Here is a 72089-nt window from a genome sequence, read left to right as displayed (position 1 = left end):
CCGCAAAGGTGTATTTCTAGGCCTGCTAACTGAAAGCAAACTGCTTCTGCTGGTCTTTATTAAGGGGGAGGGAGGAGAGAGGGCGAGCGCGCACCAAACATTTGCCAGATCAATAGCAGGCCAGAGATTGTGCTGATTTTCTTCAGCGACCAAACCACATCTGGAAAAGGAGCTTCAGTTGGAATTGCCACCTGTTAAGGTTATGATAACCCAGTTTGAGTCTCCAAGATCCACTTACCAGGTCAAATAAGCAAGTTAAATGGGATCCACCCTCTCTGCATCTTTCAAGTTCATGATGACGGTGGCACTAATTTCTGCCACGTCTCCAGGAATGTGGTACTTTTTTAAATTGAAACTCTTATCGGTCAAGATGATTCTTCTGGCTTGCACTTGACGTGTCCTACCATAATAGCCCTTACGCCATAAGAAAGGAAAGCAGGGTGGAGACTTCACCAGTTTCTGGGGATGTCTAGTCCTGGGTGATCAGTTCTGGAGCTGGGGGAATGACCACAGGGTATAACCACACACTAAACCCACTGTGAGATGGGCTTGAGCTAAAACCCGTCCATCACTTGACCTTCATAAGCCCCCCTTCTAACTGTGGACCACAGCGCCATTTTCAGTCTCTTGAAATTAGTGTCAGCTCAAAGACAATGCTCAGTAATTCCTGAAAAGTATGGTAGTTTCCCTTTCCCCAGTACAAACTCACACTAGTGAATGCCCTCAGGCGCTTTTGTAGAAAGCTAGAAAAAATATTGACTGTATAAATTTGGGGCTGAGTAGTAGCTCTTTCCTTATGAGATCCCCTCTCTTTTTCATTCAAATGGCTATGGGACCGAGAAAAGGCTCAAGTCTGGGAATCGACTGAGGGTACCATGATTCTCTACTGTGATCAAGTCATCTCTATTCACCAGAACTGGAGCTTTCAATTTATATAAATCAAATAAGACTTGGCCACCCATCAGTTTCAGTTTTCAGGACACCATGATCAAGTAACCAATGCCAAAGTGCTCTGTGCAGGTCAAACCATTCTGACCATGCTTTTGCTCTGTGTCCCTTATGGTAACCCCCTTGTCTCTGGTGATTAAGTGTCTGACACTTGGTCTCTGTCACGTGGGCAGCCCATCATTGCCATGAATTTGTGGAACCCATTTCAATGGTAGCAATACCAACGTGATTCCTGGTCTACAGTAATTAGCTACCACGGGTTTTTCAAAGGTATTGGCTGTTCCCTTCTTGTAGTACGCATACCATATCACACAGCCTTGCTGAAGGGAATGTCCTCTGGACCCTCCTGTGGACACGATTAGAAGGTGGGTAAGTAGGTCTCACATAGTACATCTACTTCAAAATTCTGACTTCCGTAAGCCTTTGGCTACCTTCCTTTATATTATAACAAGAAAGTTCTAGTATTTCAATTGCACTGGGTGCCAGCCACCACTGGATGTAGGTTTTATTTCAATAAGCCGAGCAAACTGTTAGAGCCACTCTAAGCTACTCGAAGTAACGCAGTGAATCCGGAAGCTCTGCTCCGGATACCTATATTGCCTGCAACAGATCGCAGCAGTCTATTCCTTCCACCCTGATTCAACACCAACAAGATCCATTTCTAAACATGTTCCTCAGGTTTCTATGAATATAAATTGGCAAAACTTGGCAATTCTTTTGTTTTTCTATGACATTTTCACATGGATCACACTGTAATTCATAAACCTGGGGCCTGCTAAAACCCTAGGTGTCAGTCTAGAAGCAGTGAGAGTGGTGGGAACAGGTCCTGAGGAGAATCAGTAGTTTCCTGCCAGGCATGTTAGGTCCTTGATCCTGGTTCAGGCGCAGTGAAAGTTTCTTCCGAAGAGGGGAGACTGAGCTCTTCATTTAGGGAAGAGGGACTGCTACTCTTAGCAAAGAAGGCTCAGCAAAATTCTGAGTTCAAGCCCCTCAGCTTCATCTGACTCTCCCCATATCCCAGTCTTCAGAGTCTTACTTCTTCCTAGTCAGTATGCTAACTGTAACAAAAGAGATCCTGTGAGGTCATGATTTCAATTTGCATTATTCAGCCTAAGATTAGACTGTGAATTTGATTTCGAGAAATCTTGGCCCTGTAGCCATAGGAGCTATGGGTTTCCTTAGCCAGACCTTAAGCTGGAGACTTACAGTCCTAAGATCATAATTTCCTTCCCCAAGTTCTCCAGCACACCTAGAAGCTACCTACCAATCCCTTTTCCCTCCTTATTTTCACTAAAATGTTCTATGGTAACAACTGCTTGGTCATCCAAAGCCTTGCTTTCTATAGGCACTTACAGGTATTATAGGTGATAATTTAAGTAGCTGCTTTGTCACTGCATACCATGGACTGCCAGTGTCCCCTTTGTCACGGGCATCAGGATCATGAATGCCTTTAACTATAATTAGACCAGAGATTCTAGAAAACTTTCTAGAAAACCATTCCAGAACCGATTCAGAGAACCCATCCTTTGTCTTGACTGGGGAAGCAGGGCCACTCTCAATGATACAAGATGAAGGATTTCTTATAGGGGTTAGACTTAACATCATTGTGAGAGAAGCAGTGGAAGAAAAGGTCTGGAAAAGAAAAGTTACTAATCAGGGATGGCAAAAGGCAACTGGTGAAGAACTTTGGGGGAGACTCTTGCCTCTGTGTCTCCTGGTTGTTTCTGAAGTCGGTGCAGGGCAACCAGTCATGAAGACAAGCTGGCTCTGAAGGGGGACCGAGCAAGGACAACTTGGGACCCACGACTGTCTCTCACCACATCTAACCCGGCCAGTGGGGGTGGCCTACCAAAGACGCGCATCCCACCCTCCATGGAACTGCCCACATGTCTGACCCAGGACTCAGCAGGAGCTGGCGGGGCTGCAGAATGGGCTACTTCTCCACGGCAAGGGGGTGAGCGAGCAGAACAGCGGATGTGAGCCATGGTGGCAAGGAGGTCCCACAAAGACGTGCAACTGGAATGATTGTTCCCTCACTCTGCCTTCCAAACCTCATGCCAGTTTCTCTTATTCTAGTGGTAGGGCCAACTGGAAGGAGGGGCATACAAAGAAGGTAAATCTAGGAAATGTTGTCAAAACTTAGCCAGTCTGGTCCAGTACAAAATCACCCCAGCTGTCAATATTTGGTAGCTCTTATTTAAGAAACTCTGTATCTAACCTAAGGATCAGGGCTGCGAGGGACATGTCAAGAGAGGCAGCTGGAGAGGAGCTACGTAAGAACATGAATCAGGCTAAATTAAGACTGTTTTTGAGAGTTTACTCATAAAATCAGGATCCGGGAAGCCACAGTGGAGGGCAGGCTTTGCTCCAGAACGTTTCTGCATTGGACAACCATGATGATAACCCACCAGGCTCTCAGAGGGCATTTCATGGTTTGTGAAGTGCTTTCACATCCATCATTTCATTTTGGGTGGATGGACCTTGTGCTTCCTTCACTGACTCACTACGCATGTCTTGAGGACCTGTCCTATGCCAGGCTCTGTACGGGGCGGATTACATATGCTGCCCCTAGATAGGATGTCTCCCTTCTATTTCACTATCTCTCTGTGACAAAGGGATCATGGCTATGTTGCATATGAAGAAATGATGGCTATCACTTATCACTTACCGCACGGAATACGGAGATGAACAAGACCCTCCCCTTGCTCTCTGGAACAGGTGGCAAACTTTTTCTGGAAAAGGGCAAATAGTGACTCTTTTAGGCTTTGTGGTCCACGCGGTCTCTGCCACAACTGCTCAACTCTGCAACTGTAGAGAAAGTGGCCACAGCCAATACACACATGAACGGGTGTGACTGTGTTTCGATGAAACTTTATTTACAAAAGCAGATGGTGGGACAGCTTTCGCCCGCGAGCCCTAGATTTCTCCCCCCGCACCACAAGGTCGCCGGCTAGAAGAGAGACTAAAGCAAACAGCTCGCTCTGAGACAATGTGGTAAAGAGATAACCACAAAGACCTGTGCAGGCAGAGTGCATACGTGGCTGGGGAACTTGGTGAGGCCTTTGCACAGCCTTTCTAGAATCATGACCTCTGTGGGTCCGTATTTCCAGGCCGCTGCCATCCGAGAACCTGGAAATGGTTGCAGACAGATGCAGAGTGGGACACTGGGCCTGCAGCTAACCATGTGTGTCTGCCCCCTGAGTCGACAGTCTTCCTGTGAAGGAGCCTGTGGTGTGGGGGGTCAGGTCCACTCTTGGCTTCCCCTCCTGTACTAACCATCCCCCAATAGTTCCTCCTCCTTGGCAGTGCGGAAGCTGTGGGCTTGGCACGACACTGCCCTGAGATAACACTTCCTCGCCTGCCAGCCTCAACTTCTCCTGAATCGGAGTTGGGAAGCAGTACTTCCCAGTTAGGTGGGTCCAGCCTCCATTTCCTAGAATGCCCTTCGGGTAACATCCTCCTCGGCAGCTCTGGCTCCTGCCTCAGGGGCGGAATCACTCTTACGTTGTTACAAGGAGGGAGGCTTCAGCTCAGGACAAGGGAGAACTCTCTAGAATGACCGAAGCAGCCTCAAACTGGAATGGGTTGCCTCGGGCAATGAGTTTCTGATCAGCGTGGGGTTGGAGCAGGGCTGAGTGACCACCTGGCCGAGCAGGACTCAGGAGCCTTTCTGTCCTGCTTTCCTATCAACTAGCTCCATGACCTTGGACAGATTTCTTGACCTCTCTTAACTTGGCTTCACCAGTTGAACATGGGGATCGTGTCTCTCTCACGCAGCTGTTGGGGCAATTACATGAGAATGTCATGCAAATTCTTAGCATCCAGCAGCCTGGCACGCAGTGGATTCAGGACAGCCTGCGAGGGGCTCTGACATCGGTGGGGTGGACTGAGGACTGGCGTGTACAGTTCTTTGATACACATTATCTCATGAGAATTACTTTCCATGCATGACATGATTTCAGGGAATCCCAGAAACAAAGGGATATGACCTCAGCGGATCCCTCTGCAAGCTCCCTAATATTGGACATGATGAAAGAACATTTATTAACACAAAAGGATTTTATCTGGAGGAGAAAACAGCTGTAGGATTTTTGTGCTTCATAGTTTTTCATGTGTATAAGCCATTTTGGTCAAAAGGGATGCCAGCATAAAGTGTTTCCATTTCAATCTGAAGGAAGTTTTGCTTTTTCAATGTCTATATTAACAAAGATTTCATGGATGTGGGAGGAGGGTGGGGAAGGACTTCCCTTTTTAAAAATTTTGCTTGCCACCCGTTTAAAATATATTACCTCAGAGGATTGCTGTTAGAAATCGGCGGCCATCTATACCAGTCCTCCACAGAATAAAAGCATCTGAATTTGTGGGCACAGGGAAGTGCAGCTTCTTTTTCTCAATGCAGATGGAAAGAATCCCAAGAGACTAGTGAAGCAAGAAATTATCAAAGCTGTGGTATTTACCAAGTAACGTCGTGCCAGGGCCCGGCGAGCTGCCACCGTGGCTGGCAAGCCCCATTGCCCTCACTGACCAGTGCAGAAGGGGCTCACTGGCCTGGGAGAGAGGAAGCAGGAAGTTTGCTGAACCCAGACAGAAGAAAAAGAAGTCATTCTGGAGAGTCCCAGCAGGTGGGGGAGCCCCTTTGCACAGTGAGGCTCTTTTGACCCAGAGCACACACAATAGAGCTCTCTCAGGAGGGAGATTTTTTTTTTTTTCCCATGGGTTTCTTCTTGGCCCGTGGGATTTATTCTAAGCTGGCTTTCTCTGTGTGTGAGTTGTCTTGGCCTTTGGTTTTCTTTCCTTTTGGAAGCCTCAGATCTTTCCATTGTGTGCCATGTCCCTGTTAGGAGGCTGAGTCACTCTGCCTTGCACTCTGCAGCCTCGACATTCCCCTCTGAATGAAGGTAAGCTGGCGGATGTCTGGTGGCTCAGTAGGGGAAAGGGCATCTTATCGCCCTGTCCCAGCCCCATGCACCCCCTTGGGAATACTGTGGAGGGACATAGCTTTCAGATGAGATGGTGTCTGTAAGAGGCTGGCAGAGGCTGCTTAGGCCAGATGACCTTTAAAGATCTTTTCCAGTTCTGAAATTCTAAGATCCGAAAATGGTGCATGGACCCCAAACAATGGCACTTGAAGAAGAACAGACAGAACGGAAGCTGTGCATGACTCAGAGGAGACACCAGAGCTGCGTTTACGATCCTTGGAATACAGAAAGGAGGACGAGAGATTCGTCTTAGCATATGTGGCCTCAGAAGGCTGAAATTGTGGCTGGAATTTTATCACAGGACGGGAGTGTACATTTCAGGTAGAAAAGGGACCCCGATTGGGCAGCCAGGGCCCCAGGCATAAAGCCTGAAGACCTGGTTTTGAATCCTGACTGTCAGTGTGCCCCTGGGTTTGTGTGTGACCTTACCCTGCTGACCCCCTGTTTTCTCATGGGTCAAATGGTGATCCTGAGATTGGGCTTGCTTCGGTCATCAGGCTCCTGCGAGGCTCGGAGAGGATACAGGAAAGTGCTTGTAAAGTCTGCCATTCTATAGGTTTAATCTTATCGTCTAACACCCTAAGAAACATGTGCAACCATAGGGCTCTGAGGTAGGAGCTGCTAAGGCCTCAGGGATCACAACGGTATAATTCCCAGGGATGGTTATACGATCCCTGCAAGAGCTGCAGGAAAGGCACGTGGGGTACCTCGGAGCCATGATGCAGCCCCACCTTCCCAGTGGAGTTTCATTTTACTCTTACATTTTTTTTCTGCTTACAAAAATAGTACGTGCACCACGGAGTATGAAAAGCACAAAGAGGAAAGCTTTCAAACACTTCCCATGATTCTGCTGGGCAGCTATATTCATGGCTGAAAATTTGACGAATACCTTTCTAGTCTTTTTTCTATGCAGGTAAGTATTTAAACATAACTGGAATATTTTATGCACCATTTTGCATATGAGTTTTTCTCTTTGTGTGCTATGCACTTTGCCATGAAAATTCATCAAGCAGTGTTGAAGGCTTGTATAATGGTCCACCGGATGGTTACAATGGGTACCAAGGTTCCGTCCTAATTTTTTGTTGCTGTGAATAATAGAGTTGAACATTATTATACTCTGTACCAAACGCTGTAAGTGCTGCCTCACCATTAAGCAAAAGTTTCCTATAGATTTCTCCAGATAATTTTGGCCATTCTCTAATACTCTTAAGTGTCCTGGCTTTCGTAGGGATTCACACGTTTGCTCCAAAGTGTTAGAGGTCTACCCTGATGACTTGTGTGGTATATGGTGCCGAATATGATAAACAGTTGAGGCCCAAAGCCCTATTGAAAGTATTTTGTTTAAAAAAAAAATATATATATATATTTCATTAACTATTTATTTTTGTCCTGTGTTGTTCCCAGAGATTCTTAAGACATCTGAGTTTCCTTTGTCTTTCCTGGTTTAAGTTTCAGATTAGACATGTGGCAGTTGGTCCCTAAAGATGGTCTCCAAATGAACCTCACACATCCAAGTCCTGGAGAAGTTTCCTCTTGAATCGACACTGCCCTGGGGCTCACCTGTGGGCAATTGCATACACAGATGATGTTGCTTGACTTCTGCTGCAGGTTAGAGAAAGCCTTGCAGTTGCGGCCTGGGTCTCTGGGAACACTCACTCTGAGCAAGGTCTCGACATGCAAGAAGTCCAGTTGTCCTGAGATCATCATGCTATGAGGACTCCTGTACTAGTCACCTGGAGAGGACTGCCTAGCCCGGCACCACGTCTTTCAGCCAACCCCGTTGAGGCACCAAGCAGGGGGGATGAAGAAGCCATCTTGGACACCCAGCCCAGACAAGTCTTCAGATGACCCAAGTGCTGGCTTCCACCCGACTCTAACCAGACCCCGAGGAAGAACCACACAGCAGCTGAACCCAGTCAACCCATAGACCATGCTAGTTTTGAAGAATGAAACAAACAGGACACAACCCTTCTCACCTTCAGGGAGCCCCGATCTGCTGTGAGGATGCAGGCATGAGGCAGTGAGCTGATGGGATCCAACCCAGGAAGAATGAGCCTCACAGTGGACTGGTCGTTCTGCCAGGAGATGAGGGGCTTCTGCCTACAGAGTAAGGATTTTCTGAAAGGATGACATTGATTTGCACCTTGAAAAGTGCCTGGGAGCTTACCAGTTGACACGGTGGAGGAGGGGTGGCCCCACAGAGGGAGACTCGGGCACAAAAAGATAGTATATCCTGGACGGAGAAGAGCAGGTAGTAAAAACCAGTGGGAGAAGCAGGTCCTGACATGACAGCCTCATATGCCGGGTCATAAAGCAGAAATCTGGTCCTTCCCAAAATGGGGAGCCAATCAAGGACTTTTAGCAGGCGGGTTACATGATGAGATTTGCTCTTAGATCACTTTGGCTTCCTCCTTTCATTCAACAAATGTTCACTGAGGTTCTGCCTAGTCGTTGGGCCGGTAATGCTCTAGAGCGGTGACGTCCAGAAGAAATTCAATGGGAACTGTGTCTGTAATTTTTAATTTCTAGTAGCAATATGTAAAATCAGATAAAAGTAACAGGTGGAATTAATCTTATAATAATCTCTTTTATGGAACCCAATAGTTCCCAAGGATGGTCATTTCAACGGTAATCAGTATAAAAATTTACTGGGATACTTTACATTAATTTGTTCTTTGGTTTTGAAATTGGCGTATATTTTACTCTCAGAGCTCATCTGAACTCGGACTAGCTACGTTTTGAAAGCTCACCACACACCTGTGGCTTGTGGCTTTTGTACTGGGTGGGGCAGCTCTCGAGGCAGGGGACGTCGTGGGGAATAAGGCAGGCGAGGTCTCTGCTCTCACGCAGCTTATATTTTAGGGGCGAAGGGTGGAGATTGAGAATAAACCAGTAAGAAAGTAAACTGGCGTTGTTGGAGACGGTGAGAAGCAGTGTGAAAACGAAGAAACAAGTGGAATGAAAGCATCAAGCCGTGCTGGTGTGTGCCTGAGGTCAGGCAAGGACTTGCCACGGAAGGCACGTGTATTGTGACACCTGGGTGACAAGGTGGCGCCAGGCGTGTAAGGCTTTCGGGGCAGAGTCTGTGGGGCTCTGCCTGCTGCTGCAGAAGGGGCCCAGTCAGAGAGGAGGCTACTGCCACAGTCCCGGGGAGGGACAGCCACGCTGCAAGCAAAGGCTGCCACAGAGGGGGCCGAGGGGCGAGGGGGTGAGGCAGCGAGGCGTGTAGGCAGCAGACTGTGCAGACTTTGTGGCTGACAAGAGTCTGGGCGAAAGAATCTGGGGGATTTCCAGGACTTGGACATGGTAAAGATGCTGGTTTCTTTTATTTTCTCCCTGAGGGGTGAGGAGAGGAGCAAGGTATGCGTTCATACTGTGGCGTGATGCGTTTGAGCGGCCTGTGGGATATATGAATGGAGACGCTCAGTGCTAATAAAGGTTCATAGGATTGTCATAAAATTGTTCTTCATTCCCTCTGATCAGTCAGGGGAAAATCCCTGCTTCTCCTCTTAGCCCTTAAAGGCGTCTTGGACAGACTTCATCATTTTCAGTTAATTAAATCTCAGTCAAGTGAATGTACTAAAAGCCACTGACTCGTACACTTTAAAATGCTTAAAATGGTGAATTTTATGTTACATGAATTTTATCTGAAAAAAAAGAATTGCGGTTGAACTTCCTTTAACTCCTCAGTCTCCCGTCTGGTTCAGAGCTTGCCTGCCCCCCAGGTGCAGGCTATCCTTCCCCGCTGAGGGATTCGTGTGGGGAAGGTGCAAAGCAGTTCTTGCTGTCCTCCTCTTCCTGTCCTGGGCTTCCCTGTCTTTATGAAATGGAGCCGGAAGGAGGGTCAAGGGAGGTGAAGGTCATTTTGTGTTTCTGGCCTCATGGTAGGGAGTCATCCTTGACCCCACTCTGGTTCTTTGAGCTGCTGGTGGCCTCCAGCTAGATGGCCATCTCTCTAGGAAGGGTGAATATGTTATTTGGTCTCATGTGGGTCCCTCCTGTTACCGAGCACCCCTCAGACCAGGGCCCTGCTGGCAGTCTGCACCCCCAGCTCCCTCGCTTGGCAGCTGTTGGGCAACCCTATGGCTCCTGTCCTTGCAGTGCTCTGTGTTTGCTCACTGGGAGCAGCAGGAATGGCACCAATGCTCAGAAGACTGCCCGAAACTGGGCTGAGGTGTCTGTCCTTCTCTTAACAGGCACAGACTCACTGTCCTGCCAGGCCAGACAAGAAGTGGACACTGTCTCTATGCTCCCACAGAACCTTTCCTTTGGGGGATATGCGTTATGCAGTCCCAAGAATTCTCTTGCCATTTGGATGGTGGTGTCAGCCTGGGCCTGCTGGTTGAACTCTCAGGGACTGAGGTGTCAGTCCTCCTTGCCCGAAGACACACCGATCTCCAGGAAAGACCCCACCTCACCTGGCCTCAGAGTTGGACGTAGTTCCTTCCTTCCCCACAGGGCAGAGAAGGACAAGGCTCCCCCTGGAACAAGGATGCCCTCCCCACCTCCCCTCGTCAGTCTTCAGATGAAGGAGGGGTTTCAGGGCAATGGTTGTCAGCAGAGCTGGTTTCGTCACCCCTTAGTCAGCCTTAGACAGGGTTGTCAACACTAGCCATCGTCCAGAATCACCTGAGAAGCTTTTGCAAACACGAGTGTGGTGCAATTACTTTAGAAAGTGTTTGCGGTCATCCGTTGAAGCCGATCGTATGCACATCTTAGCTAAGCCACTCCTAGATCTAGACTCAACAGAAATGTGTATACGTATGTGCCCCAGACCCCCAAACAAACCCACATGCAAGAATGTTCTAGCAGCGTTATTTGTAAGAGCTGAAGACTGCAAACAAGCTACACGTTTATCAAGAAGAGAAGCGTTATGTATATGGTGAGTATGGTCGGACCGTGGAATCCTCTGTGGCGACGAAAATAAATGAACAACGGCTCCTCCGAACAACACGGGCGAATCTTACAAATAAAACATTGAACCAAAGAAGTCAGACACAACGAGTGTGTATTCCACGATTCCATTTCTAGAAAAATCAGAAACAGGCAAAACCAATATCTGGTGTTAAAAATTGGAAGAGTGGAATTGCCCTGGGAGGAGAAATGGAAGGAACATGCGGGGGCATTGGGTGGCTGGTGCTGCTTTTAGTCCTCGATGCAGGTGGTAGGTAGTGACATGCGCTCTTCACTCGGTGAAAATGTGCCAGGACTTGTTATATTTTCTGACGTATATTATAACTACTTTTAAAGGGAAGTACCGCTGCTGGCCCTCCATTCCCATGGACCCTGATTTCATTGGTCTATGGTAGAACTCAGGCTTCTTAATGGTGTCAAAGTTGTCTGGGTGATTCTACAGTGAAGTCAAGCTTGAGAAATACAAGTGCCCGATCTTTGGCTTCCTTCTTTAGAAGCGGAACCTCAGGCCCAGGACCCACGGGCCAGTCCCACTCAGCACCTGGGTACGGACTGGGAACCAAGGAGAGAGGCCGGGGCTGGCGAACGGAGCGCGGAGTCATCACCTGTGGACCAGCCCTGCCCGAGAGTGAAGGAGTTGAGGAGGTAGGTTGGAGATTGCTCAGAGTGAGGGATTCCAGGGGCTGGGGTGGGTATGAAAACAAACCATCCAGGAGAGAACTGTAGACTTCGAGAAAATGGGGGTTCACCAAGCACCTGGGCATCTGGATGAAGTTCCGTAACAGGTGCAGTGACGGTAAGCGAGTGAGGATAGGAAGGAAATCATGGTAAGCGAATGGGTTGGACGTTCAAAACCCCAGAGGAGAGCAGAGCAGCATCGCTCCTGACCTTGTTCTCGGTGTGGGCTGCTCTCGAGGCCGCCCGGGTGAACGGCCCGGCCCTTCCCCGTGTGCGCTTTGTAGTGTTGGCCCAGCACCACTGTGACCCTTTTCCTAACGGCCTCGCTGGCAGTGGCTCAGTCCTGAGTGTGAGCTTCGGGGTTGCCGCCAGCCAGGTGGTCAAATCTGGTAAATGACTCACCTTCCAGGACTCTGGGTGGAAAATTCGGGGGTTCTGGTCAGATTAAGACAGTTTCCAACAGGGCTCTGTGGAGGCCCCTCCAGTCCAGCTGTAAGCAGGGCAGGTTGGGGAGAAGGGAGAAGAACGCTACTGGCCCTGTTAGTCTGGATTTAACCAGAAGGATAGGCTTTTGTTTCACACCCTGGATTTTGCAGTTAATAAGAGCTTGAAAACCATTCATTTAATTATTGTTCGTCTTCCTTTTAGTGCTAAGAGGGTGAACTTCCTCTATCTCCTCAGTTGGGCAACAAGGGAATGAGGACTCCCAGCCCGGCTGGGAATGAAGCTGGCTCCCCAGGGTTTTACCCTCCAAAGCCTCCCCTCTTTTGTCTTCTCACCCCAGCAGCTCACCTTAGAAGAAATCGTGTCTGCAGGGGCTCACGAGGCTGCCCCAAGACGAGTGCTCACAGAACATGGGGAAGGCTGCATCAGCACGCTGCCCTGTGTCCAGCTCCCCTGAAGGGGTCTGCTGATTCTTACTGTGCCCAGCACACTGGGAAAGGAAGATGGGGCCATTGTGAAGACCTGGAACCACAGGAAGCGCGAGGCTGGTCCTGGGACACAGCTGGGATTTTCTTTGCCTCAGAAAAGGAAGCGGGACCAGGACTTAGCAAGGCAGCCTGGACTGTCCCCAACCCGAGTGGGCAGGAGACATTTTGAGCTGTCCTCAATGAAGGATGTTACTATTTCAACTTCTAGAAACAAAATTATGTTGCGGCCCCCCAAAAGCAATGACGTCCTCTGTTCATAGATCCACATGTGGAAAACTTCTAAATAACATTCCTCCGCTCTGTGGGTTTGAGAATATAGCCATGGAGGCCCAGAGAGAAGTGAGTTGCTCGAAGTCGCAGAGCTCGTTAGAGGCAGGTGTGGTTGGTGGAAAGGACAGTGTCTCTGGGGTCAGACAAGCCTAGGACTGATCCAAACTCTATGTGACTTGGGCAAATTCATTAACCTTTCTTTTTCTCATCTGTAAAATGGGGTAAAAATACCTAGCAAGGTTATTGTGAGGGCTAAGTGAGAAAAAGTATACAAAATGCCTGACACAACATAGGCATTATTATATTAAATGGGTATTATTATATTAAATGGGTATTATTATATTAAATGTAACTGCCTTTAAGTATGTAGTCCCTTAAATGAGAGATAGAAACTCACAGCAAAAGGGCTAGTTGGTCATCGTCTGGGTGTCATTGGGTGCTTGGTGGAAATATTACCCTTGGGAGTGATGTTTCTCTGGAGCTTGTCTTAATGGTTCTGGAAAGAGTCCTTCTTTCCTGTGTGAAGTTTGCCACGGTGGCTGCTATCCCAGCCAGGGAATAGCTTCTCCATCACCCACTGAGAGACTGACCAGCGATAAGACCACCAATCTTGCATGCCTTCATTCATTCATTCATTCATTCATTCATTCATTCATTCAGGAAATGTTGGAGCACCTGCCCCCTGCCAGACACGATTCTAGGTGCTGGAAACCCAGCAGGGAAGAAGTAAAATCCCTACCTTCCTGGAGCTTGCATTCCAGAGGATTCTAACAATTCAAAGGAAAATGGCAACAGGGCTAATGCTTGGCTCTAAGGCCCTTCTGTTGAGAAGGCTTATCCCTTCACCTGCCACAGACCCTCTCTCCACTCCCCTCCCACAGAACTGTCTCTGTTTCCTCCTTCATTTTCATGGTTCTCTTTCCCTAAGCCATTCCTTTTTAACTAGGGAGAATTAAAGCAAAACAGCATTTGTGTTTAGAAGCAGGGAATATGATACTTTGTATAGTGATGGAGAAGTCAGAAAAATTAACATTTTATAAATCTCTTCTCCAAAATGTGCCTTCACACTAATTGAATTAAGTGGCTTTTGCCTTGTGTGTATTACAGCTGATGAATTTCTTTCTGAGCCTGGCTAGCCCTCATCCGAAGGGCCTCCTCCCCTCTGGGGCCCAGGTTTTGGGGTGTGTCTTTTCTAGCAAACACGGCACCCCTGACCCTACCTCCTTTATCACTTGACTCTGGCTGTGAAAAGAAAGAGAAGAAAAGTAGGTTTGTTTAGTGGGAGCTCTTTTCTGAAACCAACACGGAGAACAGGCCTTGAAACAAGAGGAGTCTGCGTTTGGGGTCAATGTTTAACCAGCTAGATTAATAAATGCTAGAAGGAGGAAGTAGCTAGGGAGTAAAGAGGCAAGAAAAAAATGTCTCCCTGTGGTTCAAAAGCCAACTGAGGTTTACCAAGATCCATGACCTGTGGTTAACATGTCCTCAGAGGCCAGCTGTCATCTGCTTCCCACCTGAAATGCTGCTGCTTTCCGGGAGAGCCACCTGGCTCTGCTCTTCCGTGCGGGGGGCCCTGAGATGCGGGAGCCCCACACCGACCCGCATCAAGCCCCGTCACACCGGACTCCCCAGACCCGCCCCTGCCATAGAAGTCCCCAGGCTCTGCCCCAACTCCATTGACTCCTTCCCTGGGAACTGCCCCCTGTCCCCATGGCCTCTATACCCCAACACAGCTTCCACCGGTATTTAGAATTGAACAGATAGCTTTAGGCAGAGGAGAACTTTTTTGGCTGCGATGAATCAGGAAAGCGGGGCTGTCCCGGCCTCTGCCCTGACTTGCATGAGTTTTGGCAAATTGCTTGCCCTGTCCATGCCTCCAGTTCCCTTGCTGTTAAAACGACAGTGTTGGCCCAAAGCAATGGTTGGCAAACTTTGTCTATAAAGGACTGAATAGTGAGTATTTTAGGCTTGTGGGTCACACGGTTGGTATCTGTCTCAACTATCCCACTCTACCATGTAATGAAAAAGCAGCCATAAACAATACGTAAATGATGGGGATGGCTGTATTCCAATAAAACTTTATTTACAAAAGCAGATTGTGAACAGCATTGACCAGTGGGCTGCAGCCAGTGGACCCATGAACTAGAGCTCTAAGGAGCTTTGCACGCACAAGTATCATTTAATCCTACGTTATTTTACAGAGAGAAAATTCAGGTTCAGAGATGCTAAAAGACAGTCCTCCAGCACCAAGTATGTTAGTAGCGGAGCTGGAGCTAGAAGTCAAGTCTCCTGGCTCTAGTCCACTACAGCCCTCAGTTCTCCCAGGGCCAAAGCACGCACTGTTTTTGGCACGTAGGGCTTAGCCTGGGTGTAGGATGCGGGGTGCGGGGGAGGGCAGTGCTCTCTTGGCCTGTTTCAGGAGGGCACTCTGGCCGGCCGAGGGCCCCAGACTGACTTCGATGAGATAAGGGGCACTACAAGAAGGGCTGGGGCAGGCGGGCAGAGGCTATTATTCTGTTCACTGTGAATCTGGGAAACCTGTGGCTTGGGAGAGGCAAGTCCCTCCATGTTCCGTGTCATAACCTCCTGCTTCCGATCTGCACACGCTGACCTCTTTTTCACCCAGATGGTGCTGCAAGAGGAAGGCCCCACCAGTGTGTGTTCTTCCTGTGTGTCTGAATGTTCCACCGAAGGGGGCTCCTCCCAGGAGATCGGCTCCTGAGCTCGTTCTTCCGTGGCAGAAGTGGCGTGGCTGGCTCGACGCGGCTGTTTATTGTTCGCTTCTGCGACATGCTTCCCTTCAAACAACCCCGTGTCCATTTGTTTGGGACTTGCTGTTCCTTGGCTGAAGACCCAGAAGCTTTTATGATATTAATCTGTTTTCCTCTTTGCCCCCCCGCCTTGGCTCTGCAGAGGGGAGAGGCCGTGGATGAGGTCCAGTGGGCTGAAGTGACACCGCTTTCACTCGAATCTCAATCTTTCACACGCTGGGGTGATGCTTTTTTCCACACTCCACTCTCCACATCTTGCATCCCCTCCACCACCACTCCCACTTCTTACAGGATCCTGACCCCACGGGGTTGTGGAGCAACTGTACGTCCTCATCAAAACTGCGACCACTGAGACTTCTAGAAGTGAGACAATGCTCCCGTCCGCATTCACTGAGCTCCAGGGAGCAGTCCAGGTCTCTTTGTTGTGATAAGATTCTGTCATAGGCAAATTTGTATGAAAGAAATGAAACCTGAAAATCGGGACTTTCATGTCAGGTGGGGAAGTGAGATTTTCAGAATTGGCTTTAGCGTGAACCTGGATTAGGGAGCTAGACGGGCTCTAGGACATCATCCACAGAGGCCTCCCCCCAGAAAGTGGATGAAATTCACGGTCAGCTCACATAATCTAGTTGTAGGATCAGCTCAGGATGATCCCTACTGGAGTCATAGATCTTCAGGCTAGTTTTGGGGCCACTACAGGTATGGATATAGGGTTCCACATACAGCCAAAAGCCCCAGTAAGATGAATTATGCTGGTTGGAATCTGAGTTCTCTGGGTGGCTGCTTCTTTGGCTTTGTTGCCCATTCTTCCCATCCATACCCCCTGTATTCCTATCAAACTCAATTGCAGCAAGCCCTGACTGGCCCTTGCTTTTTAGCACCTGCCTTTGCTGACTCTGCGCCTGCTTTGAAAGCTCATCCCTTCTCTGGGTTGCTCCCACTAGTCCTTCTGCGTCCAAATCATATGGCTCTTACTATCCCCTTCTTTATATTTTGGTTCTTTGTGCTCTGGAATACCCTGCTAGATAGTTCTGCTCTTTAGGGGAAGGACTCCAGCCAATTTATCACAATATCCCCATTTCCTCCTGTGATCTTTGGTGTAACAGTTGAAGGAGTGAGCAGATGAGTGAGTACATGACCTTGCAAGGATTGGTAGTCAGTGGGACAGGTGAACAGTGGCCCCATAAAGTATGGTAGCTGTGACTTTGTTTGGAAATAGGGTCTTTGCAGATACAATTATGTTAAAGATCTTGAGATGAGATCATCCTGGATTTAGAGTAGTTCTTATAAAATTCTTATAAAAGAAGGGGAAAAAAGAAGACACAGAGATGCATGGAGGGGAAGGCCATTTAAAGACGGAGGCTGAGGTTGGAATGATACTTCTATAAGCCAAGAAAACACCAAGAATTGTCAGAAGCTATGAGAAAGACATGAGATGGGTTTTCTCTGAGAGCATCTAGAAGGAAACAACCCTGTTGACATTTTGATTTCAGACTTCTGGTCTCCGGAACTGTGAACGAATAACTCTATGTTGTTTTAAGTGATTAGTTTATGGTAATTCGTTATGGCAGCCCTAGAAAACACAAGGAGGGAAAACTTCCCAACTAATTTTGTGAGGTCAGGACTATTCTGATACAAACCGAGATGAAGAAATTGCAAGAAAAGAAAACTACAGACCAGTATCTCTTATGACATAGAAATCCTCAATAAAATACTAGCAGATCAAATCCAGCAACTATAAAAAGTATTGCATGCCGTGACTAAGTGGGACTTACCTTACCCCAGGAATGCAAGGTTGATTTAGAGTCCAAAAAACATTTAATGTAATGGACCACATAAACAGATTTTAAAAATTACATAACCACCTCAGTAGGTGCAGAAAAAACATTCAACAAAATCTAACACCCCACCATTAATGGTCAAACACCTAACAAACCCAGGAATAGAAGGGGGCTTCTATTTCATAAATTTCATAAAATTCAAATTTCATAAAAGGTATCTATAAAATGAAACAAACACACAAACAAATAAAAAAACAAACTCACAGCTAACATTATACTTAATGGTAAAAGAATGATCATTTTCCTCTAAGATCAGGAAGAAGACAAGGATATCCACTCTTGCCACTTCTACTCGGCATTATATTAGAGGTTCTAGTCAGGGCAATTAGGCAAGAAAACAAAATAAAAGGCACTGAGATTGGAGATATTTGAAGATGACATGATTTGGCATAGGAAAAATTTTAAGAAATCACTAAAAAGCTATTAGAAAAAGTGAGTTCAGTGAAATGAAATTTAAAATACATTTTAATTATAATATCATCAAAATAATAATAATAGTATATGTAGGAATAGATTTAATAAAAGAAATCCTAAACTTATATTCTGAAAATTATAAAAAAAAATTGTTGAAAGACCTTAAGAGTAAATGAATGGAAAGATATCCCATGTTCACAGATCAGAAGACTTACTACTGTTGAGACAACAATATGCCCCCAAACGATCTGATTCAATGCACTCCCTCAAAATCCAAGCTGGATTCTTTGCAGAAATTGATAAGCTGATCCTAAAATTCATATGGAAATTTGAGGGACAGAGCAGTCAAGACAATCTTGAAAAAGAAAGGTATTAGAGGACTCACATTTCCTGATTTCAAAGATTACCACAAAACTACAGCTACCAAGACAGTGTGGTACTGGTATAAGGACAGACTTATGGATCAAAGGAATAGAATTGAGAGTCCAGAAGTAAACCCTCACATTTATGGTCAATTGACTTTGGACACAGGTGCCAAAACAATTCAATGAGAAAAGAATAATATTTTCAACAACTGGATATCCACATGTAAGTGGGAAAATTGAACCCATTTCTCATACCATATACAAAAATTAACTCCAAATGGATCACAGACTTGAATGTAAAGTGAAAACTATAAAACTCTGAGAAGAAAATATAGGGGTAAATCTTCATGAGCTTGGATTAGGCAATGGTTTCTTAGATATGACACCAAAAGCATCGGCAGCAAAAGAAAAAAATAGATTAAGTTGGACTCCATCAACATTAAAAATATTTTGTACTTCAAAGGACACCATCAAAAAGGTAAAAAGACAACCAAAAGAATGGGAGGAAAATTTTGCAATTCATATATCTGATATGGGATGTATATCTAGAATATATAAAGAATTCTTAAAGCGCAATAATAAGAAGGTAAATAACATAATTGAGAATTGGGTAAAAGATCTGCGTATTTCTCCAAAACTATACACAATGGCCAATAAGCACATGAAAAGGTGAAAAATTAGCCATCAGGAAACACAAATAAAAATCACAAGATGCTTTTAAAAAAAAAGATTTGTAACTAACCGCTCCACTCAACATGGGCCACGAACCTACAACCTCAAGGTCAAGAGTCGCATGTCCTACCGACTGAGCCAGCCAGGCACCCCATGAGATGCGTCTTTATAGCCCCTAGGATGGCTAGAATAAAAAGGACTGATAATAGTAAGTGTTGGTGAGGTTGTGGAGAAGTTGGAATTCTCATCCACTGCTGGTAGAATGTAAATGGTACAACTATGTTGGAAAACAGTCTGGAAATTCCTCGAAAGGTTTAAATATAGCTACCATAGGACCTAAAAAATTCTATTTCTAGGTATGTACCCAAGAGAAATGAAAACATATGCTCATACAAAAATGTGTATGTAAATATCCATGTAGCCTTATACGTCATAGGCAAAAAGGGGAAACAACCCAAATATCCACCAGCTGAAGTCTGGATAGAAAATGTGGCATTCTCATACACTGGACTATTTTTCAGCAATAGAGATGATTAAAGTAATGACACGTGTTACAACATGGATGAACCGTGAAAACATTAAGCTAAGTGAAAAAAGCTGATCGCAAAAGGCCACGTGTTATGTTTATATAATATTCTATTTACAGAAAATTCCAGAATAAACAAATTTATAGAGATAGAAAATAGATTAGTGGTTTCTCTGAGCTGAGGGAGTATGAGGAAGTAGAGGAAATAATGGGTTCACAGCTAAAGGGTAGAGGGTTTGGGGGGTAGGGTTGGAAAACATTGTAAATTGGATTGTGGTGGTGGTTGCACAACTCTGAGAATATGCTAAAAACCATTCAGTTGTACATTTGAAATGGACGAATTGTGTGGCGTGTGAATATATTTCAATATTGTGTGCCATGTGAACGTACTTCAGTATTGTGTGCCATGTGAACGTACTTCAGTATTGTGTGCCATGTGAACGTACTTCAGTATTGTGAGCCATGTGAACGTACTTCAGTATTGTGTGCCATGTGAACGTACTTCAGTATTGTGAGCCATGTGAACGTACTTCAGTATTGTGAGCCATGTGAACGTACTTCAGTATTGTGAGCCATGTGAACGTACTTCAGTATTGTGTGCCATGTGAACGTACTTCAGTATTGTGTGCCATGTGAACGTACTTCAGTATTGTGTGCCATGTGAACGTACTTCAGTATTGTGAGCCATGTGAACGTACTTCAGTATTGTGTGCCATGTGAACGTACTTCAGTATTGTGAGCCATGTGAACGTACTTCAATATTGTGTGCCATGTGAACGTACTTCAATATTGTGAGCCATGTGAACGTACTTCAGTATTGTGTGCCATGTGAACGTACTTCAGTATTGTGAGCCATGTGAACGTACTTCAGTATTGTGTGCCATGTGAACGTACTTCAGTATTGTGAGCCATGTGAACGTACTTCAATATTGTGTGCCATGTGAACGTACTTCAATATTGTGTGCCATGTGAACGTACTTCAGTATTGTGTGCCATGTGAACGTACTTCAATATTGTGTGCCATGTGAACGTATTTCAATATATTCAATTATGTATATCTTGATAAAACAGGAGTAGAAATAGACACCCAAAATGTGTGGTGGGAGATAGGGGATATATCTTTTCTACTTCAGACTTTTCTATAGTAACCACGTTTTTGTCGTTGCACATGGTTTACTTTTTCTTCTTATCATCATGAAAATTGAGATTATACAAATTTAATAAGCATGAGGCTGGATGGTTCTCTTCCTGTCTTTTCCTTACCTTCCCTTTCCTCCTATGGCAGAGTGATTACTAAAATGGCACCTGGATTGGACTGAAATGCAATTAAAAATGGAGACTATCTTAGAAGCAGGGGCAACTTAACTAGTAGATAGATCCTTTCTATATGGCATCCCTGACAAAAAGGTCCAGCCTCCACAAACCCCAACTGTGACGGGGAGCAAGCCCACTTTGTCCCTTGGCCTCAACTTTCTGAGAACTAGCTCAGAAGGTCCTGCCTTGGATTGAGCGGAAATATTTCTCCCCATGAAGCTTTCTTCATGGGTCTCGTTTTGCTTTCTGGAGCCACACAGAAGCAGTCTGTTTCTCTTCGATATGACAGTCCTTCAGATATCTGTAGATAAACAGCAACTCCTGAGGCCTCCCTGCTTCAGATCAAACACACACAATTCCTTAATCATTCCTTGTGTGATATACGTATCCATCGAAATTCCGAATTGCAAGCAGCAGAAACCCACGTGAGTTGCCTGAGGTTGAAAAGACATTGCCATTAAGAGGACATGAAGGTGTTCAAAGAACTGGTAGACATGTTGGCAATCCTGCTTGAGAAGTGGGTGGTTCAAGGGGTGTTCAGACGGCCGGAACCACCCTGACACGTGTCCAGCAGAATTCTAGAAGGGGGGGCACACTGATATCAAGTGGAACCCACACCACCACAAGGGAGGAAGCAACCGTGGCCTTTCTAAATTGTTAGTGCTGAATTACCCATAAAATGGAGGCAGTGGCAGCCATTTCTCGAGAACTCTTTGGGCAAGATTGGCACTAGAATTTATCTAGCACTAATTCGCCTTGTCGGTCTGCTCAGCTGTCTGTAAAGCATCAGCCAGAGATGGTATCATGGACACGATGCTTGTGCCCTTTCCCTGCCCCAATTCGTCTGTTAAAGCCCTAACCCCCGATGTGACTATGTGTGGAGATAAGGGCCTGTGAGGAGGTGATAACGTTTATATATATATTTTTAAGATTTTATTTATTTATTTGGTAGAGAGCACAAGCAGGGGTGAGGGCCAGAGGGAGAGGGAGAAGCAAGCTCCCCACTGAGCAGGGAGCCTGATGGGAGGAGGGCTGGATCCCAGGACCCTGAGATCATGACCTGAGCCGAAGGCAGACGCTTAACAGACTGAGCCACCCAGGTGCCCCAAGAGGTGATCAAGTTTAAATGAGGTCAACAGGGTGGGTCCCTACTCTGATTGGGCTGGTGCCTTTATAAGAGGAAGAGACACGAGGGTGCTCTGTCTCCGCCATGTGAGAACATGGCCAGAAGGTGGCCATCTGCAGGCCAGGAAGAGGGTCCTCAACAGGAGCTGAATCTTCAGGGACCTGGATCTCAGACGCCCCAGTCTCCAGAGCTGTGAGAAATAAATGCACGGCAGGGAGGAAGCCAGCCAGTCTGTTATGGCAGCCTGAGCCGATGCAGACAGAGGGGCTGCTGGGAGTCACGTGTTTTCAAACACCTGGAATTTCTACAAAAATCAGCAGCCCTTTGAGAGACATGAAAGCACAGTCATGACCCAGAGCTTTCCCATTCAAGCACCAGACTTGTTCTCTTGGCGGTGGTTTTGCTGTAGTTTAATCCAAGGAACACGAAACGAAGAGAAAAATTAATCATTCAAGAAAACACAGGATTGTCTCATGTCAGCAATCTTCTGGGGCAGTGGTTCCAACCCTAGTCCTGAGACAGGCACGAGACGAGCTGTGTACGAGCTGCCTGGGAAGTTTTCTAAAAATACAGATTCTCCGCTACACCCTCTGGGAGTCCAATTTCACCAGTCTGGGGAAGAAACCCAGCAGTCTGTGTTTTGGACAGGTGCCCCAGGAGTTGGGGACCGGGAGCCCCGCTCTGGGCAAGCTCTTCATTCTGCAGAGAGGCTGAGGAGGAAGACCCTGGGCCCAAGGTCACCCAAGCTTCTCCAGTTTCCGTCTAGACCAGGACCCTGGGCCCTTGGCCTCTGGGTATTTGTCTCTGTGTGCACAGCACTGACACATCCTCTGTGTGGGAGAGAGCCCTGGCGACAGCCGCCCCCACTGGCTAAAGCCACCTGTACCTTAAGAGGGGCGGGGCACAGAGGTCAGTGATGAGAGCGAGGCACGGGGTGGGGGGCGGGCAGGGATTCTAGCTGGGGGAAGCAGTTACAATGTCCTGGGAACTGCCAACCTAGGGCTAGGACTTAAAAGGTAAGCAGAGATGCATAAGCAAATGGGCTGGAAGGGGAAGCCAGGTGGAGGGAATAGCGTGAGCAGAACCCTGGTGGGCGGTGGGCATGGGTGGGCAGAGTACAGGAAGACACGGCGGCCTTGCAGGGCGGCTGCCAGCCTGTTCCGAGCACTGGGCACTTTGATGTGCCTGGAGCCGCGCGCAGGTCGGGGCTGTAATTCTTCTGTAAACCCTAAAACCCCACTGGGCACAGAGATGGGCAATAAATGTCTTGTAAAGCCATGATAACGTGCCCTGATTTCAAGACGGAAGGAAAGAAGGAGCTGAGGTGCTTGTAAGTCAGCAGAAAGAGATGGGTTTATATGACTCGTGTCACCCCATTGGGAGTGAGGAGATTCTGCCCCAAAGAGAAAAAAGCAAATATCCCAAAATCCCATAGAGAAAGCGCTTGCCCCGTGCCCACGGCCCCACTGAGTTCTCCCAGCTCCCTGGCTTCTATGTATTTTGGCTCCTGCTGCTTTTACTGCACGTGGGGAGAGGTTAAAAAAAAAACAAAAAAAAACCACAAGGCAGAAGGGGTGCCTCCCTGAGTGACTCAGAGGAGAGATTGCAGGTTTGATTGTGGCAGGAGTCAGGTGACCAGAGCCTCCCCCGGCCCCCCTTATCAGCCCTCAGCCATCAAGTCACAGACATTTCTTGAGGGCAGAGGAGGCGGCCGCCAAGTAGGCCCTGAGTCAGATGAGTGCAGCTCCAGGTAACGCCAGAGGCTGTCCCAGGCCCCACCCAGGGCTGCACCACCCCACCCCCACCCCCTGGCATGCGGCTCCTGGGGCTCAGGGAGGGGTCAGGCCTCTTGTTAAAGCCACTATCTCAGCAGCACACGTGTCTTGTGCCAGTGATTCATGATGATTGTGGTGTTCGGGTCTTGGAGGATGTCAGGAGGGAAGAGGCACCAGGGATGCCTCAAGCACCTGTCGCTCCCAAGGACAGGAATGGCCATACATGGACAACAGTGTGTGTGTGTGCATGTGTGTGTGCGTGTGTGTGTGTGTGTGTGGTGTTGGGGGGGTGTTCAGGGGTGCAGAAGAGGCAGGGACAGTGCTGAAGAAATTCCAAAGTTCCAAAGAGGAGGCGGTGCCTTCCAGGTGGGGATTCTGAGAAGGTGTAGGGCAGGGTAGCCCCTGGAACTGGACCGTGGGAATTTGGAAGAATGGATGTGAAGAACCACAGATGGTGGGAATGGCCTGGGCCAAGGCAGAGAGGATGAACAGGTAAGGGCCCAGCCACCACCTCTTGGCCCATGTCCTTTCTCCTCCCACAGGGCCCACGAGGCAGAGCCCATGAGAGTCTCTCATCATCTCTGAACATCTGTGCTGTTCAGATCACAGTTCCAGGTGCTGATCCTGTTTATAAGAGGAGGGGTGGCTAGGCCCTGTCTTGTAGGGGCTTAGAAGCTTAGAGGCCACGGGAGAGCTCTGCCTGAAGCAGGAGTGGTGCCGTCCCCTCCAGGACTCTGCCCAGTGCCCTTAGGCTCCTCGCAGGAGCCCTCCATGCTCACACAGCTCCCTGCACCTTACCAGTGCTTGCCCTGCCTCCTGCCTTTGCCCTGCTGTTCCCGCCATCTGCAGGGTCCTTCCTCTCATGTGTGAGTGTCCAGATGTGCCTACGAGGCCCAGTCGAATGCCCCCACCCCACACCAGCATGACCAGCCGTGCTGATCTGCATCTCTCTGCCAGGTGGAAGGCCAGCTCCCACCCACTGTGCATCCTCCTCTCTCTGAAGTGTTAGCTGCTGACTCAGTTTAAACACCCCCCCCACACACACACACCAGACCGCGCACGTCTTCAAGTCAGGACTATGTGTCCTTCTAGAGTCTAGCACCGTGCCCAGCGCTTAGCAGGTGTTCAGGAAACATCTTTGTTAGCACTGGATGGTTGAATATAGAGATCTCTGAAGATGTGAAGGCCAGAATTCATCAGGATGGGTTGAAAACACTTTCCAAGTTTAGCTGGAAAGAACGTTCGGAGGTTTGTGGGAGGAGGAGGACGACCACCTGAGGGTGAGAACAGGTGAGGGGCTGAGCACCAGAGGAGAAAGAAGCCTGAGATGGACTTAGCCCCATGCGCTTGCCCAGATGGAAGGGTTTTACAGACCACCTTGACCTCCCACCCATCCAGGAAGTCCCTCACCTCACCCCAACCCAGACACATGCCCCACTGGATGCTCAGCAGAGATCTGGAATGGGAGGCAGAGAAACTTGGGCTCAGAGGCATAGGAAGGCACTGATGGCTCTTGGGTAGATTTCTGGCAAGATGAAAATTACATTTCAAAAAAATAGCCTGGATCATGTCACTCCTTGGTTTTAAATGCTTCAAAAGTTTCTCATTTCTCACAGCATACAAAAAAACAAACAAACAAAAAAAACAAACAAACAACAACAAAAAAAAAACAAACCAAAAAACAAAAAAACCCCCAAAAACCTCCTTCATGTGGTCCTCAAAGCTCAGAGTATCTGGGCCCCATCAGCTTAGGAAGCTTGACCACCCCTAAGGCAGCCACTGGCCTCTTCCTTCTCTTAGTCTTCCCTCCTGGCTCTCTCCTGCCTCAGGACATTTGCACAAGCTGTTCCCGCTCAGAGGAACACTACTAGATGCGGAAGTAAAGAGGGTTGGGGGGAACAGCAGGAGCCATAGGCGAATGTGTGGGATGAGGTTACTAGGGAAAACATGAAGAATAGGTGGACGTTACTTTTGGACACAAATTGAAGAATGTATAGAGCTAAAGGAGGGAAGGAAAAGGAAAAGAAACTGACATTTATGAGGTTCCTCTTGGAGAGAGAGTAATAGCTAGGGTCTGACTGTTGGGTTCGAATCCTAGACATTGTACCTGGTAACTGCGTGGCCTTGGGGAAGAAGCAAGCCCCTCAGGCTTGTGTCTGCAGAGGTTCGCTTCCACAGTAGCTGAGTCAGTGTGTCCGACCACTGAGAGAAGAGCCTGGCTCTCAGGAAGCAGACGGTGAATGTTAGCGGCTGTGAGCACCGCTGCAGGCCAGGAATAGCGACACCTATGCGCCCATAGGCGTCATTCATCTCTAGTCTACACGTGGGGAGTGGAGGGTGGGCGAGGTGAGGAGCCTGTCTGTGGTCCCACAGCAGAGCAGGGTATGCACATGCCCGTTTCTGATTTCAGAGTCCACACAGCCTATTTTTCCAGCAGGCTGTGCTGGAAGGGATCTTGAAAGATCCTTCCAGTCCAATCTTCATTCATAAAGATGGGGGGGGGTCCTCAAAAGATAAAGTGACTTGAGCCAGCCTCTTGCTCTCAGGCCGTAAGCAGCGAGGGACCCCATGGACAGTGGGGACTGCTGGACCAGACCAGGTGAGAGACAGAACCCGATCCCCGGGATTGACTGAAACCCCACAGCTGGTTTTCAACGCCGGAACCGGCTGCCCTGGCAGTTCTCTGACCTCTGTGCTCTGCCTGGGTGACTGGGCAGATGGTGAGCCCTGGTTGCCAAGGAGCCTGGCCTGGCCGTTCTGAGAACCCGAGGCTTTCTCGGGTGGCTTCCCACATCCTTGAGTAATCGCCGCACAAAGGTGCCGGGCATGGGACCAAGGGTGTGGTGGAGACGGAATTAGTAATAGACACGTGGTGACCCTCTCACCCCAGCCAGGTTTCACTGCCTGCCTATGACGAACACCGCCCCTTACTTGGCATTCCTGGTGTCGTTAAGGTCCCAAGTCAAGAGGGAAAATTTTGAGGGGAGTTGGGAGGGGGTGAATCAGCGTGAGGTGCGGGACCCCGCAAAAGTGGAAATAAATGTGATGGGCTACATGCGGGGATGGTGTATTAAGTGGCTCTGTCAGACCTTGGAAGTGGCCTGCCGTGGGCCAGGCAATGAGCTGAGGGAGGCCGAAAGGTGTAAATAGTTTGAGGTGAATGTGGGTCTTGTTGGCATCGTCGCTGTATGCCCTGTCTTCATAATGTACCCTTTCATCTTGGGAGCCTGGATTCCAAAACTGCAGTCTAGACAGGAATTGATGGAGCTCCCTCTCAGCTCACAGTGTTCACGGTTCCTCTGCGCCCGGGACTCCCGAATGCTGACGCGAACAGCCCGCTCTGCCAGGGGACATGGCTGGGAACCCACAGCCAAAGGCATGCTTCTTGCAGACCGATTCTGGCCTGGGAGCTCTGCTCCGAGCAGCCCTGCAGGGGTGCACTCACTCATTCTGGGGGCTGACGCCCTCTTTGTCTCCATCTCCGCAAGGGAGGGACAAGCCCCATCAGGCCTGCCACCCGCAGTGGGCCCGTGCCTCTTCTTCTCTCCTCCTTTTCATGTGTGCTGGGTTCTGGTTTTGTGGCTTTCATCAGCGACCGAAACCACCCCCTCCCCGTCACTTCCCAGGGCTGCGGGCAGGCCTGGGCTGACAGGGCCAGGCCCGGGAGTCTCGGCAACGGTAAACAAGGCCGCGGGAGGACCTCTCAGCAGCCCGCTCTGCCTAGGCAGGCCCTGTGTCCCCCAGGGGGCCAGAGCCAGGACCCCGGGAGCCCCCTGCTGCAGGGACTGAGGGCCTGACCGACAGGCTTCACCCCTGAGCGAGGCCCCTTTTGCCATTCCCCTGCTGTGGGCCCTGCACACAGCCTGGGAACCTGGCACGCCAGGGCGGGGACAAGGCGGAGGGGCTGGCGAGTTGCTGGTACGGCACTGGAGGCTGAGTCGTCCTGAGAACCAGAACACAGACTTGGAGAGACGACCGATTCAGGAGACCCACGAAAACTGCACATACTCAGCACAAACCAAAAAGGCATAAGGGCTCAGAAACCAGTTTCTCGTTCTTTGTGAACAGCTGGGGATCCCTGACTCATGCACTGGCCCCCGTTCCCTCTGTCACCCAGGGCCAGCCAGGGAGCGGCCAGATTCTGCAGGAGACAGAACAGAGCCCTTTACCAATGTCGCCACTTGCTGGCTGTGTGACCTCGGACACGTCAGGGGGCCTCTCTGAGTCTCTGCTTTCTCATTTGCACACGGAGACATACCTCCCTCCCAGGGTTGCTGTAAAGGTTCCACGATGACCTGGTTTTTCCTATGCCTAGCACACAGTAGGCATTAAATAAACAGAAGTATTATCCCTGCTCGAACATGGCTCACTCCTTTCTAAAGCCTATCTTCAAATACCCACTTTCCATATGTACACTTAGCGCTCTCTCTGAATGATACCACCTTATCCAAAGCCTCAGATGGGGTGTGGGAGTGTGCGTGTGCGTGTGTGCGTGTGAGAGGGAGAGAGAGACCAGAAGAGACAAAGAAAACCTGGACACATGGTCACCACATTTCCCCGCTCCTAGAAAATGTGTATGTGGGTGTGTGCATATATATGTGTGTGTGCAAACACACCTGAACACGCCCATACACACAGCCCTGTGCGGGAGATGGGGCACGGGTCCATTCTCCTCCTCTGCAAGGTGGGGACGTTGAAATCATGCCTTTAGGGCGCTTTAAGCTCCTTTTGAAAGGTATCATCCAGCTCTCTTGAAAAGGCAGGTTTCACTTTTTTACCCATTAAGGAAATGTGCCTCCACCCACGCCGTGATTACTCTGATGGTTCCCATACCCTAATTCCCTGAACAGATTCTTGGGAAAGTCAAGTCGCAGAAAAGAACAGCTGTCACCCTGAAAAAAAAATTATTGTCTCCTGGAGACCCCGCTGGAACTCCAGGCTTTCTTCTGTGCGGCTCTGTCTCCTTCCGCTGCAGCTTCAAGTCACGTTCACAGCTGCGACAGACCCAGCGGCTGCGACAGACCCAGCGGCTGCGACAGACCCAGCGGCCACGACAGCCCTCACCCGCGTGGACGGTGCCTGACGCGCACAGAGCACCCTTGCGTTCGTCAGCTCATTTGTTCTGTCCGAAGACCCGTGAGCGGGGCTGCAGGCAGTCTCCCCACCCCCATTCTACAGGAAAAAGAGTCAAGGCACAGGGCAGCCCGGTGTCTTGCCTTAGGTCAGGCATCTCACAAGTGTGAAACCATGGTCTTTGGACCCACAAAGGGCTTTTTTTTCTCTGACCACCACACCTTTTAAAAGCACGGTGCTGACAAATGTGTATCTCTGTCACCTGTTACTGTTTGGTATCATTGAAATGATCTTCCCTAAACAGTTTTAATAACTTCAACTTTTGCTCTCTGCTCCTCTGAGGAAACGGACATGCTTTAAAGAAGGAATTTGAGTCCGAACGGTCATGTTTTGTAGACATTAGTGTTTATTTCCCTGTGATATTGCAGCTTCCTCTGGAAAAATCCAAGCAATACATCCGTTTCCAGTCCTGAGAAACTCTCAAATGTTGACCATGTGTCTGATTCCTGTGTGGTCAAAAGAGGGATGTTCTGAATGTCCACAACTTATTTCCATGTTAAAATAATTCCACGCTCGGCTAAATTCCACTTACACACAAGTGTGCACCTGTTAAAATAGGTCATTTTCACTGTTAATCTTCCAGATTCCAGGGACATGTGTGGGAACCCCAGACAAATGTAACCTGAATGTCACAAAGGGCATTTTTCTCTGCCGAGTGATTCTGGTCGGTGCAGACCCCAGGGTCCCCCACTTGCCCAGATCTGTGAAACTGAGGAAGATCCCTTTCTGGTGAGGGAATGGATTGGAATCAAACCTTAGCATCGAAGGCCTGCGTGAAATCACATGGGCTTTTTGTCTTACAACCGAGTTACATTTTAGTGAGGCTTCTGGAGAGATTTTCCTCCAGTGCCCTACTGTATACAAACCCAGTAACTTTCCCCAGTGCCCCATAAAGCTAGAAGAAAAAAAGAAAAAAAGAAAAAAGAAAAAAGAAAAAGAAAAGAAGAAAAGAAAAGAAAGATGTTCAGAGCAAGGACCTTTAGCATTTGAGGTTTTGTTACTCTTGCAGAAATAGGAGGTCATGTTTGCCACAAAACTTAAAAGGCTAAAAAGTAAGTGGATAAAGGAGTATTTTGACTCTGAAGTTTTCCTCCTGGCATTGAGATGTTTTTTGTTTTTCCTTTTTTGTTTTTTTCCTTCTTCAGATCTGGAGTGCTTCCAGAAACCCAAGTGCCCTTAATCAGTATCCGGGGACTGCCATGTGGGGCCTTCCGGACAGCCAGGCCTGAGGTCTCCAGGGAGATTGATGGTAAATGCCAGAAGCCCAGTCCCCGTGGCTGACCTCAGACTCAGGACGTGTACTGGGACAGCCAGGCTTTCCTCCCCTCCACGAGTTGTGAGGGCCTGCCATGGATTGCTAGTCTTCCTGGCAGTTTATTTTGAAGAGAAAGTCAAGGTCTGGAGCCCAGAGCAGGGGGTGCTGGACTGGTGGTTTTGCGGACTGCGTCAGACAAGCCACAGATCTCTTGGGAAAGGATTCGTCCTCTTAGGGAGGCAGATGCCGACCCCTTGCCTTTCTGAGGGGCTATCAATATACGCGTGAATCCCAAATCCAAGAATGGGTTCTCCAAACCGATTTACTTAAACTTTTTTTTTTTCCTGAGAGATGTTTCGAGAAGGAGATAAAGAAGGCAAGGTGTGCGGTACCTGGTGGTGCGGCCGGTTGAGCATCTGACTCTTGGTTTCAACTCAGGTTGTGATCTCAGGGTCGTGAGATCCATCCCTGAGTTGAGCTCCTCACTTCAGTGTGGAGTCTGGGTGGGATTCTCTCTCTTGCTCTGCTCCTCCCCCCATGTGTGCTCGCGCTCTCTCTCTCAAATAAATAAATCAATCTTAAAAAAAATAAAAAAGAAGGCAAGATGCAGGTCCTGAGCTGTCCTTCAGGAAAGCATGGTGAAAAGCTATGCATAGGAAGTGGCCCATAGCGGGCACTCCACAGACGTGCCTCAGCTGAAGGGACCTTCTCTGCCTTCCTCCACCTCGGGAGTGACCGTGTTGGTGACAAGAGCTGGGGCCTGACAAAAACCCCACCTGGTCAATTGCATAGACTATAGTCTGTGTGATGATAGTCTCTTCTGAGCTTCCATCCAGTTCTCTCAGTTCAGTGCACTTCCACAAACATTTCCTTAGCCCCCACCCATTCCCAAGGACTATCGTGGGTGCCCCGGGGGCGACAGAGCTGAGTGGGACGTGGCCCTTTCTGCTGCTGCTGCAGCTGAGCACGCTCATAGCCTGTGTCTATTTGCCAAGAGCGGGGCCAACTGAAGGGAAACAAAACCAAACCAAAGCAGAAAAGCTGATTCGGTGAGATGGCTAGACTTGGGAGGGTGAGGAGAGTGTCTGACCCTGATCCCCTGGACACCAAGGAACGCTTGCAGATGGCATGGTAACCGCAGGGCGGTTGCTGAGGGAACCTGCAATCATGTCACGTGGAGGAAATCTGTGGGACTGGAAGACCTTTGGCCTGGACAAGAAAAGACTTGGGGAACAGGAGAGCTGGCCTCCCATACCTGGGAGCGTGTGGTGGGGAAGACCCAGGGTGCACTGCGGTGGAGGGGGGGGGGGGATGAGTCCAGGAGAAGCACCTGGAGTTCCAAATGGAGGGTCCTTCCTAGTCAGGGCCGCCCCCAGGTGGAAGGGACATGCTAGAAGGTGGGGCTTCCCACCCCTGGAGGACCTCGGGCAGACACACAAAGCCCACGGGATGAGTTGCTGAAGAGAAGAACCGAGAACCTAGGGGAGGGACCCCATAAGCTTCACTCCGGCATGAAAGCCTTGGCGGCTCCTCTTCCCACTCCAAGTCAATGAGCCGCTGAAGCCGGCAGGGCAGCTACGTTCCTCCTGGAACAGGCCCCCAGGGGGGGCCTGGCCCCACAGCTGGGGCAGGCAGTAACAAAGGCCCACAGGGATGAGAGGAAAGGGAGGAAAGCAGAACTTTCTGCAGACCTACGGCTTACCCTCTAAGCCTCTGCCTCGCCCCATGCGATGCCTCCTGGCCTCTGGGGCTGACAAGCCACCCTTCAGCCTGGGGTGGTGTGTCTGAGGTTCCTTTCAGAGGTGAACAGGCCACCTTCAGCCCCTCCAGCGTGAGGCAGGCGGCACCAGTCCTAGGGTGGGCACAGCATCTCTGCCCTTCTCAGCAGCGAGGGTGTCTGCCATTCAGATCCCCCTCCTTCCAGCCTACGCCTCCATACACACACTTCTTTCTCTTTCTTTTTTTAGTTGAAAGTGTATCTTTTTCCTGATATCACTGTCTAGGAAATAAATGAATTGCCGTTGATTTCCCCCCATCAGCAGGCATTTGCTGAGCTTCTGTCACGGGTTGGGGTTGTAAGTTCAGAGATAACAAGAACAGCCTCCCAACCACTGAGGAACAGAGAAGAGGGGTGGCAGAAGCTGCGGGTGTCCACACAGCCTGGGCGCCACCCCGCTGGATGCGCTCCCTGTTGCTATGGGAGCGCAGAGGAGGGACCTCAGTCCGGGGTTTACAGGAGGCTTCCCAGGAGAGCTGCCGTTGGACCTGGCTCTTAGGAGAAAAGAGCAGGTGCGAGAAGAAGTGGGGAGGGGATTCTAGTTAAGGGGACAGCACGAGCAAAGGCCCAGCAAGGAGAAGCTGCATGGCAGCCATTACAAGTGATTAGCACTACTAGTCTGCAAATTAGGAGACTGGCAGGGAGGGGTGGGGCTGAGAAGTCAGCCTGGACACATCCTAAGGGCCTTATCATCATTCTAAGGTGCCTGATCTTTTCCTATAGGTTATGGGAACGGAGGTGCGACATGGACTGTTTTATAGGGATTTTTCCTCCTTCCATCAAAGACATAATAGAGAGGGGGGCAGAACCCGTGTCAGAAACACTAGTCACAACTCTCCTGTAACGGTTTAGTGGAGCCTTGGGAAGGGCCTGAACCAGCCCAGCTGTAGTAAGTTGGAAAGGAGGGGACTAAAAGGAGAAATTTTAAAATTTAAAAATCAACAAGGCCATCCAACCAGTGAAAGCCACAAAGACAAATGATCCAATAAAACAACGAGCAAAAGACTTGAACAGCCATTTTGCAAAAGAAGACACATGAATGCCCACTAAGCGGATGAAAGAGCGTTCAACGCTGTTAGTTATCAGGGAAATGCCTATTAAAACTCCAATGAGAGGACACCTTAAGCTCTCTAGAATGGCTATATTCAAAATGACTGACCACACCGAATGCTGGTGGGAATGTGGGGGAAGGGGCTCACACACACACTGCTCATGGGGGAGGGGGAGGTTCAATGGTACCACTGCTTTGGAGCACTCTGTGACAGATTCTTATAGTTAAATATCTATCTTACGACCAAGGAATGCCACGTCTAGATATTTGCCCAAGAAAAATATGCTCCCTGAAACTTGTACTATAAAAAATGTTCCCCCCAAAATTATAAAGAGAGTTTGTGGCAGCCTTATTCAAGTATTGCTGAACTGGACGCAACCCCCGTGCTCTTCAACAAAGGCACAGATAGACAGGCTGTGCTGTATCCATACGATGCACAGCACCAAGCAATACAAAGAAAGGAACTCCTGACACATGCAATGACATGGGTGAACGGCGAAAATGTTGGTGAGAGAAACCAGGCACTATAAGAATATAAGACATTCTGTTCCTCCATTCGCCAGTCGTCGGACATTCGCACTGTTTCCAGCCTGGGATTATCACGAATAATGCTGCAATGGATGCGTACTGACAGCTCTTCAGGACACGTATTTCCATTTCTCCTGAGTAAATACCTAGGAGTGGAAGTGCTCGGTTGCATGGTAAGCATGTGTTTACTTTTAAAAGAAACAATCAAATTATTTTGCGGAGAGGCTATACCACTTCACATTTCCACCAGCAACTACGAAGATTCCATTTTCTCTACATCTTCATCAACACTTGGGATTGGGCTTTTTAAACTATCCTGGGGGGCATAGGATGGTATCTCATTGTGACTTAATCTGTATTTGATGACCAGTGAGGTTGAGCATTTTTCATGTACTCCTAGGCGATTCACACATCTTCCTTGCTGAAGTCGTTGTTCAAATATTTTGCCAATTTTTTACATGGGTTGTTTATCTTCTTCTAATTGAGTAATAAGAATTCTTTATACATTCTGAACACATCAGATAGTTCGCAAATATTTTCTCCCAATCTGGAGTCTGCCTTCACACTTTCTTCGGCCAAGCAAATTTTAAAATTTTGAAGAAGTCCAATGAATCAGTACCTTTTGTGATTTGTATTCCTTGTGTCCCATCTAAGAAGTTTTTGCTTAACCCAACGTCACAAAGATTTTCTTCTGTCTCTCCTTCTAGATGTTTTATGGTTTCAGCTCTCACATTTGGGTCTGTGATCCACTTTGAATTAATTTTTGTGCGTGGTATAAGGAAAGATCAAGGTTAATATCTTTTTTTTTTTAAAGGACTACTCACTTACTTTAAGAGCACTTCCAGAGACTCATTTTTTCCTGCTCAATGATCCTGGTTCCTTTATCAAAATCAATTGACCTTTTAAGCAAGGGCCTATTTCTGGACTCTCAAGCCTGTTCCATGCACCTCTATGTGAATTGTTATCTAATTCCACTCTGTGTTACTGCAACTTCATAGTAAGTCTTAAAGCTGTGCAGTATAAGGGTTTTTGTGTTCTTTTAAAAAATGGGGTTGTGACAAAGGACTTGAACAGACATTTCTCCAAAGAAACTATACAATGACCCATAAACACGTGAAAAGATGTTCAACATCAGAGAAAGACAAATCAAAACCACAATGAGATACCACCTCACACTAAGATGACTAGAATGAAAACAATACAAAACAAAACAGACAATGACGCGTTGGCCAGGACGCAGAGAACTTGAAACCCTGTATACCGTTAGTGGGAATGTAAAATGGTGCAAATGCTATGGAGGAAACAGAATGATTTTTCCCCAAAAAATTAAGATAGAGATGATCCAGCACTGAGGCTTCTGGCTACATACTCAAAAAAACTGAAAGTAGGATCTTGAAAAGACATTTGTACACCCGTGTTCATAGCAGCATTATTCACAATGACCGAAAGGTTAGCAAACTAAGTGTCTATTGATTAATGAATGGGTAAAGAAAATGTGGCATACAGATGTAATGGAATATTACTCAGCCTTAAAAAAGGAGATTCTGGGGCACCTGGGTGGCGCAGGCGTTAAGCGTCTGCCTTTGGCTCAGGGCGTGATCCCAGTGCTCTGGGATCGAGCCCCATATCAGGCTCCTCCGCTGGGAGCCTGCTTCTTCCTCTCCCACTCCCCCGCTTGTGTTCCCTCTCTCACTGGTTGTCTCTCTCTCTCTCTATCAAATAAATAAATAAAATCTTAAAAAAAAAAAAAAGGAGATTCTAACGCAATCTTCAGGACATTCCTTTAAGTGAAATAAGCCAGTCACAAAAAGACAATTACTGTGTGATTCCACTTACATGAGGTACATAGGGAAGTCCAATTCAGAGAGACAGGAAGTAGAACAGTGTTCGCCAGAAGCTGGGGGAGAGGGAGGATGGGGAGTTGGGGTTTGATGGGCCTAGGGTTTCAGTCTTGCAAAATGAAGAGAGTTATGGAAATTGGTTATATAACAGTACGAATATACTTAACACTACTGAGCTGCACACTTAAATTGTTAAGATGGTGAATTTTGTTATGCGTATTTTGCCACAATTTAAAAAAATTTTTAAAAACATTTTGTTTAATCTAGGTCATTTGTATTCCGAACAAATTTTAAGATTGGTTTATCAGTTTCAACAAAAGAGTCTCCTGGGATGTTTACTGGGATTTCACTGAATCTATAGATTCATTTAGGGGGAATTATTCTTTCTAATTAGCAATATTGAGACTTCCAAACCATGAACATGGCATATTTCTCTGCTTAGTGGAATCTTCTTAATTTCTCAGCACTCTTTCATAGTTTTCAGTGTACAGGCCTTAAAGATCTTTAATAAATTTATTCCTATGTTTTTTTATACCACAATGAATACAATTTTTAGAGTTTTATTTTTTGGATTTTTCTTTTGCTTGCATATAGAACTACAGTTGATTTCTGTATATTAATCTTATATCCTATGACCTTGCTAAATTCATTTATTGGTTCTAACAGCTCTTTTGAAGACTGCTTAGGATTTTCTACATATGTTTACCTTGTTCACAAAAGACAGTTTTACTTCTTTCTTTCCAATACGTATGCCTTTTTTTTTTTTTTGCCCCCTTTCCATACCTTATTGAACTGGTTAGGACTTCCAGTACAATGTTGAATAGGGGCGGGAAGCGAGTTTGAAAATGGAATTATTTTACTCAACAAAGGTCACCAGTGGCCTCTGGGAAGTCAGTTTCGATAGAACAGCAGGGGTATTACCTTTTATGAAGGCTGAATGGAAAAGGAAGGACAGAGACTGGTTATGACACAGTCCCTAGTCTCAAGGGGTTCCGAACGTGAAAACAGGGGAGTTCTGTATATACATGTCTCCACCCCGGATGCTAGTCCTAAATCCAGCCACCCCTTCCTCTCCCCTAATACTTCAATAGCCACTTCTTTCCTTTTCCTTCCTATTTTTACTCTCCTTCCTCCCTCACCCCCCTCTATTCTTCTTTTACAGTGAAAATCAGACTTTCTCCTCCACTCAAAACTCTCCAACCGCTTTTCCTGACAAATAGAAGCGACAGCCCTATGCCATGGCTATCAAAGCTCTGCATCACATGGCCCCGTCCCCTTCTCTAGCCTCATCTCGCACCAGCCGCCCCTTCCTCGCTGTGCCCTGGTACCCTCATCTTCCCTCTGTTCCTGGGACTTCGCGTGCTTACTACTCAAAGGGGGGTCATATCTGAGAGCCTGTTAGAAATGCGGAATCTCAGGCTTCACCTTAGACCTGCTATACTAAAATCTGCATCTTAACAAGATGCCCATGGGATTCCTATACTCACAATCTTGCATCTCAAAGTGTGGTCTGGGTTTGATCCAGCAATCCCATTTCTGGGTATATATCCAAAGCAAATGAAATCACTCTCTCGAGGAGCTCTGTCTGCACCTCCATGCTCACTGCAGCGTTACTTACAACAGCCAAGACACGAAACAACCTAACTGTCCCTCGGCAGATGAACGGATAAAGAAAATGTGAGAGTGATAATATCATGGAAAATTATCCCATCATTAAAAAAAGATGGAAATCCTGACATTTTCTACAACAGTGAAACTTGAGGGCATTATGCTATGTGACATAAGTCAGACAGAGAAATACAAATACTGTAAATGTTTGTCCTACATGTGGAATCTAAAAAAACCAAACTCATAGGTACAGACAATGGATGGATGGTTAACAGGGGTGGAGTGGGCGGGGAATGGGTGACAGGTGGTCAAAGGGTACAAACTTTCATTATAAGATGAGTAGGTTCTGAGAATCGAATGTGCAGCCCAGTAAGTACAGTGAACAATACTGTATCATACACTTGAAAGTTGCTAACCGAGTAGAATTTAGAAGTTCTCACCACACACACACACAATAATAAAACGAAAAGGTAGCTATGTGAGGTGATGGAGGTGCTAACTAGCCTTATTGTGGCAATCATTTTGCAACGTATGCATATATCAAATCATCACATTGTACACCTTAAACTTATACAATGCCATATGTCAATTTTATATCAATAAAGCTGGAAGAAAGAAGTGCTTTATACATATCATAGTTAAAAAAAAGAAAGTGTGGTGAGCCTGGGTGATTCAGTTGAGTGTCTGACTCTTGGTTTCAGCTCAGGTCATGATCCCAGGGTCGTGAGATGGAGCCCCGCATCGGGCTCCGTGCTGAACGTGGAGCCTGCTTAGAATTCTCTCTCCTTCTGCCTCCCCTCCTTCTCTAAGAAAAACAAAAACGTGGTCTGGGAACCAGCAGCACTGGCGTTATCTGGAAGCTTGTTAAAAATGGTAACTAATGAATCATTGAACACTACATCAGAAACTAACGATGTACTACACAGTGGCTAACTGAACATAATAAAAAATAAATAAATAAATAAATAAAACATTGTTATCAAACAAACAAAGAAATAAATGGCAAATCCCAGACCCCCAATCAGACCTTTGGAGCCAGAATCTGCATTTTTAACAAGACATCCAGTAGACGCTTACGTACATTCAAGTTTGAGAAGCACCGCCTTACACCATGAAAAACACTTTCCTAAAGCAGGATTCAACTCTCTCCAGTAAAGAACTTTAATTTTGTGTGTGTGTCAGTAAATGAAAATTTTAAACCTAGTAAGAGAAAATGGAAAGACTTGTCCATACAACCAGTAACTAACCAGATGGGAATAAAATATGGTTAAAGAAAGAGGAGGAGGGACTTCAGTTCGTTAAAAGCACAAGATGAGCTTGCTGGGGAGGCACTGTGCGATTGTGCCGCGAATGGTTTACCCTTTGTCATCTGATAACTCCCTGCTTTGGAACATGGACTGATGAGGTGACGATCCTGGCTATTCTCATCGTCACTCCCCTCTCAGCAGATCGCTCCCTCCCCACAGTCATGCATGTACTAGATAAGTAAACTCAGCAAAAAAAAAAAAAAAAAACCAAACACCACACCGCAACAAAAGGCTTTGCAGGAAGCAGGTCACAAGCTGCACTCAGGTCCTGGCCTGCCATCTTGGAAATGCGCACCATGAATCATCACTGAGGTCAACGGCGTGTGGAGCACTACACAACTAACCCTGCTGTGGGGAAAACGACCCAGTCAGCACACCCAGGCTTCCAGGGAGCCGAAGTCTTTGCAAGTGGGAGGGTCCAGGTCCTTACCTTCCACACCACCCTTGAGCTCCAGTGCGAGCAGTGCTGCCCTAGACCATTCTCCTCTCGAGGTGCTTCTCCTACAGTCCTACTAGAAGCAGAGCTCTACCGAGGCCACGACAGGTGGTTCTGAGTCTGTGGCTTATAAGGTCAGCCTATGTAGTCTAAGAAGAACCCCAAACTCAACAAAAAATCAAAGTATAAAGTGCATGTCACTGTGGGCGATACCACTGTTAGAGCATCAGAGCTGGAAGAGATCATTTATTTAAACAGACCTTCATCCATAATCAATTACCAACCGGAAGCGAAACAGCCACATGGCAAAGAGCTCAAATTTTGGCCTCAGACTTTTTGACTTTAAATCTTGGCAGCTGTGCAATTGTGGAGTGAATATTAACCTCTCTGTTCCTTGGTTTGCTCATCTGTGTGATAGGAATAATAACTGCTTGCTTCATAGGGTTGTTTTCAGGGTTAAATAGAATCATTGACATAAGACACTTAGGACAATGCCACTCTTTCTTTCTTTTTTTTTTTTTTTGGAAGATTTTATTTATTTATTTGTCAGAGAGAGCGAGAGCACAAACAGGGGGAGCGGCAGGCAGAGGGAGAAGGAGCCTCCCCGCTGAGCTAGGAGCCCAATGCGGGACTCGATCCCAGGACCCTGGGATCATGACCAGAGCCCAGAGCCGACGCTTCACTGCCTGAGCCACCCAGGCGTCCCAGGACAATGCCACTCGTAATAAATGATAGCGATTGTGATTTCTGAAGCTGCTTCTGTCACGACATCTCAATGAGGGGGAGCACCCGGGGCTTAGGGGAGCAATGAGGAGGGGCTATTGCACAGACTGGAGGGGGAGTGGGGGGCCAGGAAAAGCTTAAGGGGCGTCTTGAGGCTTAGCAAGAATGGTAATCTCCTGGGTCTACATTCCACCTCTTCGTCTTGTTTTTCCTGCTGGCGAGTACACGCTCACCCGTGGACGTGCACACCCGCAGTACGTCAGGAGGTGTGCAGCTGTCAGGGACGCAGCCTGAGAACAAGCGCCAGCAGCTGGGACTGGAGCCCTGGCTCTCACTCCGGCTGCTCCAGCTCCAGCTGTGCGGGAGGACGGAGGCGGGAGCCAAGAGGCAGCCTCCCCCCACCCATGAGAAAATCTCCCTAGATTAGACAGCTGCCTGCTCCTTCTCCTCCTCCCCCCTCTGCTCTCAGCTGGAGGATGGGAAGATGGATGGGAGGTGAGGAGCGCGAGGCCGGCACATCGGCTCTAGTTATCCACGTCTTCCTGGGGAATGACCATGAGAGCCCCCCGGCCTGTGCTTGGCCGTCTAGCCTTGCTCACAGCTGCTCTGCTTTTGTGTCAAGCATCTGTCCTGACACATTCTTCCTCGTCTGTGTGTGGGTGGTGGGCGGGGGAGACTCCCGTCCAACTCCAACAGTGGTTTGCAACCTTGGCTGCACATCCGAATCTTCTGGGGGAGCTTTGGCCTGGGCCCCACCCCAGAACAACTGAATCAGAACCTCTAGGGGCAGGGCTGGCTTGGGCACTGGTATTTTTTTTAAAGCTTCCTAGGTGATTTTAAGGAGAACCAGGACTGAGAAAGATTGTCAGATAAGGAAAAATAGAGCTTTCGGAAGTCAGAAATCACAGCCCTTCCGATCTGAATGGGAGATAGAGAATGGTTCGGGCCAACCCCCTTATTTTACAGATGGGGAAGTGTAAGGCCTGAGGAGGGAGCTGATAAGTCTAGCCTGTAGAGTGAGTTGTGGGAGAGCCGGAAGAGAACCCGAGTGTCCTATTCCGAGTCCAGTGTTGTTTTCATAGCATTTACAAAAGCTGTTTTTAAAGGTACCCCTTGAATACTTAGGCCTTGAAGGATAGTGCTAGTTGCCAGTGAGAGTATAAAAAGCCAGTATAAAAGTATAATAAGTATAAAAAGCCCAGGCACCTGTTATTAGAGAGCCACATGGAGGGGCAGACATGTACCCCCTGAATGTCACTGTCTGCCCTTGGGCAAGTGAGGTAGCATCAGACGGAGGCCCACGTTCCTGGCTCACTGGCCTCACCTGCCCAGCTGTGGAACTTAGCACCTTAGGCTGCTAGAGTCTAGCAATTCCACCCTCAGACCTATACAAAGGGTCCTATACTTTACAGGGCTGCCCCCATCTCCTAGGGCAGGAGTCCCAGAGGTCAAGGGCCATGACTACAAGGAGCCTGCACTCCCTATTCGAGACCCTAATTCTCTGCCAAAACACCACTCAGCCCTTCCAGGGTCTGTACAGGTCTTTCCCCAGGTCCATCCTTTCCAGTGTGGGTCATGCCACTAGGATGTGCACTCTTTGGCCAGTGGTCACCGACATACACCACAAGCATGTCCACTCCTCGGCCCAGGCCCAGCCAAGGAGCAGTTGCAGCCAAACTTGGATATCTGGGCCAGGGTGTTGAGATTTGGGCACACATTGCCTTGCGGATGTTGCTGGGGGGAACAAGAGATGAGTGGCCAACCCCTTGTACTGTGCAAGCCCCACACAGCCTTCACTGGCTATTGTGGAAGAAAATCAACCCCAGTTCACCATCAGTATGAGCAGCAAGTTGGGGACAAGCACGCAGGAAGGTGGCAGTAGGACACTGTCGCACTCAGATCTCTCACGTCATCCTGGCCTGCAGCTTCCCTCCACAGAGAGCCGGCTTCTGAATTAACATCACCTTGTTTCCATCTCAATAATTTGCCCAGGCCCCTCGCCCTCCAGCAAATCAGCTGCCCCCCACAGAAGCCTGCTCTTTCCACCACGCCAGGCGCTGTCTCAGCACGGGCTCGTGGGCCCTACCCCACATCAAAGGTTCTCCTTCACAGAAGAGCCATCACCACCCTCCATAACACGGAGCAGGAAGATTCATCTCAAGTGGAGGGGTTGGGGAGAACTTCACTGGTGAGGACTTCTATAGGAGGCTAAAGTTTGAACAGGCAGAGAGCCATGAGCCAAGTCAAGGAGGTGGAGATACGTGGGAGGCTGGGAAGAGCGTGATGACATCAGGAAGGATGTGTGCGAGGAGCAGGTCTGCAGGGCAGGCGAGCAAAGTGAGCACGGGGCAAGAAACAGGAAAGGCACCTCACACCAGTCAGAATGGCTAAAATGAAAAACCCAAGAAACAACAAGTGTTGGTGAGGATGTGGAGAAAGGGGAACCCTCATGCACTGTTGGTGGGAGTGTAAACTGGTGCGACCACTGTGGAAAACAGTACAGAGATTCCCCAGAAAATTAAAAATAGAGCTACTTTATGATACAGTCATCACACTACTGGGTATTTACCCCCCAAATCCAAAAACATTAATTCAAAGGGATGCGTGCACCCTTATGTTCACTGCAGCATTATTTACAATAACCAAGATATGGAAGCAGCCCAGTGTCCACTGATAGATAAATGGATACAAAAGATGTGATATGTACACACCATGGAATATTATTTGGCCCCAAAAAAGAATGAAATCTTGCTTTTTGCAATGACACAGATGGAGCTAGAGGGTATAATGCTAAGTGAAATAAGTCGGTCAAAGAAAGACAAATACCATGTGATTTCACTCATGTGGAATTTAAGAAACAAAACAAATAAGCAAAGGGAAATAAGAGAGAGAGAGAGGCAAACCAGGAAACAGACTCTTAACTATAGAGAACAAGCTGATGGCTACCAGAAGGAAGGGGGTGGGGATGGGGGAAATAGGTGATGGGGATTAAAGAGAGCACTTACCAGGATGAAAAGGAAAAAAAAAAAAGCAGCAGGAAAGGAGAGGCAGGAGGCAGCGTGCGGTCTTAAATGCTGTGATAAACAGTTCAGAGATGGCCGTCCTGGTCTGCACATTCAGTTCTCAGCTGACCCTTCGATGAGACCTACAAGGCAGGTATGTTTGTGCTGTTGGTAATTTTTGCCACCAGATAAGCGCAAGCTCAATAATTGGGGTTCCAGTCTCACCACGTAGGATGCTGGGCTCACTCACTATGGGACTCATTTTGAGTAGAGCCAATACAGCGCTCGGAAGCATAAACCTCGATCCGACTGCTCAAGCAGGTGGCTGACTGTGTGATTGAGGACTCTGACTTTTGCCCCCCAGTGTCTCTGCAGCAGGACCATGATATGCTCATCTTTGTATCATTCATTCATTCATTCATTCATTCATTCATTCATTCATTCATCCTTCATTTGCCAGCCTCCAGCTGAGGCGTCCTCCATGCCAGGTCACAAAAGCCAAGGACAAATCAAAGAAGTAGACAGGTTCAGGGGTGCCAAAGCCCCCTAAATCGCTTCTGAGAGAAGGAATAAAGGCATGACTATCCTCTGCTTATCTCTCAGGCATCTCTCTTACTTTGTTTTCCCTTTCAGACGAAGGTGACTTGCATATGGAATATTCCAGAAAAGTGACTAGAATGTCTTTAAAAGCCTGAGGCTGAAAGAGTGAGGGCCAGTGGCCTGGAGGGCAGGCTGGAATTGGCAGGACAAACTTCTTTTCGGGTGCTTGTATTTTGCTCTGTAGTGTAGCCACACAGAGCTCCTCTTCCTTGGTCGCCTCTGTGCCTTGAAGCCAAACCCCACAGCACCCCCATGGCCTCTCCCCCAGCTCTGCCTGTGTCTAGCACCCAAAGTAGGTGATAAGTGGATGAATGCTGACCTGAATAACCCGGATGCAGCCTGTCCTTTCATGCTCTGGAGTAACACAAAGTCCCCAGCTGCCCTCACGCCTCCGCCCCCCAAACACACATTCTGACACCTCCACCCCAACTGCTGGTGGCACTGGAAGAAGTCTGAGGTGATGCCAGGGGGGCTTGAGTTCAACACAGACACCTCCCTGCTATGCTCCACAACAGAAAACAGATCTTGGATTTCGTTCAACCCCCAGGTCATTCGAAGTGGTACCCCACCCCCGGGAAGCTAAGAAGGAGCAGGCAGTGGGGATTAATTCTTGCCCACAGATTGACCTGTGATTGAAAAGTGTGCACATCAGATCACCGACATCTCACCAGCTAAGCACTCCTACAAAAGTTTCATTCGACAAGCCCAAACACATATGCTATTTTGCAAAATGTGGCCTGCATTTGCCTAATCCACTAGCCTAGGCATATGAAAGGACTCCCCAAGACTGCAGGAAGCAAGCCTACTCCCTTCTGCGTGCAGAGGAAGGAAGGGGATCCCCTCCTCCCCTGCCATAGCCACAGGACCCCAAGCTGCCCGCACCCCCCCATCCTCCCACTGGCAACCTGGACTTGGTTTGAAAAAGTGGAAGGTGATTAATGAATGTTTCTAAAACTCTAGAGGCATCTAAACATCCCTGATCTCATCCTCGGTGCCAGGTCCTACATTTTCTCATATCATCCTTATAATCACTCCCCAGGGTTGGTGTCACTATTCTCACTCTACCGGTAAGGAGATACCCGCAAAGAGGGCTTGAGCGGCTCTCCCATGTCCTATCGTGAGTAGGTAGCAGAGCCAGGCTGCAAACCAAATCATGCCTGGCATTCAGTCCCGTGGTCTCCCCACGAGGACATATGCACTCATGGTGGAATCCGGGAATCAATTTGGTGTTGTCACCAAGACCCCACCCTGTCTGAAGCTCCAGTCTTTCCATATCCCCGTCCCCTTCCTCCAGCATCGACAATTACAAAAGCTCTGCATTTTCTGCTCCAAGTGAGTTGTTACAGGAAATGCGGACACGGTTCATGGGTCACGGTTGCAGGCATAGACATCCCCAACGTGAGGACGTCCCTTCCTCTCCTGTTTGTGGAGGAAAGCAAATGCTAACTGCTGTTCTTCTAGAAGAAGCAGACTGCAGTGAGTCATTCTCCCAAGACTTGGTTGTCTTAAGTAAGCGACGTTTGACAGTCATTTTTGCCATCCTTTTCTGGTTTAGTGAGCCATGAGGCATGTCAGGCACGATTATAATTCTTTACATTCTTTACATCAGTGTTTTCTCACAGTATCTCTGGGGTGAGGCATCTTCAATGTGAAGATGACTTTCCAGATCCTGCAATCCAATCTTCCCCAGTTCACAGTAGAGGAAACCAAAATCTGGCCAAGGAAAGTGACTTGTCCAAAGGCATGACCCAAAATACACCCACCAATTCTTCTTCCACAGACTCGTGGGGATGCCTGATGGGAACACTTGACAACACGTGGTCCTGTGTCCTGAATATGGGCCTCTCCAGCTCAGGGGAAGACAGCTGCTGTGGGTGGCCGTGGGGACAAGTATACTACTCATTACTCTATCCCGTAAATGTGGCTGCCTTCTTTTTACTAATGTCATCTATTTGGGGGCTCGAATCCTTCACTGATTCACAGAGCAAATGAAAATCTACTGTAAGAAAGAAGGAAGGAAGGAAGGAAGGAAGGAAGGAAGGAAGGAAGGAAGGAAAGAAAGAAAGAAAGAAAGAAAGAAAGAAAGAAAGAAAGAAAGAAAGGAGGGAGGAAGAGAGGGAGGGAAGGAAGGAAGGAAGGAAGGAAGGAAGGAAGGAAGGAAGGAAGGAAAGAGAGAGAGAGAGAAAGAAAGACAGACAGGAGTAATTCTCAGTCCCCACGCCTGGCTCCAAGGGCCAGAAGGGAAAATATGCCCATAAGTATCCATAGCCTACTGGGGACCTCAGCTCCACATCCATACATGTCACTGTCTCCGTCTCCATCCAGATGTCTCACCCCCAGTCTCCTTCTCAGCCCTTCCCTCAGACCCGGTCCTGCTCCCACAGTTCCTGTACCGGCGGCTGACCTCACCCTCCACACAAGAGCCGCAGCTAGAAATCTTGGGGTCTTAGACGTACAGAGTCCCTGACTACAACCACAACTTCCTGGCAGCTCCAGCCTACATTTCTCCTCCTCTGTATGCCTTCTGTTCCTCCCTTGGGGCATGCTTTAATATTTTGCTGGAATTATTGCAATAACCTTTTAATTAGCCTTTTAACCTTCACTTTGGTACCATCGCTAGCATCACACCCACACTCCCACCCTCACCGAATGTGTCCTCTGCATCGCTCCAAGAACAGTCTTCCCATGTGGATCTGTTCCTATCATCCCTTTGCCTCTTTAAGAGCCTTCAGGGACTGCCCATTGTCTTCAGAATAAATATCAAATCTCATGGTAGGGGCGCCTGGGTGGCACAGCGGTTAAGCGCCTGCCTTCTGCTCAGGGCGTGATCCCGGCGTTATGGGATCGAGCCCCACATCAGGCTCCTCCGCTATGAGCCTGTTTCTTCCTCTCCCACTCCCCCTGCTTGTGTTCCCTCTCTCGCTGGCTATCTCTATCTCTGTCAAATAAATAAATAAAATCTTTAAAAAAAAATCTCATGGGTGTGGCTATTCTGTTCTAATTCTGTCTTCTGTCTTCCACATCAAGGGGTGAGCTCCTGGGGGCATGGCTGGCACATGAAGGCTTTCAGTACAGGGTTGTTAGGCAGTGAAGAGAAGGACATGGGAGTGGACAGGGCGACCACCGTGCAGCTGGAATCCGCGCATCCCACGGGGGAGGCAAATCCAGTGCCTTGGACGTTCATTGGAGGAAACGGTAGACTGGGGAGATGCAGTGCTGTTTTATGACCTTGAGAGTGGATTTGGAACTCAGGCAGGTGGACACAAAAGCAATGGGGATGGAGGAGGGGGGAGGAAGAGAGGAGAGGGAATTCCAAGCAAAGAAAAAAGGGGCAGTGCAGGTGCAGTGCGTGCTGAAGGAATTCGTGTCAATAAGGCAAGAAGCGAGAAGGGAAGTCGAAGCAGATAAGGGCAGGTGGCTGGCAGACCGGGGTGGGGCCCTTGAGGCTGGACTGAGGAATGTGAACTTCTGTTTATCGCTGCCCTGGGGCTGGTGTTGGGGACTGGGGGGGAGGGAATGGCTAAAGAAAGGTGGTGACAGAATCAACACCCAAGATTGAGAGAGCTGGTGTTTAATTTGGTTCTTGTTGACTTGTGTTTCAAAGGAATCTAAGTATCCTTCCCCTGCCCTTTATTTTTAAGACACTAATTGAAGTGAACACTTGGGCCTTATAAATGAATGGTGAAGAATGAACCAGTTTTTGTTTTAATGAGAGGTTTAAATTGGCTCTATTTGAATTTGGTGTCAGCATCCAAATCCATTTTTACCTCTATAATTCTCCATGAGATGTGGTCTCCAATGTTCATGCTGTGCTGATGGCCACCGCCCTGAACTGCAAACACTGTCTCCACTCTGTCTCGGTCCTGGGCAGAAGTCCCTTTGAATGGGGACAGTGCCTCTTTGAATAGTTAGTGCCCTTTTAAGTGGACAGAGGCAGAGGAGGGGTTCAAGTGAACTCTTTCCATAGCACGTTCTGTCATAGAATGGCATCACAACTTGACTCTTCATTCCTGGAGGAGACAGGTGGAGACAGTGTGGTCGAGGGCAAAGAGCCCTGGGCTGGGGTCAGTGAATCAGGCTCTATCCTTTTCCCTCTGGACAGCTTTTTGTGTGATGTTTGGCAAGTCTCTTCTCATTTCAAGCCTCAGTTTCCCCATCTATGGCAAGAAGGATTGGACTAGACACACGTTCTTTCTAGAGAACTCTTTGGCTCTGAAATGCCATTTATATCTATGCAGTTTCTCTTCTGACCTCTGCTTTGCTGTGCTTGTCAGTAAGAGCATTAGAGAGCAGGAGCCCCAGAGGGAGAAATGGAAGGGTCTATTTTAAGGAGACAGATGACTAAGAAGAAAACCGCTAGCAAGGAGAGAAAAACGCCCAAAGAACTCTGGCCTTTGCACAGGCCCGACATTTTTATGGCACTTTGCTGGGCCTTGGACCGCAAGCTGCCCACACACACACATACAGGCAGCCCACAGTGGCCACTGAATGCTGCATTGTGGCACTGGGACCCATGGGCCAACCGCCTCTGTTTGCAGTCCCCATTAGAGCAACTGGGGGAGTGACTGGCCCAGTTCGCCAGCTCTCACCGGGCTGGGCCTGCTGGGTCCAGCATGAAGACCTCCCAGGGAGACTGGAAGCAGAGGAAATCAGGTTGGAAATTCACTGGCAGCCTACACTTGACCCCATGGAAAGTGCTGGTTTGGGCTAGAAGGAATGGATCATTTAGCTTGGCCAGGCTGTCCTGTTCAATCAGACCCGGAGAAAGCCCCAGAGCACCGAGTAAAGCTGGCTATCAGGGGCTGACCTTACATAGCTGGATATCCACTGTGTGACAGCCACAGCGTCTACAAAGATAAAAACTTATGGTCCCTGTCCTCACAGAACCTGCCGTCTAGTGGGAAGAGCAGACACGCCAGTAGTCACTCACAGTCTACCTTTGCTCAATGTCACAGTCAAGACACGCAGAGGGGTTTGGAGAGAGCACCAAAAATCCAGCAACTGATTCTGAGAGATGCTCAGAAGGAGGAAAAGCTTCACAGGAGAGGAAAACTGTCCTTGAGTTTTGAAAGATAATGGGAGTCGCTCGTGTGGAAGAGAAGGGGTGGAGAAAAATGTTCCCGGCTGAAGGTCCAGCACGTGTGCAGTCGTACAGGTGTGAGAACATGGAGCAGGTAAAGAACTGCAAAGAGCTCTCAGAGGCTAGGGAACAGTGTGCGAGGGTGGGAGGGCAGCAGAGCAGCCCGCAAGTTTTACAGGGTGAATGGTGTCCCCCAAAAAGATATGTTGAAGTCCTCACCCCTGGTAGTTGTGAATGTGACCTTGTTTAGAAATAGGGTCCTTGCAGATGTAATCAGGTTAAGATGGGGTCATGGGGGGGGTGGTGTCCTTATAAGAAGAGGAAAATTTGGACATAGAGACACACAGGGAAATATGCCAATGTAAAGACAGAGGTAGAGATTGGAGCAATGCTTCTAAAAGCCAAGGAATGCCAAGGATTGCCAGCAGCTACCGGAAACTAGGAGGGAGACATAGAACAGATTTTTTTCTTTGAGACCCCAAGAAGGAATCAATCCTGTTGACACCTTAATGTCAGACTTCCGGCCTCCAAAACTGTGAGACAATAAGTTTCTGTTGTTTTAGGCCACCCAGCTTGTGGTAATTTGTTCTGGAAGCCCTAGGAAATTAATGTAATGGGCATATGAGCCATCCTGAACTCTCACTTGTTGGTAACCTAGAATGCCCTTGGCTTCAGAGATATTTCTCATGGAACAATTTGAATGACTTGAAGATTCTCATACATAGATGTTCAAGCCCCTACTCCTCCAGATTCCTTTTTATACCTGCCCACAATTCTTAAAGACTATTTATCCTGATTTCCATGTCTTTTTCCCCCCTTCTTTTTCTTTTCTCCTTTTTTTATTTATTCAGAAAGATTTACTTTCTATAATTATAGAATCATATTGTGTGAATTTGGATGACTCAGTCAACTTGTTAGTGCCAAGTATCCTCATCAGTTTTCCTGATTCACCATCCTTTCCTGGAGATTTCCAGAATTAGGTTGCTGGCACAGCTTGAAAAATGATCTTCAGCTCCCTGCAGACCCATGTGAGTACGTATCTATCTTCCAATGCCATCTCAGTAGAGCAAATCTTCCCATGGCATATCTAGGGCCGGGTCCACCTCTCAGGCTTCCTTCTGATCCTGCAGAATGAAGGTCCCATCTGGGATGTCTGCTCTGTGTTGGCTGATAGGGAAACTAAGCTGAACAAGACACCCTTAAGAAGGTGACAGCCTGATAGAGGCTGGGCTTGGGAGAGAGTCATAAAGACCAATTTGTTTCAGTACATTGTAGTTAGAGACCCAGTACATGGATGCACAGGATGTGTCAGAGCCCGGAATAGGACCACAGGGCCCATAATAATGCCTGCCATTTGTTGAACACCCACTGTGTGCCAAATACCACAGTGGGAGCATACACGCACTGTCTGTAATCCTTAAAGGGAAAGATGCGTATTACCATCTTCATTTTACAGGTGGAAAATCTGAGTTTCAAGACATTAAGTAACTTGCTCAAGGTCACTCAGCAAGTGACAGAGCCACGACTTGAACTTCAGCCTGCCCAACACTCAAGATCACACATATTTTCTCCATAATGTCAGGCTGGTTGATATTCAGGACTTATTTAATCAAAGTAGCACTTAAAAATATTCACCAATTGTTCCATGTTGTTTCTGCACTATCCAAAACATTTCATGGAGAGATAAAGATTGAACTCACCAAAGCTGTCAACAACCCAGTCACTGCTGTTCTTATCTTGCTTGAGCTTTCTGAAGGTTGAACTTGTTCTTGAAAATTCTTCCTCCCTTGCCTTCCACATCATACTTGGCTAGTGGTCCTTCTTCCTCTTTGGGTATTCTTTTCAATTTATTCTTTCTCTGTCTAACTCCTTCTTTAACATCCCGCCCTCCATCCATTTCTTATTTATCACGCTAGACACCATCTTCAGGACAATTTCATCTGCCTTCAATTATTTCAATTACTTTCTTGGTCAGGTTGTGCTCATTTGTTTCTTGTTGATTCCTAAATCTCTATATTTAGCGTTGACTCCTTTTCTGAGCCCCAGACCTAGATACCAAGTGTTCCTGTGACCATCTCCACCCGAGTCTCCCACAAACACCTCAAAGTTACCATGTGCATGTCTGCTCTCCTGTCTTTCTCTGTTCTCCATCCCAGGGAGTCGTGCCTCATAGCCCCTTGTTGGCCAGAGCACCCCTCTCCTTCATCCTCCTACTTGTGGTCAAATTTGGTTCCATTTTCCTCACTCTACCTCCTAAATATCTCTCGAATGTGCCTACATCAGCCATCCCCACGGTCAGCACCTGGGGACTGTCCCCTGTCCTATCTCAAATGATTTGTTTTTATTTTCAATGAATTTTACAGTTACGGAAGGGTTGCGAGGATGCTACAGAGAGGTCCTGTATGCCCTCCACCTGGCTTCCCTAACGTTAGCACCTTGCAAATCCACGGTACAGTTATCAAAACTAAGAAGTTAACAGTGTGTACTGAATGATTTTATGGCTTCCACGACAGATATTACTGGTTGTCTAGTTTGCTTCCCTACAATCTTTTTTATCCCCATTTTTTTCTTAAGCTTGAAGTGGAAATGTGTTCATCCCCAGAAGATGGAGTCAAACAAGTCTTCTCTCATTTTGACTAACTTCCACTCATCTCTCAGCATCAGCGGAGTCCCCTGAATCTAGGTGAGGTGGTCCTCCCAGATGCTCACCCAGTACCCTGCCCTTTTTCTGGAATGTCTGGGTTGGAACTCCATGCCCTTGCCTGTCACTCTCACTGGACTCATGAGGAAACTGCACTAACTGCTTGCTGCATTTCCGGCAGGCACTCAGAAATGACTCGTGATAGGAGTGAATGAAACTGGACCATGGCAAGTGGAGCTATGGGATTGCAACTGACAACCAGAAGGGTGTCACCTATAAATTGAGGGGTTTGAACAACGGTTGGGGACCCAAAGTCTTTGATACCACAGAGGCTTGTCCCACGCAGATGGACCCCAGGTCCTTTCCAAACTCACTCTGACCACCCTGCGGACGAAGGGCAGGGCCAAGCTTGGTGTCGCTGGCTCCTTGAATGTCGTGTCTGGGAGAGTACCTTGAACGCAGTGGTTCCCAGACCTGGTTGGCTGACTCAGAACCTCCAGGGATCTGCCTGTTTAATAAACTTGCTAGGTGATGCATCACACCACGGGAGCCTGGCTCCAGTCCAAGAACTGGCATTCGGAAACCCCTGCTGCTGAAGGCCGATCTGCTTATTTCGTAGACAGCGTTAGACAGTCTGGTCATGAAGGTCCCTTCAAGCTTTCACTTTTCTTTTTTCTTTCTTTCCTTTTTTTTTTTTTAAAGATTTTATTTATTTATCTGACAGAGATAGAGACAGCCAGCAAGAGAGGGAACACAAGCAGGGGGAGTGGGAGAGGAAGAAGCAGGCTCATAGCGGAGGAGCCTGATGTGGGGCTCGATCCCATGACGCCGGGATCACGCCCTGAGCTGAAGGCAGACACTTAACGACTGCGCCACCCAGGCACCCCAAGCTTTGACTTTTCTGATAGACAATCCTTTTTCTTAAATTTCAAAATAAGCTAGTGAGTCCAAACTGTTGTAATATACATCATGGATATACATGTCAGGCACCTAAAATATGTCTTTTATAAAGTCGTATATGATAAGAAATGTCTCCACTTTCTTAATCTTCAACATTTTTGTTCTAAGCCTCCATTTCACAATGCTAACATCAGAGATTTTGATTTGATGAATCCTGGGGTGTATTGCATTAGGATCTGACAGATAAATTACATGCATCTGAGTCTTGATTTAGCTCTGCAATCACAGTCAATTTGCACCCTGGCTTTTGGGCACTGGCTAGCCTTTACTTCTACATATAGCATTTACTGATTTTTGTTATTGGAATATAGTACTGGTTTTTAGTCCAAAATAGGTTAGTCCTAATGTTCACGCCTCTCCAAAATTATATATCTCTGTCTAAGGAAGCCAAATTGCAGTAGACTTTCCACTCTTTAAAATACCTAATATTCCGTAATGGTTTGGCTGGTTACTGTATGGAAACAGAAATACCATATGTCAAAACCCCACCGAATCCCTGCTCTCCCTCCGATTCTAGACAAAGAGAATGAAGTTCAGAAGCAACGTGGACAGCCCCTCCCACGAGATCTGCAGAGCCAGAGCGGGCTCGTGTGGCTTAGAGGAAGAGCAGAGCCACAGAGGCCGAGTGACCACCTCAGTATTTCTGCACCTCGCAGGAAAACAATGCAGCTCAAAGTCTGCATCTTTTCAACTCAAGGCCTACTTGCTGAGTACAAACTGGGGTCAAGCATGTGGCAGGCATGGCGGGAGGTGAATGCACAAGCAGTTACAGATAAGGAGCTTGCAGTCCTGTGGGAAGAACGTTCTGGAAATTCTAAAGAACTCAGTATCCCATAGAACAATGATAAAATTTTAAAATTCTCACATTAATTTGAATCCTTCAAAGGGAAAGAACACCAGATGTTCAACACTCGGTCAGGGCGTGGGGGATGATTTCATGGTCTGTGAGGCACGTTCCTCACCCCTTCATCACTAGTGAGTATTCGTTTCCAGCAAACATTTAAGAAACAATTAAGCCTTTGTGACTAGTCAGATGTGCATGAAAGTGTTTGGTTACCATTTTTCCGGGCTACCGCTATGATACTTGTTCTAGACTGCAGGACTCTACTGAAAGAACCATGACTTTCTAAACTCATTTCCACATCCCCTGCTTCCCGGGCCTGTGATTGGAGGTGAAATGGGCCATCCACTGAAAAGCTGAAGTTCTTCTGACTTCTCTGGATAACAAAGGGCAAGGAGACCGTTCCTGACATTTTGGCTTTGGAACTTGCCATCAGTGTGTTCACTAGAGCTGTGACAAGTCCTTTTCTGCCTTTGTTTTTTCTTTTCTTCTGTTTTTCTGTGAATATATAGTGAGCATACCTTATGTACAAGGCCCTGTGCCAAGCTCTGGTTTAGTTGTTTCAGAAGAGAGAGGCAACAAAGTGACTGCCGACAAAGGTGTGCACAGAGTATTTAGGAAGTACCTGGGTCATCTCTGCTTTTGTCCACTAACCTCTTAATGAGTGATCACCATGCTGAGTCGGACACAGAGGTGAAGTAGAAGGAGTTCCTGTTTGTAAACACTCACAGTCCAGTCCTGACTCCTAGATAGAGGTGACTCTGAAACAACATAGATAATGTTGAATGACGTAAAGGCTGATAGTCCACCTACTCGTCTTTCCACCCACCAGACCACCCTTCCATCCAACAAGTATTTATTAAATATCTCCATTATAAACCAGCTCTATTCTCAGCTCTGGGGATGGTGTGCACTCAGCAAAACCGGCATGCAAACCACAAAAAAGAATATTAGTGAACAGAGTTAATTTTAACAGTGAAAACTTCTACAAAGGGAATAAATCGGGATGATGTGCTAAAAAGTGCCCCAGATATAGGGGTCATAGGAGGCCTTACTGAGGCAAGGACACCTGAACTGAGGCCGAAGGGGTATGGAGGAGCCAGACATGTGATTATCTGGGTGAATAATCTCAGGCAAAAGGAATAGCAAATGCAAAAGTCCTGAGGTAGGAATTAGTTTAGTAGGTTCGGAGAACAGAAGAAAGTCCAGTGTGACTGGAGAGTAGCTGGGGGTCAGGGGGCTGTGGAGTACAGGCAGAGGAAATCTGAGAGCAGGGCATAGCCCATATCATGTGACCTCTTAGAGATCCTATGAAGTTTGAATTTTATTTTAGTACATCAAAATGCCTTTGAGAATTTTATTTTGAAAGGGACATATTCTGATTTGTGCTTTAAAAAGATTGCTCTGAACCTGTTTCTCAGTGATTAATACAATAAGTATACAAAAAAGTGAACAGTAAAGATATAGATCCAAAGAACATGTAATTGATATTTATAGAACATTTTCTACCCAATAAGGGTAAAATACACATCCTTTTCAACTATGACCAAGATCAAACATTTATTGAGCCATTAAATAAATCTCAATACAGTCAAGCAACAGAAATCCTGTAGACTGTGTTCTCTAAACCAATGAAACTAAATTGGAAACCAATCAGAATAAGATTATCTAGAAAATTCCACCAAATATTTAGAAATAAAATAACACATTTCTAAATAGTACATGAATCAGAGGGGAAATTCCAAGGAAAACTGGATAATTTTGAACTAATAAAGAAAATACAATATATTAAAATTTATGGTATACAACTAAAGCAATGCTTAGAGGGAAGTTTATAGTTTAATTACCTATATTAAAAAGGAAGAAACATTTAAAATCAATGATACAAGTTTCTATCTTGAAAAGCTAGAAAAAGAACACGTTAAATCTGATATAGAAGAAATAATAAACATAAGAGTAGAAAACAATGAAAGGAAATACATACCTTAAATAGAGAAAATTGACAAAGTCAAAAGTTGATTCTTTGAAAGATTAATAAAATTTATAAATCCTTATTAAAATTAATCAAGAAAAAAAGAGGGTAGGCACTAATGACCAATTTCAAGGATGGAAGAGGGAATATTTTATATATAGATATTAAAAGGGTAATAAGGAATATTACAAACCTCATGTTAATAGTCAATAATTTAGATGAAATGAACAAATTCTTTGAAAACATAACTTACTGAAGCTGACTCAAGATGAAACAGAAAATCTAAATAGCCCAATGTCTATTAAAAATATTCAATTCACAATCTCAGTCAAAAACATTTCCACAAAGAAAATTCCAGGCCCAGATGGTTTCAGTTGTGAGTTCTATCAAGTATTCATGGAATTAATAGTACCAATTATACACAAACTCTTTCACAAAAATAGACATGAAAACTTTATTTCTTAACTCATTTTATGAGGCTCACATAATCTTTCTAGAAAAACCTGACAGACATTTAAGAAAGGGAATATATTATCCTTGCATCTCGGGTGAGAACACTGAGGCTCAGAGTGGTGACACAGCTCGCCCCAAATCTCAGGATTTGGAAGTGGCAGAGCACTATCAGGGCCCCCATGTCCAACCCAGACTCCTCCGCCGTGCTGTCTCCTAGAAAGCGGCCCCTTCAGAGTCCAAAACTTACATCCTTTAGGGGCGCCTGGGTGGCACAGCGGTTAAGCGTCTGCCTTCAGCTCAGGGCGTGATCCCGGCATTGTGGGATCGAGCCCAACATCAGGCTCCTCTGCTGTGAGCCTGCTTCTTCCTCCCCTACTCCCCCTGCTTGTGTTCCCTCTCTCGCTGGCTGTCTCTATCTCTGTCGAATAAATAAATAAAATCTTAAAAAAAAAAAAAACTTACATCCTTTAAGCAACAGTTTAAGGTTCCCAGGGCCAGGAACTGAAACCCGAGGAACGCTTCTTCACTTCTTCCTACTCCGAAAGGACTGGCGGGTGGTTCTGTACCCCATATTGCCTATTTCATAGTCCCTGGTATGAATCTTCCTATTTAGAATGAACAACTGTGTGAGGCCAAAGCTATATGTGTGGATATAGGGGGGAAAAAAAACGAAAACAAAAACAAAAATCTCTTCCATATTACATCTGGTTTTGTCATTTGGGCCAATAATCCTGTCTAGTCCATTATGTATTGCTTTGGGTAATAGATACGGCCCAGAAGAAATGCTGAAAAGTTTTCGCAGGAGCGCAAGCCAATGCCAGAAGACAGCAGAATGGTGGCATAGTGACAGCAAAACTCTACTCCAATTCTACTTACACAGAGGGCCAAGGATTTAAATTGAAGCTTGGGTACTATGGATTGATATTCAAATAAGTAACATGTCTCATATTTTACCTATTATCAGAACTTGAAACAGCTGCCTCTGTTCCTCCACGGCCCCGTAGTTTTGGTGTCCTGGGTGGAACATGGGAACTTTTTTCACAGTGTCTGTTGTAATGGGTTGTGAACCTTCATGTTGGAGAACATGGCTTGGGCTGGTCTTCATCTCTTGGCCTTGATATGTAATATTGCCACCTCGTCAAGTTGAGCCTACCTCCTGTATCTCTCTCAACTCTGCTTCTTCTCCTCATTCCCATCTGTCCTTGTTCGGGGGGCTTCCTTGTCAGCTCTATGGCCATGGCCTCCTGGCATGTTCCTTGCCTTTAGTCTCCTTGCCTCCAGTCTATCTTTCCCAGGATCACTAGAAGCTGAATCTCTTGTTAGCTTTGTATACCAAAAACTCATCAGTATGTCTTCCTAAATTCCAACCTCAGTATGTGTGATTTCTCAAATTTAATCTCTCCAAACTGAAATCCCAATATCCTTCCCTAACCTCTCCCCCACTGTCTTCCCCATCTCAATTTAAGACGGTTCCATTCATCTAGTTGTACAAGCCAGAAACTTGGAGTCGTAGCTGGCTCTACCTTTCCTTTCTGCCCTGCACCTAATCGAGTCAGCAAATCCTGCCATCTTTATCTTCACCAGAAATCCAGAATCCTTACTGCTCACCACCTCTATTTCATCACCCTGAATCAAATCTCACTGATCTCTCACCAGGATTATTGCAAAAGCTTCCTTACTGGTCTCTCTGCCCTCTCCCTTACTCCACTATTATTATTTTCAAGTAGCAGCCAGAATATTCCTGTTCAGACCCAGAAGCCAGTGTGCAAAATCCTGTGCACAAAATCCACAGTTACCACCTTGCTCAGAGTAAAAGCAAAACCTATTACAACGTTCTAGAAAATCTTACTCTATCCGGCCCCTCATAAGCATCCCAAAACCCATCTCTAGTATTATCTCCAGTGCCTCCTTCACTCCAGCCATACTGGCCCCATCCATGCTCCAGGCGAGCTCCGATCTCAGAACCCTGTGCCTGGCATTCCTTCTGCCTGGAAGGCTGTTCCCCCACACGTCTGCATGGCCCACTGTCTTATTTCTTCTAGGTTCTTTATCACCGAGGCCTTCCCCGACTACCCTCTTCTCTGACTTCTCTGACCTTTTCTATTTTTTCCTGCTTTTTTTTTTTTTTTTGACAGAGCACGTATAAACTTCTGGTGTACTATATGCTTATCTAATCACTTATTATTATTTATAATCTGTATTCTCAAACAGAATATAAATTCTATGAAAGCTGAACTTTGTTTATTTTATTCACTGCTGTGTCCCCAGTGCCTGGCACATAATAGGTACTCAATAAATATTTATCAAATGTGTGAATAAATGAATATGTTTCTCTCGCCTCATCTTCTAGAGATTCCTCCCTTTTTGAACACTAGTTGTTAAATAATAGTGATGATGATAATGATGATAGTGATGACAATATGCATTCCTTGGAAAAACTTTGTGATATACAAAGGAGGATAAAAAACCTCAGAGATAACTATTGATTGTCAACATATGGATATATAACATATTGATTAAAACAAGCAGACGCAAAAAGAATAGAGCCAAAGCATGTGCAGAATACATCAGTGAAGAAAGTGCTCAGTGGATTCCCAGTTCTGTGGATTTACAACAACGATGGCTCCCTGGTCTCAACAGCATCCCAATGGTAATGTCACAGACAAGAAACCAGATGTTGGGTTTATTGTTCAAAACTCTGTGGTGATATGGGTGGGGCTGCGTTTAGCCATCATCCCCTCAAGGTCCTAGCTATTAAATATTCTGATTATTTGGCAAGAACAGAAAGCGTTCCTGTGAACTGCACAGCGCCTATTTGGATCCCTCTTGAAAAGAGAGATCACTCAGGCACAAATGGATCACTCGGGCCCAGGATGTTTCCGGGGAAAGGAAATAGCTAAGTCTCTTCAGTGTTGTTTGACTCTCCCTGTGTCTGGGATTGCCAGATGCTGCAGGACACAGGTGCATGGGATGGTCCCATTTCCCAGGGCCTTGTCCTATTTCAAGCTATGTTGGGACATGTCATGAAATCAAGATGTTTCTCCCTGATTAGAACTTCCTTAATGTCCCTCACGAAAGTGGGTTTTCTATCTGCAGATGACCTACATTCGATTCCTCTACTCCACCCCATATGCCTCAGAAGCCAGGGAGTCAGTCTTGTTAGAGACAGGCAAGCCAAGCCCTTAAAGAGTCCCGATGGGCTACATTTGCTTTTTAGCATCTCCTCTGCCTTCAAGATTTTTCTCTCCCTCACCCTCAACCTCTCCTCCAGGGGTTGTCAAACTTGGGGACACATGAGAATCTCCTGGAGGGCTCCTTAAAGCACAGTTCCCGGGGTCCACCTGCATAGTTTCTAATCAGTAGGTGTGGGATGGGGCTGGAGACTTTACGGTCCTGTCAAGGTCCCAGGTGTTGCTGCTGCTGTCGGTCCTAGGACCACACTCTGAGACTCACTGGTACCCTTCCCCACCGTCCAAACTACCTCTTTGCTCCATCTCCTCTCCATTCTCACTGCCACTGGCTTTGCTTGGGCCCTCACAGATTTCTAAACTTGGAGAACTTGCACAGATTTTAATCAAATTAATAACATCTCAGGGAGGGAAAGTAACAGACTCAAAGTTGCACAGCTAGAAGCCAGTAGAGCCAGGATCCAACCTCAGGTCCTTCTGATTCCACACGGCACCATACAGTGATTCCATTTCCTGCCTTGCTAGGAGGCCCTGGTTTCTAGAAAAGGACCGGCCTGACCCAGGGCCAAGGCACTGAACAAGTTAGTGGAGAGGCGGGCCTGAGGACCCCGCTCTCTTGGCTCCGAATGCTTCTCTTCTTCCCACTTTCACTCAGCTACTCTAATGAGTACCCACTGGGCACCGAACATGAAATGATCCCTTCATTCTCTCAAATACACGTGAGCAGCGACTACGTAGCCGGCTCTGTCTCAACCCCAGTAGTCAGACTGATAGTCCTCACATGTTCAAGTTCATGGTCTAATGGAGGGATTAGACATTAACCAAATAACTACACAAATTAAAGTTGAACTGTCTTCAGGGCTATAAAGGAGGAGTTCATGGTGCTCTGAGCACATGTAAATGGGGAATTTGATATAGACAGGAGTGTAGAGGAAATTTTCCTGGGTAAGTGACAAGTAGGTTTATATCTAAAGGGCAATCAGGTAAAGAGGGGAGGGAAAGGTATTTGGTGAAGGGAGAAGCATAGATAAAGGGCCTGTGGTAGGAGGGACCCTGGTGATTACAGGGAATTAAAAAGAAAGAAAGAAAGAAAGAAAGAAAGAAAGAAAGAAAGAAAGAAAGAAAGAAAGAAAGAAAGAAAGAAAGAAAGAAAGAAAGAAAGCAGATGGCTAGAGTAAGAGGAGTTGAGGCCAGAGAGGTAGGGGGATGCCAGGCTTACAAGACCCAATAAGGCCCATTAAGAGGTTTTAACTTTTAATAACAATAGGAAGCCACCATGGGGGTTTAAGCAGGGAGCAACAGCATAATCAGATTTGCTTTCTTGAAAGATCCAGGTGGTTTTCATGAAGAAGGCAAAAGTGAATGCAAGTTCTGTCACTTTTAAGTATATCCCATTAGAACCAGAGTATTTCAACTTCATTGGAAGAAAGCAGAACCACGATGAAATCTCAGATCAGTGGAAATTAGACAGCTTGACAGCTTGAAGGGATCCATGCAGAGTATTTTATTAAATTATGAAAGCCCCCAAACAGGAAAGTTAATTGCATGTTCCGAATGTAATCATTAGATGTTTTCAAACAAGGCATCTCTAGCCTTCCCAAATGGAAATATATGGCCACTTGGCCGTTATGAATCTAAATTCATCCTACCTTATTTTCCCAGAATTCTTGTGCCCTAATAAAGAGTTGAAATGTATTCTGCTATTAACTGATAAACTTGGGGAACACATTTCAACTAAACGCCTTTCTTCAACAGCTCACAACTTTGGGGCCCTATGCATAATTCCCTGTTTGGAAAACCCAGATGCCCCTTTTTCAGATTAGAGAGGTTTCTAGCTATCCTGCTCTCCGCTGATGAACAACCCATTTCCTCAGCAACCCCCGGCGATCTCGCCTCTGTCTCTCATGGATGAGACGTCAGTCTGATATGTCATCTGTGTTTTGCTTCAGTGTGAATTCTGGGAAGTGTTACCATTTCCCTTCCTGAACGTTTGCTTTGAAGATAAAGAGAGGATGTCCATCTCCCCCCAAGAAGCTCCCAGGGCGTTCCTGCCTGTCAGTCTTCCCCCAGCCTTGGCGAATTCCATCAGACAAACATGAGCTGAACTAACAACCCATCAGGACACTGGGCTCAGATGAGGAGGGCCCAAGGAAAAGCCCTTTGTAGAATCCTTTTCCCCTTTGCTACCCAGGAAGTGATTTTAGGAAGGTGACTTGCTTTTACTAATACCCACACACCAATTTAAGTAGACTTCAAAACCATACTCAAGAACACTGAAGCATGATAAAAAGCCCAGTGGCCTGGCGTCTGGGTTCTGGGTCTGACTTTGCCACAGAGAAGCTCTGACCTTGGACAAATTTCTTCGATTCTCTGGCTTTTGCGTTCGTAATTGGAAAGTGGAAGAGTTGAATCAAAGTCATAGTTACCAACATTTTCAACTATATTTTCAATCTTTTTTATTAGATCCTTATTGCTCTAGGCCCCCATGTTTGAGAGATTTTTGACTTCTAAACACACTGAACTTATTAAGCAGGCTTTATTTTATTTCTCCTTTCTAGTCATCAAAGCACACACCAGAGGCTCTGATCAACAGGGCTGGTTGATATTATTCTAGCCAAATAAAACCTCATTGTAAGGACATGTGGTTTTTTATAGGATGTTTGAAATTTTGAAAATAGGTTGCAAATCCCTACTGCAATTCTCGTAGACTCCTAAAAACCCTAAGGATCTCAAATGGAGGGGAAAAGATAGAATAAAACATATTTAGAGGAACCATCTATGTCCAGCATTCTGAAGCTTAGGCCTGAGAAGATAGAAGCCCACCGTCCCTATAGTAGGAAAAAAAAAAAAGTGTTTCAGAACCGGTTTAAATAGCCAAACTCGGGCTGTGAAATCCCAGACTCTTTCTTTTGTGTTGAAGGAGACCCACTACTGTCTCTGGATGACATCTATCCATGCTTCCCCTCCATTAGATCTTGCCAGTCACAATATTCACTGGATAGATCCGATTTCTCCACCAGCTACATCCAAAATGGTGAGTACCAAGCAGCTCATTCACATTTCTGATGGTTCCATATGCCAACGTCCCTGATACTTGTGATTACTCTAGACTTCAAAAATAGACCATTTGAATTTATTTTCTATCTCCACTTTGTATTTTGACACACTGATTGAGTGCCTAAACTATTTTCCAGGCACACCGTGGGTACCTAGCACATGCTTGCTGCATGTAGGAATAAATCAACCAACTCACATATGACTAAACTCCAACATTTCCACATATTCTGTGTCATTTAACTCTCTCAGCAACCCTGCAAGGTAGGGAGTAGTCTTTTCCTTTTACAACCGAGGAAACCAAATCTCAGATGCTGTGACTTCTTTAGGTCATACAGCTAGTAGGTAGTGAGGTAGAACTTGAACCCAGGTCTTCGGTCTACACCCTGGAATGGTACCCAGCAGGGCAGCCTGACATGGATTCCTACTGTTCCTCCCTCAATTCTGAATGAGCTGACTCTGTCTCTTCTCCCTCTCCACCACCAGCCCCACCCAGTCCTTAGCCGTCTTCTATCTCAGAGCACTTTCTTTTGCCCTATCTTGCTCCCCCACATGTCATCCTGTCACTTCCTATCCAACAATGTGAATGCTTGTCCTTTAACAGTTTTTATGCGGGAACAGTTCTCCCCCCAGATCCCCAGCAATGTTCTGATGGGACCACTGAGCATCCCAGCTTGGTGAGACTTGCAGTTTCCTGGTTCATCTCCTCCCTGTGCAGACAAGCCCTTGGGCTCCAAAAGAGGACATCTCCTGCTCACCATCTTCCAAGCGTACATCAGCCCTCCTCACTGTGAGATGCTCGACCGCTTCCCCTTCGGGACCTTACCCAGCTCCCTCTGGTCCTCTCTTCACCTCCATCCTAACACCTCCTTCATCCTGCAAAGGGCCCACCTTGCCCCCTAAAAGCTAGTTTTATCGCCAATTAGCTGGGTGGTATTGGGCAAGTCACAGCCCCAGCTGGGGTTCCATCAGGTAAGTGGAAAGATTTAACTTGGTGGCCCTAGGAGCTTAGACACATCCTTCTGGCCAATGCCCTTTCTTCTCTCCCTTCCCATTCTCAAGGCTACCCAGTCATTTGCTGAGCCCTCTGTCAGCTGAGGGGCCAGAGCACTCCTCTGGAATCACAGCTCCTCAGGGTCTTCCTGGATCAAGTGGCCCAAGGGGCCATTCTTAGGCCTTTTGATCTGGCCTGGAGCTTAAGTATCTCATCACATTGGAACCACAAACTCCTGGAGAAACACGAGCTGTTAATGAGCACCCGCTGCCCCAGGCCTGCCTGTGGTTCTCGATCCTTCGAAACTGGACATGGCTGAATCCATCCCTTTATCACTACACCTGAGTCACTCCGGTCAACTTCGGAACCACAAGTGACATTGCATTTCCCCGCCTTTTAGAACTGGGAAGGTTCTTTCAGAACAAGTGGTACAATGGTACCCCTAACACCCATGCCCATCTTACAAATGAAGAAGTCCAGACCCCGAAACGCCTGGGTAAAAGGTCGTGATCGAGTACATGAAGGACGGGGGCACCCGGGTGGCACAGTCGATTGAGTGGTCAACTCTTGGTTTCCGCTCAGGTCCTGATCTGAGGGTTGTGAGATCGAGCCTGCGTCGGCACAGGGCTCAGCAGAGTCTGCTTGACTCTCTCTCTCCCTCTCCCTCTGCAGCCCCCCAAAATAAATAAATAAATAAATCTTTTAAGAAAGGAAGAAGAACATGAAGGACAATAAATGACAGAGGCTTTTAGTGATCGGTGGTGGAGGTGTTTGAAAGCTTTCCTTTCTCTCTCACAGGCTAGACTGACAAAGGACCCACTGGGACAGTGGCTTCTCCTTATTAATCCTATTATCAAAGACAAGGCCTGTGCTTTCCTCCCCTAGTAGCACAATAGCTCAATCCCTCGCAAACCTAGCCCTGGTGGGAGCGCTATGGCGCCACCGCTGTAGGACTGACTTCCCCCAGATAAGGGCCATGGCTATACTTCTGGAAGACAAACAGGAAAACCTGCTAGCCAAGTATCTCAGCTTACTCTAAAGCACCCCATGGGCCTGTGCACGCACATACACACGCCGTACACACACGCTATCCCATCCCTTTGACCAAACTAATGTTGTAGCCCTGACGCATTCTTTAATGAAGGGAAAAAATACCCCAGGGCTGGTGTTCGGGGACGGACCCTTCCCTTCTTACCTGGTTTGCCGGGCTGGTGCCGAGTAAAGTCCAGGATCTGGGATCAGAAGAAATGGGGGCAGGATCCTGGCTGTAAATTTGACTCATTGTTGGACCTGGGGCTAGTCCTCTGTCTCCCGAGACAGAAAATAGAAATGCCGCCAAGTTGTTCACAGCAGTGCTGTGGGCACTGGAAGAGTAAAGGCAGCGAAGGCTCCTGGCAAACTGTAAAGTGGCTCCAATAGGAATTAGGAATACAGGTGCAAACTGTAAAGTGGCTCCAATAGGAGTTAGGAATACAGGTGCAAACTGTGAAGTGCTCCTCCAATAGGAGTTAGGAATACAGGTGCAAACTGTGAAGTGCTCCTCCAATAGGAGTTAGGAATACAGGTGCAAACTGTGAAGTGTGGCTCCAATAGGAGTTAGGAATACAGGTGCAAACTGTGAAGTGCTCCTCCAATAGGAGTTAGGAATACAGGTGCAAACTGTGAAGTGTGGCTCCAATAGGAATTAGGAATACAGGTGCAAACTGTGAAGTGCTCCTCCAATAGGAGTTAGGAATACAGCTTGTTACTCCTGGGATCTTCTGGGAAGCTCATGTAGGTTGGCCAGGTCACGTGTACGCATGCACACACTGCGGCCAGCTCACTTTCTCGAAGGTGGCTATGCCCACATCACTCGTCCACTCAGAAAGCCATGACAGCTTCCCCCTGCCTGCTGCCGAAACTCTTTCACAAACATCGGTGACCTTCCAAGGATGGACCAGCCTCACCAACCATACTGACCCTGTCATGATTGCCCAACAAACTTGACAAACCATCGCTTTCCTCCTTGCCTGCCTTCCCCCCACCAAGAATACCCTGTCCCACCTCCTCCACTTCCACAGTTTCTGCCCAACAGAAGCCCCCCCATCCTTCTAGACATGCTTGTGATGCCACCACTTCCAGGGATGCTTCCCTGATTGTTCTTCAACCCTCTCCCAGCAGAAGGAGTTTCCTCTCCTCTGAATTCACTTCATCTGTCCTTCTCTTAGTGGGTCTCTTTTCTATATTAAAGCTCATTAGGGGCTTGTTCTAGCTCCCTTTACCAAAGCGTGAATTGCTCAAGGCCAAGTTCTCCATTGTGCTGTTCCCCCATCCCCACCCCTTCCCCAGCACCTTGCACAATTAATTCCTAGCCCCGGTGAGGGTTTGGTGCTGAATGAATCAGTGAATGGGTGCACTCCTGCTTCCATCGAAATGGCCTGGGGAATTCATTCTTTTCTCTCCGGGTTTCAGCTTGATAAAGAAAGCTGCACGTGGAACACAGAAGAGCTAAGGGATGTCAGCAAGTGGAGATCTCTGGAACATGGGTAACACAGACATGGAAAGTCAACTGGTCATGTGAAGCCACATCATGCATGGGTTGGCAATTAACAACAACCAATTAGCCACAAAGTCCAGGACATATTTTTAAAAGGCAGTCAGAGTTATAGGGTATGTCTAATAAAAATCATAGTAATCACGAACTGATTTAATGTCTTAATGGTTTTACAGCTATTCTTCCAGGATATTTAAGCAAAGAGCCAACCTCCAAGGGATAATCTGGGAGCGGGAGTGTAGGGTGGCAGAAACATCCTAGGCTGGAAAATGGACATTCTAACCCGAGCCCTGCAAACAATTGGGTATGTAGACACGTCAGAAGAATGTCCCTTAGGTCCCCTCTGTCCTCCTGTAAATCACAGTTAGACCAGGTGGTCCTACGTGACCCTTGGATTAAAGAAGACGTGCCGTTTTCCCACCTGCCTCCCCAGTGCCTTTGGCCATTTCCCACGGACTTCTAACAAAAGGCCCTCTGGGTTTACTTGAACATTAGTCAACTTGACAGTAGCACGTTGTTGGCCAAAAGAGATTTCCTGATGACAGTTGTGGAATAGGAGCCCTGAGAAACAGAGAGGGCTGCCAGCAACTCACGAGCCAGGGTCTGTCTTTCAGCTTGGGGACACTGCGGTCCCCAGATATCACAGGCGGGGAAGTCAAAGGCAGTGGTCCCGGGTTGGAGTTCCTTGCTTCGCTGTTTTGTCTTTTGGAGGCTCAGCTTTCCCACAGAGAAACTGAGGTGACATCTTTAAATCAGTCTCCCGCAATTGTGTATTAGCCGGCTGGCTACCAACACCCCTTGGCTGCCCCCCAGAGCCTGGTGGCGAGCCACCATCAGCAGGGGGTGAAAGGCAAACAGGAATGGCCCTCCCACCCCTCTGCCACCCACTGCCCAGTGCAAACACCGTCCTCCTCCCTCCGCAGCAAGTAATTAGGTGTTCCCAGGGTGGCCTGTAAATTCCGAACTTCTCTCTTTGGGAGGTAGGAAGGAAAAAGGTTGCTGGTGAATATTTCTCTATGTTTCTGCCTGTGGGTGAATGTGTATTGAGAGATAGCGTGTGTGTACGCACCCGTCTCCCACCCTGTGACTTACACGCCTGGGTGTTTGTACTCCAGGTGATCCCTGCAGGAAAAGGCAAGCTCCCAGCTGCTGTGGAATTTTAAGAGATCTCCCTGGAATGCCCTTATGGGATGTCTGGTTCTAATTGCCTCCGTCAGCCAGCATTGGCGAGCTGGCAGGAGCAATGAGAGGTGAAATTGAACAGATTCCAGTTCACATCAGACCCCCAGCCCTGCCAGAGTCCCCCAAGGGCCAGAAAAGAAAACACATGTGGCCACAGCAGTGGGTGTGGTGGAAAGAACTCTAGACTGGAAATCGGAAGGCCCAGATCCCCAGCCCTACACTGCCATGAACGCCCTGCATGCCTTGGACCCAGCGCCTTCCTTCCCAGACCTCCAGTTTCCTCATTTGCTAAATGAGTGCTGAGGACTGGCTGGTCTCCACGGCCTCTTCTCAGTCACCGATTCAGGGACAGAAATGAGGAGTTTGGTGGGGCATTTTCTTTTGAACCTTAAAACCAGACGCTCTGCGTTTTTAGATCTTTAAGAAGAAGAGGGACAGGGAGAGGGTTTCATTCCCACCCACTCTGTGTGAGCCCCAGCCCCAGCCCCATTCTTTCCTCTCTCCCTGGAGGCCTGGAGGACACCTGACCCCAGCCAGAGAGGAGACAAGAGATCCTGTGGTTCCTTAGTGCCCCCTATAGGCCTAGAGGGCAGTCACGCCGCAGCTGGGAGTTGGGGAGTCACCTGCAACCTGGCACCCCCAAAGCTGCTTCTCCGGCACAGCCTCGGGTTTGAGAAGCCGATGGTTCAAACTGGGCACTAATTCGTGGGGAATCTCTCTCTCTTTTTAGCCTACTGGTTTAAAACTCAGACAAAAGCCACTGATACAATGGCCACAACAGTTTGGGGGTGAACAGCTCTAGGGGACCTACGGTCTGTGCACAGCACAGTGTGGGTCACCGAATAGGAAGTACTGCAGACTTCCGGCCTAACACCCTGCTCTCACCCTCCCCCACCCCCGCCATCCCTCCCTACCCCTGCCTCCGCCTCTTCTAACACCACAGCTGATGCTTGCACATCTCCAGTGACGAGGAACTCACTACTTTGTGAGTCAGCATGAATCAGTTAGGCATTTTGTTTGATTCGTAACAGAGTCCAAATCACGAACTGGGGGCTTATCGGCTCATCTACAAGGTGCCTTTGAGGATAGGCTGCAGTCCTCAAAAGCATCAGGAGCTGAGACTTTTTCTAGATGGTTTCTCAGTCATTTCTAGAGCATGACTTCCTTACGGGCCTCGCAAACCAAGACCACTTAAATTCTAGCCAGCACCTCTGCACTCCAGAGCAGAAGACGGGCAGGGCAAGGGGCTGCATGGCTCCTTTCCACCAGGTCAGCCCCCGGGAAGACCTACCTAATAACATTTGTGGGCATCTCATTGGCCACTCCAGCAGCAGGGGTGGCTGAGAATTAGTCTCCTTGCCTCTTGAAGTAAAACTGGAGTCTGTCACCAAAGAAGAAAGGGAAAAAGGATTCTGGGTCCACAAGGACTAGACCGCCATACGGCCATGTGTGTTGAGAGAAGCCATGAATGGCTGCGCAGCTCTGTTGTCGCCTCGTATGGACGCCAGTTTCCCTCTGCAGAGGAGACAAGGCGTTCTGTCTGCTGGCTCACGCGGGAGTGCTCACCTGATCAAGAGAACTCCTCACCTCCCCACACAGGATCAGACTCCTGCCAAGTTGGTGGGGAGAGATGGTATCTGCCAGCTCACTCTCTCCTGAGGATGATGCCAGGCAAGTGAAACCTCCAACCTGCTCTGAGCCAGGCCTCTCAGGTACTTTCCCTAGAGAGAACTATGCCAGCTCACCTGCGAGGACCCAAGCCCAGCTCCAGACACGCCCCCCCCCCCCCCCCCCCCAGTGCTCTCTGGCAGATCTGGGACCAGTGAACAGCTCCCTCCCAGCAGGCTCCGATGGCTTTGTTCTAGTCCCCAGGGTGCCCCAGCCCACAAGAGGATGTACCCTCCACTCCAGGGAGAGAGTTCACTGCTTTCTCCCCAGATTTGTTCTGCGGGGAGCCAATGCCACCCATCAGCTCCAAGGGCAAACCCTCACATGTTTTAATTTGGTATTTAGGATGGTAGACGAAGAATGTGGAGCAAACAAAGACTGGCTTGGCCCTGCAGCTATCTTCTTCATTAGCTGCTTTCTGCTTTTCTGGCCTCAGAAGCTCCTGGGTCTTCAGGCTTGGAGAGGGGGCTCTGCACTATTTGGTGAATCGCCCCCTCCCTCCTCAGGAGACCCACAGGCGTTTCCTGACATTTTATTCTTGGACTACCGGAAGGCCGCTTCCCTGGGAAGGAAGCTGAGGCCCAGAATGGTGGTCGTTGACAACGGACCCAGGTGTGGCGGTAACAGGGCCCGGATTGGGGGGCAGCAGAGCAGGCTCCCTTGGAGAATCACTCTTCCCTGTGTGTCTCAATCGCTATTTCTTTTGATTCCAATGGCCATGCATATCATTCAATCACCACACCAACTATTTGTTACAATAGACCTCATTCTCTTCAGGGAGCGTTATTGGAAGCAGGCTGCAGTTTTTGCCACCCTAGCGAGACATGGCCTAACAGCACCTCTACCTCCTCCCCGTCACGTTCATCCATTCACTGCTCTCCCGAGACTGAATGCGTTTGAAGAGAGAAGCCCTTAACCAAACGATTAAAGCAGGATTTCCCTTTAAGATGGAGTTTCCAGGAATGAACTGTGTTTAAAAGCAGGGACCACCTCTTTGGGAATGTGAGGGAGAGAAATAATCAGCTTCAATTTGTTAAGAACCATTTATCATGAATGCTCTAAAGCTATGTCTGTTTTAGATCTTTTCTCCGGTATGACTAAGTTATGGCACATACATCATGGAAGGTTTCTAGACTCCTGGGCATTGCACACGGCCCCCAGCCCCGGAGGTCAGAAATTCCCATTTCTTATAATATACTCAGGCAAGGACAGAGTGTCATTCCTAACACTTGGCTAAATATAGTTCCTAACTATATTTTTTTAAAAAATAGTTTGTTGTGCTGTTGAATGCTAGGTACTCAATACCTTGGAGCATTTAAAATCCTAATAGCAGGTTGAATTATCAGTGCTTTGTGGCCACCGAAGCTAAAAGAAAGGTTAAAAAATGGGCAGGTGCAGGTTCTGTCTTTAGTTCAGGGTAGAAGCCGGAAGTGAAGTCCCATGACCGTATCATACTGACAGCATGAGACCTTCCTAGCACGTCTCTGGATATGGAAATTATTATGGAGGAAAACTCAGCCAAGATTCTCCTCTCTCAGAAACTCAGCTCTCATGCCTCCAAAACACAAAAGCAGAGTAGCTGAGATAGAGCCGCAGCTCGGTTTGAATAAATAATTTCATTTCCTGGATAATTATTTTCCTTATAAAGTAGGGTCACATCTCCCAAAGATTTACGCCAAGTCTCCCGAATTCCTGGAAAATGTACACGGGAAATGTGAGCAAGAACGTTGGTACAGTAATCTCCTAACATCTACACGGGGATTATTTGTTTAATAAGCCTTGACTGATGCTTTCATCTGCATTGTCTTCTGGGTGAGCCAAAGAGGGTTCGGGCTTTACCGCTGGTGCTACGGAGCAGAAGGGGGTCAACTTGACGCTCAGTCCATAAACTGGAAGATATGAATGCTCGGTGAGAAGAAAAAGGAAAAGGTGCGGGACACTAGATATAGTATACTGACATTTGTATTTAAAAAAAGGAAAAAAGTGTACAAACACACACATACATATTTACTCGTATTAAAGGCATGACAGATATAAGTGGTAATGCTGGTTTCTAAGAAGAGGTAAGAGCTGGTGGGAGGAAGGGGTAAGACGGAGACTTTCACTTTAGAGCTTTTGTAACTTTTGGATTTTAAACCATGAGAACGTATTACCTATTTATGAAAGAATAAATGACATTTCACTAAAAGCACGATGTGACCTCTTCCAAGTGGCCCAGTCAATGGTTCAGAGGCCTGGGGTTTGGGAAGCAGGACAAGGAGGGGACTGTCTCAGCCAGGCCAGCTGAGGGCGGTGATGTCCACTGACCCCAGAGTGGTTCCTCCTGCTACCCTGAGCGCTCTAAGGGGCCAAGGTCCACGAGTCAAGGCTCTTGTCAGTTCTTCAAGCAAGAAAAGAAGTAGCCACACCGGTTACTAGCTGGCATGTAATGGTTTTCAAGCAAAGCAGTAAGAACGCCTATGTCCCCATCTGGAGACCTTGCCGTAGAAGGATGCAGACCAACCAGAGGGTGTTCCAGAAGCTGGCCAGGATGTGCTAGGACCCGGATGCATGTGCTGGAAGGGAGAGCTGAAGCATCCGCATGTAGCCTCGGGACCAGAGGGTTTGCAGAGCCAGCACCCCTGTCTCCAGCCATTGGCAGGGAAGCTGGGAGACAGGCTCGATGAGAGAACCCAAGCAGGATGAGTATCTTGGGCAAGCTCCACAGCCCTCTGAGCTGCCTTTCCTCCTCGGTGGCAAGGGGACAGTAACACTGATAACAGTAGTACCCCAGGGTCTTCTTGTTCAAGAAATAACATAAGCAAGATGTCTAGCACTTAGTAGGCGGCCTGCAGAGCCTTCTGAGCCCCATCTGTATCATTTCCTGTCCAAACAAATAAATGTGTTCTGCGTGGCTCCAGTGGGCGAAAGCTGCAAGAAAAGGGACTTGGACTCCTGTATGAAAGACTTTGCCCTAGGACTGTGGGAGGCTACAGCAGATCTTTCCTGATGGGCATCACGGACATAATGGTGCTTTATAGGAAGGAGCTAAAGGCTCTGCCCTGGTCTGCTACGAAGGAGGCTGGATCAGAGCACCCCGGGCATGTCCTCCCCTAGCTCCTCTCCGTTCCCGTCCCTCCTCCAGCCAGCCTGCTCCCAGAAAGGCTCAATTAAGAAGGCATTCGCAGACCTCTCTGCGGCTGGCACCACCACATTTTTGGCATTCCCTGCCTCTGCTGCTTTTGGAGCTGTGAGGTGTGTGTCTGTGTGCGTGTGTGTGTGTGTGTGTGTGTGTGTGTCTTACCTACCTCAAGAGAAAAGGACAGGAACCTTGTGACCCAGACTAAGAGGGATTTTCTCCTTTGACCTCATCATTCCAGCTGGTAGAATTTTCTCCAGGTCCTAGCGCTGACCACAAGAGGTAGGAGTGTCTTCTTAAACAGAGCGTTAATTGTGCCTTGACGCTCCAGGATTTCTGAGCAGACACTGTTGTGGGTTCGTGGGGATTTCAGGACAAATGGGGTCTGGCCTCCCGCCTAGGGTAACCACAGTCAAGTGGGGGTGACACAGACTGACGCACGTCACTCTCCCACTGGGAGAGCTGTGATAGATGCCGCACACAGACAGCCGAGTGCCATGGGGCCCCAAGGAGGCTGCTGGTGATTAATTCTGACACGAGGTTCACAGGTCAGCCGTGGCTTCGCACAATAGGTGAGGCTGAAACTGGGGTTCAGAGCTGAGTCAGAGGCTGGGAGTGGGAGGATGGACAGGATTTTGGAGCTCTTGTTGGCTTTGTTTCTGGTCTGTGAATCCTTTTGTTCTCCTGGGTTTTCACACCAGTGAAAGCATTTCCCCTTCCCGGGTGTGACCTGCCCTTGCTTCGACACCCCTTTGGGTGGGGCCTTGCAGGAAGGCCTTCTCTGGCCGCCAGAGCTGGAGCTGGACGGACCCTGCCCAGATCCTGCCCAGAGCCCCCCCACACCCCCGGGGACCGGCTGCCCCCCTTCCCTTTCCTCTTTCCCCTCCAGTGCCCCGTCTGGGGAAACTTATCCAAGTTCCAAGCAGTAAATTTAAGGCCTTGGCAGCCCTCCCACAGATGACTCCCAAATTATCCCATTCCAAGGGTGGGGGTGGGGAGGCCAGGAGTTCAGGCTGGAAGATTCTGCCTGGCCGTCCGAGAGCTGCGGGCGCCATCTGCTGGCGGAATCAAGCAGCCAGCCTGGAAGGGGAGGCGGGGGAAGGGCAGGCGGGCAGGAGGAGAGGGAAGGAGGACAAGCCCAGGCTCTGCCAGGGAAGCGAACGAGCTGCTTAACAGACATCAGACAGAAACAGGGGAGCAAAGGCGGGTGCATGTGCATGCACGTGTGCGCGCCTGAGTTTGCCCCTGTGCAGATTCATCCGCGGGGACTGCCCGCTGCTGCGCTGTGGGTCTTCGGGAGGGTGTGCTGGGATGGGGCGCATGCTTCTGTTACTGTTCCATAGGGTGAGTCTATGGGACTGTCTCCAGAGGAAGAAGGCAGTCAATAAGAAGGTAATCAGGCCCAGATGTATCCCTCCCAGGGAAGTTCCAGATGTCCTCTCCTTAATCCTCAGCCCAAACATGGGTGATGTGTGAGACTCAGTTGATTGCATTTTCAGTTGGGGAGCGTGAGACACAGGGGGATCGGGGCCTGGAGTGAGAACACCGGCTAAACTACAGGTATCGTGGCCTGGGGACAAAGACCCTAGAGGTCATTCAGTCCGTCCTCACCGTTTGCA

The 72089-nt window shown here is 47.6% G+C and overlaps 1 long non-coding RNA gene across 2 annotated transcripts; it reads right to left on the bottom strand.

Annotated features, from left to right (window-relative positions):
• Positions 1–42202: 42202 nt before the first annotated feature.
• Positions 42203–63355, bottom strand: LOC123802116 (uncharacterized). 2 transcript variants are annotated; one of them, XR_006782436.1, is made up of 3 exons: positions 63165–63355; positions 52963–53069; positions 42203–42329 (listed from the first exon to the last, which is right to left on the bottom strand). It is a non-coding gene; the product is annotated as an uncharacterized LOC123802116 (long non-coding RNA). The 2 variants fall into 2 exon arrangements; XR_015724169.1 differs by having other exon boundaries at positions 42203–53069.
• Positions 63356–72089: the final 8734 nt, after the last annotated feature.

The sequence above is a fragment of the Ursus americanus genome, chromosome 4 (assembly GCF_024610735.1).
Source record: "Ursus americanus isolate L20-20 chromosome 4, mUrsAme1.1.p, whole genome shotgun sequence".
NCBI lineage: Eukaryota > Metazoa > Chordata > Mammalia > Carnivora > Ursidae > Ursus > Ursus americanus.
The sequence above is the reverse complement of the archived record's forward strand: the minus strand, read 5'-3'. Positions and strand labels throughout refer to the sequence as shown.